This window comes from Beta vulgaris, chromosome 4 (assembly GCF_026745355.1).
Source record: "Beta vulgaris subsp. vulgaris cultivar EL10 chromosome 4, EL10.2, whole genome shotgun sequence".
Classification (NCBI taxonomy): Eukaryota; Viridiplantae; Streptophyta; class Magnoliopsida; order Caryophyllales; family Amaranthaceae; genus Beta; species Beta vulgaris.
Window position 1 is genome coordinate 28,639,201 of NC_079205.1, and position 72,089 is coordinate 28,711,289.

At 35.5% G+C, this 72,089-nt stretch overlaps 1 protein-coding gene across 5 annotated transcripts; it reads right to left on the minus strand.

Annotated features, from left to right (window-relative positions):
• Positions 1-8,355: 8,355 nt before the first annotated feature.
• Positions 8,356-48,395, minus strand: LOC104884784 (probable serine/threonine protein kinase IREH1). 5 transcript variants are annotated; one of them, XM_048642994.2, is made up of 18 exons: positions 47,497-48,393; positions 38,104-38,174; positions 36,626-36,808; positions 35,167-36,531; positions 33,684-33,856; positions 33,249-33,495; positions 32,952-33,044; positions 32,732-32,872; positions 32,544-32,636; positions 24,413-24,617; positions 23,989-24,074; positions 12,115-12,203; positions 11,219-11,270; positions 11,082-11,138; positions 10,822-10,995; positions 10,639-10,716; positions 8,678-8,823; positions 8,356-8,594 (listed from the first exon to the last, which is right to left on the minus strand). In XM_048642994.2, the coding sequence occupies exons 1-17, from the start codon at positions 48,170-48,172 to the stop codon at positions 8,740-8,742; spliced, it is 3,867 nt and encodes a 1,288-aa protein (XP_048498951.1). In that variant the 5' UTR covers positions 48,173-48,393; the 3' UTR covers positions 8,356-8,594; positions 8,678-8,739. The 5 variants fall into 5 exon arrangements, with proteins under 5 accessions (XP_048498951.1, XP_048498957.1, XP_057250240.1 ...); XM_048643000.2 differs by lacking the exons at positions 38,104-38,174; positions 47,497-48,393 and adding an exon at positions 38,066-38,089; XM_057394257.1 differs by lacking the exons at positions 8,356-8,594; positions 8,678-8,823; positions 10,639-10,716; ... (1 more) ...; positions 11,082-11,138; positions 23,989-24,074 and having other exon boundaries at positions 11,214-11,270; positions 47,497-48,395.
• Positions 48,396-72,089: the final 23,694 nt, after the last annotated feature.

Consider the following 72,089-nt stretch of genomic DNA (forward strand, 5'->3'; position numbering starts at 1 on the left):
AGGTCAAGGCTTGTAATGTAGGTAACAATCGAACAAAGTCAAAAAGGCTCAGCGGGGCTAAAAGGAAGGATAATATGAAAACAAGAATAACTCTGGAGCTAAGATCATCAAATGAAACGCCTCAATCATATCAAAATGTATGCACTATAAATATCAAGGAGTACCAAGTCAAAGTAAGATCAATGCAACAACGAGGAACTAATCACACATGAAAGAACAGATATGACACAGATACGTCAGTTTATAGGCACAAAAGCTCACTTAGGTTAAGGTGTCTGCATAGTAATGTTAAATCGAGCCAGAAAGAGATCAATCAATCTTACCACAACAATCAGTTGCGAAACAATCGTGCTATGAAGTATCATGACAAGATGAGTGACACTTAACAAATGTAGTAAAATATCAACAAGGTTCTAAAAAGTCTTAGCAGTAGTCCATAGATGCAACTAAAATGAGATGAAATCTATATGAGATAAATATGCTAATGCAACTAAGAAAGCGTACAATTTTTTTGGTTACACGTAAACTCCCACTCCTAATAAGCAGTACAAACCGTGCAACATCCTACGAAAGCAATGAAATCTACACTAAAAAGCAATAAAAGATAGAATATTTCCCCCAAGCTAGAATTTGCAGTGTCCTCACTGCAAGAAACCAGTTTAGAGAATGAATGAAAGCCACTCACGAAATCACCAAAGTTGCCCACCAAGAGCCACAATACCATAGAAAACCACACACAAATCCGACAATCCAATAAGTCAATCAATGTGTTCAAAAATAATTCTCTACAAGAAGATATCCAAACAAAAATCCAAGCAAAAATTCGGAATGAACATAAACAACAGGTACATATGCGAATAAATGCTTACTGCCCAAATAATTGGGGAGAAGAGTCAAATATGCGCAAAAATCATGGCATAATGTGTCAAGAAGGTGAACTTGGACCAATTTGAATTGATGCCGCCTTGAGAGAATCCTAAAACAACAATGAAAAAAAAAAAACTAAAAGTTCATTGGAAAAAAAAGGTACAACAAAATGAAAATCAAAACGGAAAAAAAAGTTCAATAAAAAAAATAAAAATAAAAGAAATAGAAGAAATAAAAGAACGAGGAGAAACAAAGAAAGAAAGAAACGAAAGAAAAGAAGGGAAAAGGTGTGAAACAGAACATGGAAGGATTGGGGCTGGGTGATGGCAGCTGGTGTGTCGGTTGATGGTGGTTGGCGGCAGGGCGGAGAGCAGGAGGAGAAAAAGATACGGGTGGTCAGGGTCGCTGCTGTGTGGTGCGATGTTGGGTGACCGGTGTGGGCTCAAGAGGACGGGGAGAAAGGAGGGAGGTGCTGTGAACTGACGACGAAGACGGTGGTTCATGGTGAGGAAGGGGGTGAGAGAAGGAGAGGAGGCGCGGGTATGGGAGTGGAGTAGCAGGGTTGTTGTTAGTGGGAATCGCGCGTTCGGAAGGGAGAAGCGAGAGAGGCAGGCTATGGTGGTGGGTTATCGGGCCGTGGTTTCCGGTGGTGGTGCCCGTTCTTGATGGTTATGGTCTGTGATGAGAAGAAGACATCCTGAAGAGGACGAAGGGAAGAAGAGTGAGTGAGTGTGAGGATTGAAGGAACTAGTGGTTCGCCAACGAACGTTGGGCGCCTAGCGGGCCAGGCAGCTTGCTACATGGGCTGGACAGTGTGTAGGCCAATTAACGCTGACCAACCAGCGGGTTGGACGATTTTTTTTTTTTTTTTAATTTTCTCTCTTGCCCAGTCAAGATTTGGTCAAATTTTTTTCTTTTCGTTTCTTAAATCGGTCCACCTATAAGCTACAACGCAACATCAAAGTGAGCAAATAATAAAAAGTGAAGGAAAAAAAAGAGAGAAAAAAAAAATAAAAAAATTAAAGTTCGGGTTGCCTCCCGAGAAGCGCAAATTTAAGGTCTTGCATGACCGTTTAAGATTAGTAGACCACTCATAATAGTTCAATGCTCGAAGAAGTTTATCATATGTTCCTGCAAACATCCCAGAGCATATTATATAACAGTGAAAAGGAAAAATGAAATAAGTTAATTCTAAAAATCTATGAAAACTACAAAAAGAAAAATCAAAGGAAAAATTATATTTACAAGAATAAGAAAAAGAAAAAGAAAGATCTTTAGTTTTTTTTACATGACTCAAAAGAAAGAAAAGAAATTAATTGTACTTATTCACATTATCAAGAGAGTCATTCAAAAGGGAGAAAGAAACGATGGAGGATATAATATAGGAGATGAAGGAATAATGTCAAGTTTTTGAGAGAAAGGAACATGAGACTCAAAAACAGTATTAGATGGAACTGACAAAGACTCATGCACTATATTTCCATCTCAACTTTAGACTCATATGCATATGAAAAGTTTATCGAAAAAGTGTCAGACACTTCACTCTCAACTATGGATTCGTCAACATAGAGACACGAATTACTAACTCCATCGTTTCTTTCTCCCTTTTGAATGACCAAAAACTACATCTAGAAAGAGAAAGGAAAACATAATTAAAAGAAATCAATGAAAGAGAGAGAATGAAATAATAAAACTAATGAATTGAAGAAGAACATGAAAAACTAGGGTTTAAACTAAAGACTATAGAGGAAAAGAGAGAGAAAACTAAACTAAACCCTAGAAAAATAAGAATAACGTCTTCAATACAAGAGATGAGAGAGAATGAAAAAAACCTATCTAAATAATATTCACCTAATATGACTAGGAAAGTAATTTACAAGATAAGGAAAGTCTTAAATAAATCATTAATAGGCGGATTAGTGATCCGCGTGTACGCGTGGCAGATTCCAGTAGAAACAGTGCAATCTTCCGAAAGGCATAACTCCTTGACTAGAAGTCTTCTCGGGGTTTGTCACGTATCGTTGGAAAGCTCTTCAAGTCTAGTTTTCAAATATGCTGGAATTACTCGATTTTGATAAGCACATCAAAAGTTATGATCTGAAGAGTAGATGTGACTCCTTTTTCACATTTCTTCTAATAATGATTTTTCGCTTCGTTTTTGCTCAAACTCGTACTATGACATATTCATACGATCCTTATGCATTGTAACTAATTTTCAAGTGCTCCAAAATCCTCAAGTTTAGCTAAGCATACTCCAAATACGTCTTCAATGCCTGAAATTCATCATAAACAAGAAAACATACCGAATAGAAATAGAAAAACATAACTTAAGAATATAATGCAATAATAAACCCAAATAAGAAACTAAATGCTCTAAAATACAACCTAAATACACCTAAAAACTATATATAAAAATGACTTATCAGTTAGCGATCCTACTGCATAGGCTCAATTGATGTGTTAATACCCAACCGAAGGAATAACCATTTCTTTAATTACTCACCCTCTAGTTTATTTGTTATTGAATTGATTTGTATTCTTTAAATGGTATGAGCATGGTGGACCAAACGTATGCCATAGGCTTTTAATTTATTGATTAAACCAACATTTTGATTTTACTTGATTCTAGTTTAGTTATTATTCCAATCAAACATTCATTTTTCTGAGAGAGTTTATTATAATTAAGCGAAAATCGATAGAAATCCTCTCCATGTGGGATCGACCCGTATTTTCTAAGTATCTGCTAACAACGGACACCGTGCACTTGCGGTATTATTACTTTTTAAAATCATCATGGAGCATGGGGATCAACCCCCAATAATTCCCACTAATTTACTTGCTTTTGCTGCTGATAAAGAGCATGAAAAACAAAGCCTCCCTCTCTCTTTGTTGGATTCCCTATTAATGTAACTCATGCTTCATTAAGCACATGTTGACTTCCTCATTAAATGAGGTGCCAGTGACTTTCAATGAACAGGGGCCACTGATTTGTTTTTCCGAGAAAAAAGGAGGTCAAAGGAGGAGAGAGAAATAAGGGGTGGAAAAGATTGGCTCGAGGGACAGTGAATGAGAAAGGTGTTGGCTCTTTGGTGGACATGGACACCCCTATGAGGGAACAAAAGCATCAGAATGGGTGTGTTAATATGGTGGTTGATTAATGTGAGGGTACTATGAAGCGCTCCAAGTCAAGTCCCTCTCATGAATATTCTACTATTTCTCCGGCGGAGGTTGGTGTTGACCAACCCCGCCAAGAATTATGAATCTACTATGTTGGAACTGCCGAGGGTTGGGCAACCCTTAGTCAGTTCGACAACTCCGTAGATGGATTTCTTTCTATGCCCCTGATTTCTTTTTTGTTTCAGAAACTATGATTAATAAAAATGATGTTGAAGTTTTGAAGAGTCGTTTGGGTTTTCATGATATGTTTGGTGTGGGTAGTAGAGGAAGGGCGGGTGGTTTGTGCTTGTACTGGAAGGAGGAAGTTCTTTCTCTAGTTTCCTTTTCTTAACATCATATCTGCGGTTATGTAGATGATGGAGGTAAAAAGTGGCGTTTTGTTGGTTTAGGAGGAAGAAAAGCACAATACTTGAGCTCTCATTCGTTTCTTATGTTCTGGTACTTCTTCCAATCCTTTTTGGTGGAGATTTTAATGAGATTCCGAGCTATGAGGAAAAGGAAGGAGGTGTTGATAGAATTTGTAGAGAAATGGTAAATTTTAGAGATATTATATATATGGATGATCTTTCTTTGAGAGATTTAGGCTATGTTGTTGTTTGGCATACTTGGGAGCGTGGCCACTCACCTTCAACACACATTCACGAACGACTTGACAATTTGTGAGCTCCCCTTCTTAGATGTATCTTTATCAATTGCCACTATTGAGCATACTTTGAAGTACAAATCAGATCACGCAGCTACTATTATTAGGCTCAGTCACTAGTTGAAAAAAACAAAAGGGCTGCGGAAAACAGGCCTAAGGGTTGCGTTTTTGGCCAGCAGCCCTTTCATATTGGAAGGGCTGCGGTTTTGGGCCTAAAACGCAACCCTTCTTGTACAAAGGGCTGCGGTTTTGAACCAAAAAAAATATATTTTTTGGCAATTTTTTACTCCTAAATATATCCAGAAATTTGCAACAGAAAAAATCAAAAAATGAATCAACAAACAAACAAAATGAAATTATTTATTAACAATCAACAAGAACATCAAATTACAATTTACAGTAAAAAAAAATAAGAACGAACGAAATTATATATCAACAAGAAAAATGAAAAACGAAATAAAAATGAACAGTCCAAATGAACAAGAAAAAAAATGAACGAAATCATATATCAACAAGAAAATAAAAAAACGAAATTACATAGAAATTTACAGTAAGAAAAATGAAAGAAAATGAACAAAAACGAAAATGAAAAAACAAACGAACGAAAATGAAAATACAAAAGAGAAAAAATTATAGATCTGAAATTACATGAACATTAATCAAAACAAAAATCAAGAAATTATAATTTTATGAGATTTAACACCGCCAACCCACGAGACCCACAACAGCAGCACCAACAGCCAGGAAAGAGAGAGTGCAGCGTGGCCTGAGCGCCACCAGAATACGGGAAAGGAGGAACGCAGCACGCCGGCGAGGCAATGAAAGGATGCAAAGAGAGAGAAGCCACAAGGAGGGTTTCACGGTCAGAGAGAGAAGTTTGGGGGTTTGGTGGTTTTGGGGAAATAAAAGAACGGGAGGGAGGAGGTGAGATTGGGGTTTGGTATCCTTTTTCTTATTATCTGTTTTTTTTTAACTCAAAAATCTAAAAAAGAGGCATGAGAGAGAAGGGAGGAGGGTGAGAGAGAAGGGAGGAGGGTGAGAGAGAAGAGGGAGAACGAAGAGGCGTGAGAGAGAATTTGTGAGAAATCCTTAAAGCCCCTATTATCTTTTAAATTAAAAGTTTTTCAAAAAAAAAAAAGCCCATAAAGGAACGCAGCTTTATTACTTAAAGGGTTGCGTTTTTGCATTGACCGCAGTCCTTCGTTTACGAAGGGGTGCGAATTTTGGGCTAACCGCAGCCATTCACTATTAAGGGCTGCGTTTTTAGAAAAACGCAGCCCTTGCACTGCAGCCCTTCCGTTTTTTCCCCTAGTGAGTCAACATGTTAGGCCCACTGGAAAAATGCGCATATTCCATTTTGAGACTTTTTGGCTTTTAGATGCTAGTTGTTAGGAAGAGATAAAAGGCGCTTGGGCCGGTTCTGCTGGAACTGGGTTAGTGGGACACATTACTGAAGTGGTCCAAGCTTTGGTTCGCTGGAGCAGTGTCATGTTTCGGCAGTTGGGCCATCAAATAAATGCAGCGTAGAAGGAGCTTGAAAGGGCTCAAAATCTTCCCATCATTTCAGCTGCAAATTGTGATCTCTGTGTGCAATGTGAGATAAAACTTGATGACTTGCATTCCAAACATGAAGCTTATTGGTACCTAAGATCGAGGGTGGCCGAATTTCGTGATGGTGATAGAAACAAAAAATATTTCTTAAAGAAAAAAGAGAAATTATGTAAAAGGCCTTTTTGATGACAATGGTGTTTGGCAGGAGGACATCCAATGCATTTAATGCATTCTTGCTACCCCTCTAGCACTTTTCCTTTGCGAGATGAGCTCACTTGGGAGTTTACAAAGAATGCGTGCTACTCGGTATAAACGTTTATATGCTTGGAAAGGGTGGTAATCTAGATCTTTTTCACCAACCAAGGGTTGATATTTGGCGATTGGAGGATAGTCCTAAAGTTCGTCATTTTCTTTGGCGTATGTGCTCTTCCTCTCTTCCGGTTTGTAGCTTGCTCCATCACCGGCATTTGATTGACGAAATCTATGCCCTTGGGGTTGCGGTGAAATTGAAACTCACAACATGCTATCTTTGACTGTCCTAGTGTGCGTGACTTGTGGCTCGAAAGTGGATGTGAGTCTATGCGCCAGCATGCTTCCCTCCCCTCTATGTGTGATACAATGCAGGTTTTGCGTGCGTGTGAAAAATCTCTCATCATCAAAGCTGCTTTCCTTGTCTGGGTTTGTCATTTTCCTTGGTGTATGTGCTCTTCCTCTCTTCTGGTTCGTAGCTTGCTCCATCACCGGCATTTGATTGATGATAATCTATGCCGTTAGGGTTGCGGTGAAATTGAAACTCAACAACATGCTATCGTTGAATGCCCTAGTGTGCGTGACTTGTGGCTCGACAGTGGTTGTGAGTCTATGCGCCAGCATGCTTCCCTCCCCTCTATGTGTGATACAATGCAGATTTTGTGTGCATGTGACAAATCTCTCATCATCAAAGCTGCTTTCCTTGCCTGGGTTCTATGGGGTTAACGAAATCATCTCGTGTTCAATAGTAAAGTTACCCCCCCTCCACCATGTCTTACTAGCTCGAGTGTTGAGACTTGTGGTAGAACATGGAGAGTATTGTTCCAAAATCTACCTAGCTCGTGTGATTGCCACTGGTACTAGGCCTCGAATCTGGTCGGCTTCCCCTAATGGAATGACTAAGCTGAACATTGATGCATCCCTCGCTATTGATGGGTGGGTCAGTATAAGTGGTGTGGCTTGTGATTCTAATGGTGATGTGAGTTTTGCTGCTACTCGCCAAGTTGTTGGGTTGCGAAGATTGTCGAAGCAAAAGGCATAGAAATGGCGGTTCGTCTAAGTCGCAGATATGAGTTACAAAATGTGATTATTGAATCGGTGAGTTTTGCTGCTACTCGCCGAGTTGTTGGGTTGCAAAGATTGTCGAAGCAAAAGGCATAGAAATGGCAGTTCGTCTAAATCGCAGATATGAGTTACAAAATGTGATTATTGAATCGGATTGTCTAACAGCAATTAATCGACTCTCTAAGCATGCCATCTTACTCTTTGATCTTGATATTGTACTCCATAATATCTTGGCTTCTAGTGTGCATTATTTTTTTCCCATTTGATCTCATGTTAAACAGAATGTTGTTGCCCATAATTTTGAAAAATTATTTCTTTTGGGGTTGAACGGATTAGGGAAAACCACTATCCTCCAAAAGTGGCTCTTTACATTTTGATGGACAAATTATCAATGGAGTAATGTAGCATGCTTTTCCCCTATTAAAAAAAATACTGATGGTAAGCTTAAAAAACAATTGAATCGTACCAATGGAAATAGAAGAAATATCAAACATTAATTTACATCCAATTTAGACAAAGTTTAATGGTGTACAAAAATTAGACTCCGGATCCAAATCTACCCAAATTCAATTATATCACGAGTTTATTTACAATACAGTACAGATGCCAATTTGGAAATGACGCAATCCATACCAAGATCGAAAAGAATAGAAAAAAAAAATACCTGATGGCCTGAAAGAACTGAATCGAAACAGCCTGTTTACCACCTGTAACCAAAACTTACCAGTGCAGAATTTGCATGAGTTTCAAGAAAAATAGTGGTTATCCTTTTCTTTAAATGCAAAACATAAGATACTAGGAAGTGAAAAATGGGGATTTTCATTGCAATTCCAGATAAAAGTTAGCACATGAGCGGGCTGACTGAACAGCATACATACACCACAGTCCCCTCCCCCCCTTTCCCCAAACAGAAAGGTTACCAATGGATTACATTCTGTAAGTTCTAGGATCGAAGGAATATGACATTGGTAACCCCCTAATAATAGTGTTGAGTGCATAAGGTCAACCCACATCTCGATGTTCTGTAGAGCTGCATCTATATCTGCAAGAGCGCCATCGAACTTGTTAAAAACAATGCAAGTATGAATATAATTGTATGGATTAAAAATGTAGATGAGATCATACATTTACAGGTTGGACAATCAGCAAGGAATGCCAGGCTCTTAACTGGAGGAAAAATATTGTTGTCATACATTTGAATTTGGTGGCGGATCATCCTTCCAGCCTTTGCTGAGTAAATCATAATTTATTGAAGCAAGCTGCGACAAGTTCTGAAGACCACCAAAAAAGAAGGGAAAAAACAGAGGAAAATTAGAAAGAACCATATACACCAATCAATCTGCAAAATATAAACTTGGTTGTCATATGCAAGTCTACCAGTAAGATATATCAGCCGGTTTTACTATTATTATTTCGGTTAAATGCTAAATTAACATTAGGTTCACCAGTTCACATTCTAGCCTATCATAGAAGAAGATATCAAAGACAACATCAGAATAATAATGATTCGTATAAGATTTTCTCACAAAAACTTATAATGAGAGTAGCATGATACATATTTCTATATTAAGGATAACTTCACTAGATTTATTTAAAGAATAACTTATGTGTAACCAATGAGTTAGTGTGAGAGTCTCACTCAAGAGTTGCTACAAATTTCCATCAAATTTAAATTAAGATCCCATGACTTCCACCCGTTCTCACGTAATAGATTTAATCAATAAAAGAATATCCCCATGAACATCAATAATCACCAATGAGTTATTGCTAGTGCTAGTGCGTGTGCCAATAAGAAGTTTCTAAAAATGAGAAGGATGAGAACAACAAATGTTCATACATTTTGCACTGAATGTACATAGTTTTTAGAATTGAATATACATATTCCAGTTTTCAAATTGCAAATACTTTAGTAAAAAGATGTACGTCAGGTTAAAATAATTGCACATGAACAAGAAAGTACATTCAGTTCAAAAAATATGCATAAGAGTCATTTCATTTTGAGAATCTTGCCATTTCCTCCTGAATCTACACTTGTACTCCCTCCATTTCTTTTTTATCTACACACTTTTTTTTTTAGTCTGTTTCTTTTTTATCTACACAACGTTGCTTTTTCTATTCTTGGTAACATATCCCATCTACTTTCTCCTCTTTCTTCACCCATGTCATCCCCTTAATATTTTAACCCACTTTTTAGTTTCTTCCCCTCACTTTTCAGTTTCTTTCTCCACCTTTTCAGTTTCTCTCATACTTTAGGACTTCCTCCGTGGTTCTCCTCTAAAGTGAAGTGAGTGAAGTAAAACGAAACGAAGGGATTACATGTTATAGAAATGAGACACAAAATGTTACAAGAATGAGACTCGTAAAAATGACAAAGAACATTATATATCGAGACTTATAAAATATGACAAAATGTTACAAAAATGAGACGTAAAAGCAAAGCTCGAATATCTAAAAGATGAGGTCGAGTAAAAAATTGAGACAGAATGTTATAAATATGACACTCATAAAATAAGCTGGAAAAGTATAAAAATGTGATACACGGTTAAAGAAAATGAGACATAATCTTTGGATCTAATCTTCCACAGTTACTAGAACATTTTTGATTTTGCTCAATCCCATGGATAAAAGAAAAGTTTGGAACTCACAAAGATGAATTAACATTATTTTTAATTTCTACGTTCTCTCTAACAAGTGTTTGGAACTCCAAAAAGAATCTATCGCATTCTGTAACTTCAGATTTCCCAAAACAATGTTTTAACATCATTCTGATATTCGCTAATTTTGAACATGAGTGATTCACATCTTTGGTTCTCACTTAGACTTCCTCCAAGTCCTGTTTGATACTAAGTAGCTGACGAAATTAAGCAGTATATGTTTCTATAAGATGTACACTATGGAATGTATGTTCCGTATCGAGCCTTGTTGATCTTTGTTCAAATTTTTTTTAATTGCTATGTGAACCATATAACACCCGAAATATCTGGCTAAAGCCTGTCTCATAAAACTTCTGTTTTTTTTTTTCTTTAATTTAAATAGAAACGACACTGTATATTATATCAGCAAATATGCTAGAGCTAGGCAAATACCTTAAATGAGAAATTACTAAAGGAGTAATTTATAGTTGAGCCAGATTCAAACTCAGCCAGTCCCCTGCATTCATCTCCCTGATGACAATATCATCCAATATGCATCAGAAAGATTAAGATTTTAGTAGTGGATTTAGTATAAAAAAATGATGACATCTAAAACAAAGTGATTGCTCAACTTACCAATTCATCTTGTTTGTCACTCAGACAGCCGCTGCTCCCACTAGCTGTGTCATCGTCACTGGTGTCTTCAAATTCACTAGTTGCATTAACATGGTCATCTGAATGATTCCAAGAGTAGCGACTAGTGAAATAACTCGTATCATATGCACTCTCTGAAGCAGGAACAAATGCTGCCTGTGGTACAATAAACATCAGATTATGTACAGACATTGGATAAATAAGCACATTCAGAAATTCTTAAGATTAGCTTGGTGGTCCACCTTCTGTCTCTCCAGCGTGTCCCAGTTAATATCTCTGAAGAAAGGATGTGCCTTCACCTAAAATATAACGTGATGAGTTTAAGGATGATTTATACATAGGCAATTAAAATGCCTGATATTTATAAGAAACGTATCACCTCTGATGCTCCTCTAGCTCCAAGTCTCTGGTTAGGATCTTCAGTCAATAATCTGTAAATTATGGCCACACAACACAATGATTTGTAAGGAGCCGTTACTGAAAAGTAAGATCAGGAGTGATCGAAGCTTTGCCTACATAGCTATCATATGGACCTCATGACGTCTTTCATCAACTCCGCCAAGCATTTTTTGTCGTTTTTCTGCTCTAATTTCCTGAATGATATCTAATACTTCCTCCAAGATTCTTGCAACACTTGCAATTTTTAGGTCAGCAAATAAATTTTGACCAAATATTCTTGCCATCATATCGGAAAAAAAGTAGTAATTTCGGACCTTATTATATTAATCTCATAGAAGAGATTCATGGTCAGAATAGTGTATTGGAGACTGCAAAATTGCAATTGTTGCACGAATTATGGAACTAAAAAAGGAATATGGATAGAAACAAAGTAACTGCGCCATAAATCAATATGCCTGCTCTAACAATGTGTATCATAGACAAAGAAATAACATTGTACTTGCTACTATTCTCAATCATTTCAGTTATTCACAACAATATGGAACACTATCAATCTGAAAATATCTCTAAATCGAATTCCACTTCGTTTGAAAACCCTAGCAGCATTATTCACTTCAAACCATCACCGTTACATAATATAGCCTCTCTAAACGCCTTCTGTGAAGCGAAACCTTCATTGACATTAACCTTGATGTCCTTTTACGTGGACCGTAGACATGCCTAGTTATGCGGTAGTTGTTTTCAATTAAAAATATAAAATAGGTAATTTTCAAAAAGTGACATATATTTGACAAACTTTCTTGGAAAGATAGGCAGAAAAATTATCATTTGATCATAGAAAAAAGCAAAACAATCACCATTCAACTCCTAACTTACTTGTCGATAAGATCTTGTGCTTCGCAACTCATTTCTTCTGGTACTTGAGGCCAGGGAACATTGCGATTGAGGATATTGTCAAATATTATCTACAAGACAAGAAAATACAGTTATAATATGGTACTACCAAAGTTATTAAAATCGCGATTCAATTCTTAAAATCTTACGATTTTAAGTTTCAAAATATGGTAGACGATTCGATTCGCGATTCTAGACGATTTTATACATTTCTGGTTACTAGCGAAAACCTCGCAAGTTTAAATCATGCTAACAAAGAAAATAAGAGATATATATTGTTAGTTATTGTCAATAAAGTGGGTAAAAACCTATTTTTTTCCAATTTTTAGGTCTTTTAACTTATAATTTTAGCATATTCAATGAAGATTGAAGATTGAGTGCAATATCTTGATTATACATGTTTGTAGAATCTTATGATTCCACGATTCGATTTTACGATTCGATTCTAAAGGTCATTTTCGATTCAAACAACATACTGTACTAATACTTGAGGTTTCCATGAAGGGCATACGTTTCTCATAGCTCAGAAACACTTAATCAGCACACGTGCCACGTTAGTTAACGTAACAAGCAAAAACCCTGAAAGAAAGTGGTAATACTAATTAATATCAAATTTTCCATTCCATTATACTACATTGTCCATACGTAAACTAGAGTCAACAGGAACATTAGACGACAACCCAATCAAGAGAGAAACTTAGTCAACGACGATGTCTTTCCTACTCTTTCCTTGATACTTTTGACTCATTGACGATGCAAAAGTAGATACACGATAAAACCATCTTATCTTTCTATTTTTGTTTTCAGATCAACAAATTAAATAATTTAGATGAATATTATTGTTATTTCTTCATAGCTCTAATTGTCATCTCTGCACCAATTATAGCTCAGATGACGAGGAGCAAATATTCATAATTGTGATCAGAAAGTCACTACTAGAGGACCTATGTAACCTAGACTCGGCTAGGAGTGTCGGATATAGGTGGGGATCCAAGTGTCAGGTACAGCAATTCCATAAAATCAGGACACGGGGACTCTGTCCGAAATTTGGACACGGGTATGGGTACGCGAAAATAATATTTCAGCTAATTTATATTTTATAATTGTCTATCTATAATATATTAATAGAACAACTTAGCCATAGGCTAAGAAGAAAAAAATTGTTTTTTAGAAAAGAAAGTAGAACAGAAGAAGGAAATGAAAGAAGGAAAATAAAAAAGAAAAAAGAAAAGAAAAGGGACAAAGTCACGTGGACTTTTGACAAAAAGAAAAAGAAAAGATGAAGACTGAAGAGACAGAAGTAAGACGAGTTTGAAGAGAGAGAAGAAGAGAAGGAAGAGAAGTGAAGACTGAAGAGACAAACTTACCAGCGAGTTCGAAGCTCCGGCGGCGAGTTTGAAGCTTCGGTCGTCGAGTCAAGGTGAGTTATCGCCTTTTCCTCTTCTCCTCTTCTTTTCTTCTCTTGTCCTCTTCGAACTCTAGGGTTTAAGAATCCGGGTTTAGAGCCGCCTTGTCCAAATGAACTTTGCCGGATTCGACACGTATTTCGTACCGGTGTCGTACCGACACCGATATATGGCGAAATTTATCGAGTCCGGGTAACAGAGTTAGAAACCCAAATCGAGCTATTATTTGAAAAAAAAAATTTGTTTTTTTTTTTTTTGACAGGATTCTTTTGTTTTGAATTACTCAAAGGGGTCACAAAAGGTACACTTTGTTATATTCATATGAAAAATAAATTAACCTAGCTCATGAAAAATAAATTAACCTAGCTCATGAAAAATAAATTAACCTAGCTCAGTGGAAGTTGATGAATATCAATTTGAACTTATTTGCCATGCCAATTACTATACTTTAACTTATTTGCCATGCCAATTACTATACTTAAAAAGATTAAGATATATACGTAATTATTACAGACAAATAGTACACCCCTTCATACATTAATTTTCCAATGTCTGAAAATGTTGCCAGGCAGAAGTCAGTCAACAGAATATGACACATAGAACAGCAAGACACCAACAGAAACCAAACAGGTTTAAGAACCAAAAGAAGCCAAAGCTCTGGACAAAAGAACAAGGCAGGAGATATGAAGCAGCCTATGCACAAGTTTCGAAATCTGCAATGCACCACCACCTCCCTGGAAAGAAAAAGAGTGCATATCTAAACAAAGAGGACCCTGACAAGTACGCTAACCAAGCACAGACAAGAAAACCAACAAACCATCTGTTTAAAAAGACGTGATGTGACGCTGAGAAGATTTTGCACCTGGACGACATCACGACAGAGGGTGGATCCCTGGTTTGATTTTAGGGTTGCGGTTGGCAAAGTGGTCGGTGAGGTAGGCGCATGATGTCGATCTCCTAACTACATAAGGGTTGGCACCAATTATTCTTTTATGCAAAACCGTGATGCGGCCGTGATGCACATATCCATTCTGTTTGAGTGATACAGCGACTGAAACCGCATTTTCAAAATTCAAACTATGGTGACCATATATATGTTGAAGTTACCTTAGTAACTCCTGCTTCTTGGGTATTTGATACCGCTTGTGGTTCTATTTGTAAGGTGCATAGATCAAGGAGTAGAGCATTAGCAAAAGGAGATGTGGATCTACGCGTTGGCAATGGTGCATTGAGAGTGGAAATCTTTTGCCTTTACCTTCAAGATTAGTTTTATAACTTGATAATTATTATTATGTTCTTGTCATTGCTAAGAACATTGTTTTCAAACCTGTTTTGGATTCTAAAGGTTTTTCATTCATTATCAAGCGTATTTAAATAATATGTTTCATATTTTTACTAATTCAAGTGACATAGAAAATTCAAGTTTTAGTACATATCATTCAAGCATAAACAGCAATTATTCTTAATGCTGAATGAAAATCCTTTAGTATCCAAAACAGGAATTGAAACAATGTTCTTAGTAATGACATGAACATAATACTTTCTCCGTTTTCTATTACTTGCGTCGTTTCTCATTTTTGGCAATTTTCTATTACTTGCACCTTTTTTATTTTTGGCAATGTATTCTCTCTCTCTCCTAAGTCCTAGCACATGTGATTCCTTTTTTTTTATCTTTCTCAATTTCTCTCCTCACCTTGGTCCTTTGCAAAAACAAATGATACAAGTAATAAAACGAGGAAGTAATAATTAATAAGTTCTAAAACTGATCCTGAAGGTAAAAGCTGAATATAGACTCCCACTACCAATGGAACAACTCTTACTCAATTCCTAAAGCAGAGATTCACCTCTCCTTTTGCTAATGCTCTACTTCTTAGTTTGCGCACATTACAAATAATGTGAGAACCACAAACGGTATCAAATACCCAAGAAGCATATGTTACTAAGTTAACTTCTATAACATATACCTCCTTCGTTTCATAATAGATGACACAGTTTGACTTTTACATTATTCACAAACTCTCATTTGATTGTTGTGTTTTTGCCATGAGGAAAATTATATTCATGTGAGATCATATTAGATTCGTCTCTATATATACTTTCACAATATCAACTTTGTATAATTTTTACATGCAGGGAACAAGATATTAAGAATTAAAGTTATGTGTTGGCAAGCGTGCCTTAGAGAAGTGTGCAAGTATTTTTAAATTGAGGAAATATATAATTAAAAATAGAAGCGCCCTTCTTTTTATCCCAAGATATTCTCTTCTAGTGACAAACCTTGTTACAGTAGTAACACTTGTGCTCAACACCTATTTTTGTTTTTGTTTCAAGAGTGGGTGTTGGCTTTTTAAAAGTTTGAAACGACAATTTCTTGCCTTTGTCTTTTTTGCCCACAACCAAGTTTTCTTGAATGGTTTACCTTAACAAACCATAAAAACATCCTTATGTTCCTTTCTCGGCTCGTTAGGGATGTTTCTCTTAGCCTCAATTAACATCCCATGCAACTCCTGTTGCAAGTAAAAGTTCAATCCAAAGTTTTTGAACCCTTTTGGCAACGAATTAATGAGCATATCAATACACAGTTGTAGAATAGGGAAACCCAGTTTCTTCTAAGTTTTGAAAATATTCAATCATATTGAAGATATGGGACATATTGCTTTCCCTTTCTCCGGCTTACATTCGAGGACATTTCGCTTAACCTTGAACCTCTCCAATCCAACATGTTGCTCAAACATAATTTTGTTTGAATATGTTTTGTGCATCCATTCCATCAAATTACTTTTGAAAGTAAGGCCCCATGCACGAAATGACACACACTCAATTGTCTAGGAGAATTTGCCTAAAAGTCTTATGACTCTAAGTGCGAGGGTTTCAGGAACTGAAGTGTCAAGAACAAAGAACGACTCTAATATTCTTTTTAATTTGTCCTGCTAAAGGGGATTGAGAGTAGATTCACGACAAAGTTGTTGTTGTTGCTACTAGTCATGATATATACAAAAAACAAGCATTTAATATACGTTTATCAAATTAGTAGCTAAACATGTTTTAAACGACTACTAACCCTTTATTCAAATTAACTGTCCCCTATTGAATAAAAAAATAACCAAGAGCCTTCCAAGTTCCCCTACTATGAATCAAACGGACTTCGGCCGCACCATTAGTAAATTGTCAATGACCTCCTAGCCTTCATACATACAGATGTATGTGAACCTATGACTACATTGACTAGGGGAAGGTACAGTTACTTCATAACTTTTACCGATGACGTACACAGATATGAATATCTTTACCTAATAAGGCACAAGTCGAAATTATTTGAAAAGTTCAAACAACTCCAAAATGAAGTACAAAACCAACTTGGGGGAAAAATAAGGGCATTGTAATCTGATTGTGGTAGTGAGTATTCGACACAACATTTTAATGATCCTTTGAGAATCCTTTCTCAATTAACTCCACTAGGAAGTTCAATTTAGTTTTTGAGCGCATTGGATATGGCCTCATTGATGAGTCTTGTTGATATTCCCATTTCCTTCAAGTGATAATCACTCAAAACATTAAGGACCGAAGCAGTACATAAGACCCCAAAAGTTCTGAAGTTGTATAATCTCATGATAAGGGGTTGTTTAGTTTATGTAAAACGTTTACTTTTTGATAAACTTTCGCCTTACTCCCACATATGTGTATTTCAATCGTGTAATTGGTTCCTAGAGATGAGGAAAAGGAGAACCTCATGCTTCCCCCTCTAGCTTGGTGTAATTGGTGTTTGTATCTCTCTTTTGTTGGTTTTAAATAAAAACTTTGAATTGACAAAGATAAACAGGTGTTCTAGTAACTTATCTTAAGAGAGAGAAAGACGTTACATAGGGAAATATAAAAAGATCTAGAGCAACTAGAAAGCCAAAGAATTAGATTCCATGTGACTACTTTACCCCCCCCACAAACAATTAATCACGTGGAGAGAGAAGGTAGTATTGAGAGGTAAAGAGCACCCCCATAGATTACGAGAAGGAGAGAAGAAAGAAATCCAAAAGAATCCAATCCAATTTCCACCGGTGAAGGTAACCGAACACTCTCGTGTTCTTCGCAAAATGTAAGTGCTAATTTACCCTAACAAGACTCCCTTTTTATTTGAAAAAAATGACACTTCACTTTGAGGAAGACCAAGGAAATTTTGCAAAAAGCAAGAAAGAAGTACAACCAAAGAATATTTAGTTTTGGAAAATGTAAAAGCATTAAAATTTTGTACGAGAGAACCGGGTAGGCGGGAAGGTTTTGAATACTATTCAAATGGGTAGCAGGATATATAAGGTAGAAAAGTGTAAAAAGTTGATAAGATAGGTGACCGTATAAGGAAAAAGTGAAAGTGTAATAATTAAATAAAAACGGCCAAAAAAGGAAAATGCAACAATAGAAAAAAAAAAAACAAAGGTAGTAAAATGAGGGCATGATGACTCAAATCTCAATTTAGTGCATTACTCTTTCGACATGATCTCTAAGCCTTACTATTTGGAGCCTTACTATTCGATATGGTTTTCTGCTGCTATTGAATCGTAGATCTACCACGTTGGTTGTCATCTTGCTACGTCTGACCCTTATTCCATGTCTCTTATTCCATGCCTGGTCGGGTTGTGTTAGACACAACTATGACAAGTGATTGAGCATCAAAATCTCACCATCACAATATGTAATGAACTGAGTAGAACAAAAGATGAAGATGTCTTGATTACTTCAAATGGAAATTAAGATAGATTTGCAAAGTTTTCAAGTGATTTAGTCACACTCCAAGCTAACAACTAAAATGGATTCTTCAATATTTTCTTCATACCCTTTCATATCACTAAGCCCCTATATTTATAAAGGTAACATACTAACTTACTCCCCAAGCTAACCTAATTACATTGTACTACCCTATTACCCATCCCTTTAAAGCCAATGCATGACATTATCGGCCGCCCAAACTTTCACCTTGTCCTCAAGGTGGGTAGTATCATCTTCATCTTCTCGGTGCCGGCAACAATGGGCGAGGTCCCACTTTTCACCTTACCCGCCACTAGTAAATGGTTAGTTCCTTGCTAATTATGGGTACCAATGTCTGAAGGATGGAAAGAAACCTTGGTGGATTTTCCAAAATTGAAAATGTGTTATGCAATCCATCATGCACAAAACAAGAAACTTGCTTTAGCTTATGTCATAGCTCCTCCTTAGGTAGTTATCTGGCTAGCTTGAATGTCACATTTATGGTGAAAGAGTTCGGGAACAAGGAGTTCATGGAGCGTTTTGATGCTTTGGTGTAGTGGATTTCGAGAATTTGGAGTGGGAATCTGAAAAGAACTTGGGTTAAAAAATAAAAAGTTAGGTGGGTTGAATGTCCATCAGCATATATATGATGCTTTCATCATTAAATGAAATGATGGGGTCAAATTTAAAAGGCCCGGTTACTTGTTTCACATGACCCAACTAAACTAGATTGCTTGGCATGCTAGGGTTTTCTATTCTTAATTGCACGTGCCTTCTTCTGCCGTCTTCCTTCATTTGTTATTTCCCTATTTTTTCTCTTTTCCTTCTCTTTTCACCAATCTACCCTTAGTAGCTTTTTCTAGACGTTAATATGGACGTGTTTGACGCGCCACCCAAGAAGAACACCACCAAGCTTACCTCCAGCGAAAAAAGCAAGACCACCAACAGATCCACTATTTCCACAATCACCTCGCTCTAATTCTCCTCTTGTTGGTTCAAATTTGAGGTTGTAAGATCTTCTCGTTCCTCCAACAAAACTGACTAGACCACCGCCGATAACACCACCAAAAATTTACGTTGTCTCTCGGCCATCTCTCGTGCTAAATAGTCGATTCCAAGATTAGACCCGTCTTTATTGCAACAACGTGCAACTAAACTGAGAATACCACTAAGTCCACCACCTGAACTAGCAAAAGCTCCAACGAACACACCCGAAAAAATCACCCCAGCAACCAACGCACGAATGTTTCTTTGTCATTTCTTCCTTCTCTTCTTCTTTTCACCCAACCAAAAGCATCATCCCAAACACTCAATCCACCAACTAAAACTCCTTCACCTCCACCAGTAAATCCTCCTCCGAAAGCACTAGGACGTCCACTAGATTCGCGTCCTCTGCCACCACCATCCTAGAAAAATTCTCCACCATTGTGGTTGTGGGCGACAATGTTTTGGCATCCACCAATTTATCCTCCTAAGTGACCACCTAGACCCCCGGCTAATGCACCTTTCCTGAATCCACTTCTCTTATGCTCTTCTTCCGCTACGATTTCTTTTCCACTCTGACAAAGTCATTGGTGGATGTTTTTACCACCTCTTTCTTTTCCAACATGAGATCCACCATTAAGGTTCACGGCCAACGAGTGGTGGTTAGAAACACCATAACCACCAAAAGAGTTAGCTAGACCTAATGGTGCCATTATCTCCTTGTGGCTCTGGTACGTCACTTCTTCACTACTAAAGATGGAAGAACTAGTTACATGGAAAGGATTCGGAGAGCTTGCTGCAATTATGTGCATAATCTCGCCAAATTACTGCATACCACAGCAGCCGATAGATGGCGTTGAGTGCAAATGATGCATCACCTGTTCCTTCACTTCCTGCCAGCTGAAGAAGATCGTCGTCGGTGTTCCTGTTCGAACCACTGTTGTATGTCACTGTCAAATGACATTACGTGAGCTTTTAGCTTTGCCTCTTTTAATTGAAATAAATTTAAGATGTCTTATGCGTGAGATGAAAGCAAATTCTTCAATGATCCATTTTTAAATTAGAGCACCTCCTTTACTTCCAGCAGAATCCATTGATGTCTTTTTTTAGTGTAAAGAATCAAAATCAGAAGCTTAATCACCCAAAATACTACTGAACCCGATATGAACCCAATATTTGGACGGTAGAAAAAAAGAAGATGAAGATGATGTTGATTACTTCAAATGGAAATTACAGAAATTAAGATAGATTTACCATGTTTTCGCGATACTTGGTGATCCTTATGAGAAATGGCTCATTTCTTATAAATCCTAGCTCTGTTATGATTTGTGTTGTTTTCCTAACTCTAGTAGAAATAAGACTCTTAAAATTCTAATCCTAGTAGGATTGGAACTCCTAGTTCTATTAGGAGTTTAGAAGTTTCAGTTTGTTCATAATTATGGTTGAGTTATAAATCTAAATCCTAGTTGGATTAGGATTCCTAATTAGAGTAGAATTACAGTAGCACAAGCAGTTTTTTGCTTGTAAGTTTTTACTATTCTACTTGAAATAGGTCCTTCTTACTTTAAGCACATGAAGAGTCTAATAATACTAGGAGAATAATCAAAATAGGCGTGGAAGCTTGCTTGCCGCCCAAGGGGAGTTTGTTCCTCTTGGATATAGTTTGTTATTTTCATACTTATCTTGTTTTAGTTTCCTAGTCTTGCTATGCTTAGGGTTTTGTCTTACATGCCTATATAAGGCTTTTTCTTCATTAATAAAGATAAGATTTGAGTTTAAAGAATTGAAAGTGTTAAGCTTGTTTATCGCTTGCATAGAACTGAGTGTTCAACTACACGAACAGAGACTTTGTGTGATCTTGGAGCATAGACTCACAAGTGACCCACTTAAACAAAGATTTAAGAGTACTGTCATATTTTCATTGTTGTTTCGTCCATAAAATCATAACACACAAGAGTTCGAAACCATCAACGAAAATTACATCAAGTGGTATCCGAGCACGATTTTTGCGACGGTGTGTGAGGGGCATGCGGTGTCTAAATCGTGATTTTTTTTTGGCTCGATCGAAAGCTAACATACAGGGCGCGAATCGATTCGTAACAAAATCATAGCGATTGAAAACTTTTGACGAAAAATTCCTAGCCGATCGCTATGGGTTCGGATTTGGAGAAGTTTGATGATTTGCTTCAAAGGCTGGAAAGAAACGAGCTAGGTGTGAGAACTATGCCAAGCACATACTACAACTCCATGGTGAGATCGAGAAACTCAATTTGGAGAAAGGAGAATGAAGGAGTAGAAGTGAGTTAGTCAAGATTGGTGATCTATCGAAGTTTAATGGGTTGAAAGGATCTTCAATGAATTGGGAGAGATGGGTAGATTGGATGTTTGATCATAAGGGTACAAATGAGTCACAACATTTCTTTCATACTATTCTAAGGCTAAGGCTTATAGATTATGCCTCGGATTGGTATGACTCTTTTCAAGAACAATGACGTAGCAAGGAGAAGATCAAAACTTAGAACGAATTAAAACTAAAGATGAGGAAACGGTTTGTTCCCAAATCTTATAAAGAAGAGCTCTACCTAAGACTCAATTCTTTTCAATAAGACAACCGTTCCATTGAGGAGTATGTGACTGAGTTTGAGAAGCTTTACTTGGCGTGTGGTTGCAAGGAGGGGGAAGACCAAAAGATGGTGAACTTCAGGAAGACCATGGCAATCAGATCACCAAGTGATACATAATGGCCGAAAGAATGTATAAGGATGGAGTGTATTTCAGTCTAGAGGCCATTGCCTCCTAAGTGTAATTTGCTACCTAGGGCTAATGATGGCGCGTCCAAGCAACATGAGAATGCTGGCCATGTGTGCATGAGTTCAGGTAGGGAACAAGAGTTACAAGAAAGAACAAAGGGCTAAACTACTTCATCTTCGTCAAGATCCACATCTAGGTGAAGGTGATTATATTTGGTTGTCACGTAGTGCTAAAAAGTTGCATGTAGATCACAAGAATGGTGAACCTATGGATGAGGGGTCGTTTAAGATAGTAAAGAAGCTTGGATATGCAACATACAAGGTGTTGTTGGGCAAAGAAGTGTGCGCCAAACTTCGAGTTGACCTAGTGTCGTGCCTTGATGATCCTTGAGGACAAGGAGTGTTTTCAAGAGGGAAAGAATGATCCATATGAGAAATGGCTCATTTCTTATAAATCCTAGCTTTGTTAGGATTTGTGTTGTTTTCCTAATTCTAATAGTAATAAGACTTAAAATCCTAATCTTAGTAGGGTTAGAACTCCTAGTCCTAGTTCTACTAGGAGTTTAAAGTTTTAATTTGTTCATAATTCTAGTTATGTTAGAAATCCAAATCCTAGTTGGATCACGATTCCTAATTGGAGTAGAATTATAGTAGTACAAAGAATCTTTTGCTTATAAGTTTTTACTATTCTACTCGGAATAGGTTTTTCTTACTTTGAGCACATTAGGAGTCTAATGGTACTAGGAGAATAATCATTGTAGGCGTGTAGTCTTACTTGCCGCCCAAGGGGAATTTGTTCCTCTTGGATAGAGTTTGTTGTTTTCATCATTATCTTATGTTAGTTTCCTAAGTCTTGGTATGTTTAGGATTTTTTTTACACGCCTATATAAACCTTTGTTTTCATTAATAAAAATTAGTTTTGAGTTTAAAGAATTGAAAGTGTTAAGCTTATTTATGCTTGCATATAACTCATTATTCAACTACACAAACCGAGACTTTGTGAGAACTTGGAGCGTAGAGACTTAAAGAGACCCTCTTAAAGTGAGATTTAAGAGTACTATCCCTTTTATTTTCATTGTTGTTTGTCCATAAAATCATAAAATACAAAAGAGTTCGAAACAATCAACAAAAATCACATCACTTAGTCAAACTCCTAAGCTAACAACTAAAACGAACTGTATTTTCTTCATACCCTTTCCTATCAGTAATCCCTTATATTTATAGAGTAACATACTTGATTACTCCCCAAGCTAACCTAATTATATCTACTACACATAGTAGCCCTCCCCTCAAACTTAATGCATAACACAATATAAAGTTTTATGTCGAACTGCTGGCAAATCCTGCAATATGTAATTATTTTTGCAACGATTACAATCGAGCTAGAGCACCAAATTAAAAGATCCAAAGGCTACTACCAGTTTCCAATGACTTCAATGTCTGATTATTTATTCTTACAAAATCTGTTTTTGCAAAAGGATACTTGATACCCATTAATTTCTTGAAAAAGGTTCAATCCACATATTGCCGAAAAGTAGTATTAAATTAAGCCAATTTTTCTATTACGTGAAGCTAGAAAGCATACTCGCTAACAGAAGCAAGATACTTGCCATAAGCTGCTTTTCCATGACTCTCAAGAAGCACTATCTCATAACATACTCAATGTATTAGTCCTTCAGATTTAAAAAGTCCTAGAGCAGGACTCGACTGCTGCCTCTCGAAGTGAACGCAAGGTAATATACTAATATATACTCCCTAAATTTCAAAAAGAATATGCAACCTTTGCTTGGGCATGCTTATTATGGAAGAAGATAAGATACAAAGAGAAGATAATATCTGCTTCTTGGAAATAGAGAGATAGAGAGGATCCATGTGACAGAATAGGTATGTTGCATTTATTTTGAAGTCAAAATAGAAAGTGTTACATCATGAAATAGAGGGATCATCTAACCAAAACAAAATATGCACCAAACAAGTACCTGTGGATGTTCAGCATTGAAGGGAGGGATCCCAACAATAAGTTCGAATAAAATAACCCCAACAGACCACCAATCAGCACTAGCTCCTGAAGAAGACCAGATGGCACCACATAATTCCCAAGTCTTTGAAAAAATTATATAAAGTAAAGAGAAATAGAGAAAAAAAAAAGGACGATTAAGTAAGCTTTATGTTTTGTGTTTAAATTTATATTGATCCATGCAACACACTGAAGGAAAGGTAGCATTAGATAGACCAGACTAGTTTGCTGCAAATAATGATCCCATGCAGCTCATTGTACCCAATGGATTAAAAAGTTGATTCCTTATGCTACCAACTAGTTTTAAGTTACACTTAATGCTCCAATCTCAAGCAAACAGATTATTCAGTTCAGGATAAAAAGTAAAAGATAAGAGCAATACGAACCATGTCCTGTTCCCAAAAGTATCTCAGGTGCCAAATAGTCAGGTGTTCCAACTGCAGAACGTTTCTTCCTCGTTTCTTGTTGCTTCTCTAAAGCAGATAATTGGGGTTCGTCATCTTCAAAGAGGGATGTCTCACTAACTGCCGGGCCAGACAAATCATCGGTGCTGTTGATGAGACCAACTTTTGATAGCCCAAAGTCTGTCAGCTGATAAGAAAAAGATACAACTTCTTAAGAAACATCAACTGACTACTTTTAATATAAATAAATAGGAAAATCATTGTGACAGAAAAGATGGAGATATTTTCAGGAACTCTAGAAAATTTCAGCCGGCATAAGACCCGACTTGTTAGATATTACCGAGTTTTAGTGAGCACCATGCCAAATTTCTCTACCATTGGTCATGGAAATCATTATCATAGTAAGCAAAAGGCAAGTCTTCATCAAAGGTGACCTAAACTTCTTCCCCATCTTTGTATCCAAAGCATGGAATTAAAACTCAGCTGTTCCATAACAGCACCACCAAGTTGTGATGGATATTAGAGACATTCTGAAAAACCCCGTTTAAAAACACCACAATAAAACTCGTGCTCTTCTCGCCAATTACAGCATTTTGTTTCCTGTTAAATCCATTCTTTTGTCAAATTTGGCCAAATATATTTAATTATGTACTTAATAAAACATAACCTCCGTCTTAATAGTTGTACCATATTTTTTGGGGGTTGTTTTGAATAAATTGTACCAATTCTCTTTTGGGAAATGTTTTCTCGTCACATGTAATTTGTTTATAACTTTTGTCAAACCTTTATACAACTATCCTTATTATGTGTGCCATTTCCTTTGGGTACACCTATATCAAAGACAATATTTCTTTTGTTCTATTTTATTATTCTCATTTGGAATCTTGACACTATTTAAAATCCGAGAGAATCTTCTAAATTCTTCTCAATATATAACAAAAGCCCATTAGTGGCCACTTCTTATTTCGGTAGTCATGCCCAAAACGAAGCTAGCAAAGGTTGGACCACGGGCCCAAGCGAGTCTTAGGGATCAATTACTTCACCTAAGTCAGTAGGAGGCTCCACTAAAACTTATGGAGATGTGCGACGACTATCTCAGAAGGAATTTCAAGAGCGATGAGCCGGGGGGGGGGGGGGTTGTGGTTCAAACTTTGTTTTAAAAGGCACAAGGCGCACCTTTTAGGCCCAAATCTTTAAAAATCAACTATATATTGCTTATTGCTATTAAAACAACATAATAAATAATAATTACACTAAATATGCAAAGAAGGATATAAGATAGCATAGTTCATCACTCAACTACCACAAAAGTTCACAAGTACTTCCTGCGTTTCGTTTTTAACGCAACAGTTTCCATTTCGGGAAGTTTCAAATTAAATGCAACAATTATGAACTTTCTATTTTTGGTAAGTTTTTTAGGTGTGAATTTAGGAGAATGCCCTTGCTAAAAAATTAAACCACACTTAGTTATACCTAATGATCATCTAAACCTCCACCATCACCCCCCTTAAGTTTCTCTCTCCTCACTTCCACCACCTTAGGTTTCTCTCTCCTGACTCCCACATACCACCACTTTCTCTCTCCTCACTCCCACCCACCACCACTTTCTCTCTCCTCACGCCCACCCATCGAAATTCATCCCCACCATTGCCATCTGCCAGAATTCGTCCCAACCACCCGCCGGAATTCGTCCCCACCATCTCCCTCACTCTCTCTCCGAAATAACGGAGGAACTAGCTCCATCCATATCCTGAGACCTCCTCCGAATCCCGATCTCTCTCTCTCTTCGAATGTTGATCTCTTGCTCACTCTCTTCGAATTCTTCTTTTTTTGGGTTGATTTGGGGTTTTGAATGGTAAATTGGGGTTTGGTGGTGGATTTCGGTGGTGTTGGTATTGTGCGTTTTGATGGTGTTGGTAAACTGGGATTTTGGTGGCGTTGGTAAATTGGGGTTTAGCGGGTTTTGGTGGTGTTAGTGGTGAAATTGGTGTTTGGTGGTGTTGGTATTGTTTTTGGTGGTGGCAGTGCCTAGGTGGTGGTAATCTCGGTGGAGATGGTGCCTCGGTGGATTAGATGGTGGTAGTCTCGATGGTGGTGGTGGCAGTAGGAGTGTGTTAATCAAACCTTTTGTTAATCACATGCCCCTTCTTTTTTAAATCCCTTAAGAAATTTCAACTAGGAGTCTGAGTCACTCCAATTGTTGCGTTTAAAACGAAACGTATGTAGTACTAAGCACACACTTAATTCAACCAAAAAAGGTAGAAAGAAAAACAAATAGTTTTTTCATTATTCATTCTCATTCTATATATTTTGGTATTAAATTTTTGGTAAAATGGCTCAAATACAAGCATAAAAACAAACAGTTAAAAAAAAAGAGGTTTAAAAGAATAGGGAGGTACACAGAGAATCACGTGCGCAAAGAGAGAAGGAAGAATCACGTGCGCAAAGAGAGAAGGAAGAATCTGCCAAGGTAGATCGAAGAAGACGCCAAGTAAGAGTCACCGAACACTTGTCACCGCTACTCTACAACCATCAATTTGATGGTATTCTTACCCAATCCGCAAATTAGGGTTTCTTAGATTACGAATTGCAATTTGGGGGTTCAAATTCATGCAATTAGTTGATGGCTTCTCACCGAAATTGCATTATTAATACTAGGTAAGAGTTTTTTATTTTTTTAGTAAAAAAGATTAATGGTTTAAGCTCATATCTCCCTTTTCTCTTGTCTAGAGTGCCTTGTGCCTCTCTATGAAGCGCAAAAGGCGCGCGCCTTATTGCACTTCTTGTAGTGCGTTTTGGCTCGCGTGGTGTCTAGGGGCGCCTTGGGTGCGCTTTTTAAAACTAAGGCTTCAAATGTGACGAGAAGCGGCAGTAGGCTACCGTGCCAGAAAAAGGAATTCAGCGTCTTACTTATGGATCGCGATGATGAATTATACCCAAAATTGGAAGGCCACAGCAACAAACCTAACATTTCTCTCACACAAGAAACAACCACCAAGGTATCGTTAAATTCAGTTATTGGTTTATCTAGCCCTAAAACCATGAAATTATTGGTAATGATTCAACATGTGGTTATTATGATTGATCCAGGGGAAACTTATAAATTTATTTCACTAGAGATTGTGGAGAAATTAGGGATTCCAATGATGGAGTCAAGTGGGTTTGGTGTTTCTTTAGGGAATGGCGAGGCGGTGCATGGTAGTGCGATTTAAGAAGGAGTGGAGCTGTCTTTGCCAGGAGGAGTAACCTTCCAGGAATATTTCATACCCTGTGGTATGGGAAATTCAAACGTCATATCAAGACAGTGGGCTCGAAAAATTGGGGGTGGTTGAGACAAACTGGAAAAAGCAAGAGATGTGTTTTGACGTGTATAAGGAGGTTATGAAGTTAGTGGGAGACCCATCCCTGTCTCGTTCCAAAATATTTCCCAGAGCCATGTCTAAAACTATGAGAAAAGGAGGGGGTTTTGGGTGGAGTTGAATCAACTGAAGGGGGTGATGGGTGAGGGCGAGGAAAAAGGGGTGGTTATAGCAATTCCGGAGGGGATTCCTAGTATATTAAAGCAATTTCACATAGTGTTTGAAGCACCATCATCTGTTCCCACTTTGTGGCCATGAGCATGTCATCATTTTAAAGGAGGGAAGTAACACGATGAGTTTGAGACCTTACAAATATATGCAATTCCAGAAAGATGAGATTAAACGACTCATAAGGAGATGTTGGCACCTCACATCATTATGCCTTCTACTAGCCCGTTCTCGAATCCCGTGTTGCTAGTAAAAAAAAAATTAGCTCGTGGCAATTTTGTGGATTATAGGGCTCTCAACAAAGAGACCGTGTCGGACAAGTACCTAATTTCGGTCATACATGAAGTTTCAGATGAGTTACATGGGGCCACCTTTTTCTCCAAACTCGTACCATCAGATTTTGGTACGGAGGACACTATTTTTGGTTATGCCGCTTGGTTTGACTAATGCCCCATCTACGTTTCAATCATTAATGAATGACGTTTTCCGGCCGTATCTTCAGAAATTTGTGTTGGTGTTTTTCGATGACATAGTAGTGTGTAGTAAGATAGAGGAAGTGCATTCACATTATTTGGGGCTGGTTTTACAGACTTCGACAAACCATAGTTTATTTGCCAATTAAAAAAAGTGTGAGGTCGAGCAACAAAGGGTGGCACACTTTGGTCATGTAAAAACTAGCAACGGAGTGGCTATAGACCAAGAAAAAGTGCTATACCTATCCTTGATTCGCCTAAGGCCGAAGAACCTTAAGGAGCTTTGTGGTTTCTTATTCCTGACCAATTACTATAGTAGTATGAGGACTACTTGGGTGGACAGAAGTGGCAACCACGGCTTTTGAGATGCTAAAGAAAGTTATCACTAATCCACCGATGTTAGCAATTCCAGATTTCCATAAGAAGTTTGTGATGGAGACAGATACGTCGAGGTACGGAGTACGAGCACTTCTTATGTAAGAACAGATTGCATTTTACAGTAAGCTTCTTGGGCCAGGAGCACAACTGAAAAGTGTATATGAAATGGAGCTAATGGCTATTTGCTTAACGATGTAACACTAGAAGCATATTTGTTCGATCATCATTTTGTAATTCATACGCATCAACACAGTTATATTACCCAACAAAGGGAGATAGGGGCCGGTTTTCAAAATGGGTAAGCAAATTAATTAAGTTCGATTTTGAGATTCAATTCATACCCAAGGCAACAAATCGTGTCGCAGATGCTCTCTTTAGGAAAACCATTAGAGATGTGGAGTTCGAGGTTTGGTGACCTCCGAATTAGTGAACTCGGCAAGTTGGAAGATGAGATTAGACTCTATCCTTTTTCGATCCAACTTCGGCACGAGCTAGAGGATAATGTAAAACCCTATGTTGGTTTCACCCTTGTTGCCTTACTATACAAAGGGCGTCTTGTGATTCCTAAATCTTCTTCTTGTATTCCACTTTTGCTTCATGAGTATCATGCCACACTAATTGGAGTACATTGTCATGAAGCCAAGACTTATCTTCATATGGCTGAAGAGTGGTATTTGGTAGGTATGAGACAAGATGTTAGCAACTATGTTCAAAAGTGCACGGTCTGCCACCGACAAAAAGTATCTCAACAGTCTCTGACGGGGCTTTTACAACCCCTTCTTCTCCTCACTATGGTTTGGGAAGATATCTACATGGACTTCATCGAGTGATTGCCTACCTACAAGTGCATAAACACCATCTTGTCGTTGTGGATCATCTTTCCAAATATGCACATTTTGTGAGGCATCGACATCCATCCTTTTAGAGCCTTAGAGTGGCTGATGTTTTTGTTAAAGAGATGGTTCGTTTGGATGGGTTACCGTGACCCATTGCGACCGATAAGGAGCGGATTTTCTTGAGTTTATTTTGGAAAGATTTATTCCGTCTTCAATCTTAAACGGAGTACGGAGTACGGCGTACCACCCACAAACGGATAGGCAAACTGAGACATGCCAAAATTGTTTCGTGGCTGGGCTAAGTGGCTACCTTGGGCCGAATTTCTTTCCCCGGTTCCCCCCATATGTCAACCAAACTGACTGCTTCGAAAAAAATTAGCGTTTTGTATGGACGTGATCCTCCACCATTGGCCCGTTTGGGAAGGGAACAATCGTCGGTTGGTAGTTTGGAAGAGATGATCAAGGAACGTGATGCCAACCTTTTTGAACTTCATTTTAATTTGACTCGTGACACAACCTATCATGAAGCAAGCGGTAGATTCTAAGAGAAGGGAGGAGACTTTTGAGATTGGTGACAAAGTGTATCTCAAACTTCGACCTTATAAACAGAAATTTGCCTTATAGAAGATGAAGTAACTCGATTGAGTGCAACTAAGTCAACAAAAACTATGCACGATTCTTTAGCGCACAAAACAATTTATGGCCCTAACCTTCTTGCGAGGGTTGGTTGGTTGACAATATGATTTAAGGGCACGAGCCTAGGCCCAATTAAGTACATGGAAAGATACATCCTATGTATCGTTTGCGTATGTCTACTTTGTTACTATTGGAAAAAGTTGTGCAATCGAGTTCAATGATTAGTTGTAGTTTGCCGGAATGGAGAAACTTCAAACAAACTCCCAATCATCAAACAAACTATTGCTTACGGAAAGACATTGTGTTTGTGAAACTCACCAAATCGTCAATAGTTTACTTTGACAAAAATATTGTGTATCACATTCAGATATTATAACTAAGCTTTTAAATGGTTTCCTAGTAAGTTAGCGTCATCTCTCTTTTGAGTTAGTTTAACATCATGAAAAAGAAAGCAATTTCATTTTGAAGCTGGAAGTTCTGGTCATTTATAGTTCTAGCTAGCTTCAGTGACTAAACATTAATGAGGTTACATATGCACAAAGATTCAAACAATTTGATAAATGATGCGGATAAAAAGGCAACTAATCAAGATGAACCAATTACACTTATCATGGAGCATATGGGGTTCAATTTTATGTTTCATAAACAAGCTTTTGTCAACAGTGTTGCTTGGACTGAAGAAGAAGCTACTTAGCATTTTAATTAAGTGTCATCATTAGTTAAAATGTTAGTTAAAGTAGTTGAGTTGTTTTAGTTTCAATAAGTCTGAAAATATCTTGTTACTAAATTCGGTCCATTAAGAGTCTAGTTGTCATGGGTTGTATAATAGGAAAGTATCCTTAAAATCATGAGTTGTAAAGAGGCATGCATGGGGGAGCTGATGTTGTGTGGTTTTGGTGCATTTAAGGAAAGTTTTGCATTAAGCTAGTGTTTCCTTAAGTTCTAGCCATATTCTAGGCTTAACTTTCCTTATTTTCCTTCTATGTGATTCGTGGTGTGTAGTAAGCTTAGGGAGCAAGGATTTCTTGCTTCTTCTATATATGTAGAGTGAGTTTATGCATTAAGATTGTGTTAAGTTTATGATTGTGTTCATGAACCTTAGCTTCTATCTTGTTAGTGTTAAACTATGATGCCTGGGTACGGCTCCCAGGGACCGTTTCCCGTACCGGGTACGGGTACGTACCGGGTACGGTACGGATTCGCCTGGGATTCGTACCCAGAACGAATCCATTGAGCCGGGTACGTGGGCTGTTGTTGGGGACGGAAAATTCGAACGCGGGGACGGGCTGGGTACGTATTTCACACTAAACCCACGTACCCAAGGTCTTCACCGGTTTTCTTCTTCAACGCAGGCCGGAACAACCCTCTCGTCACAGGAAAGAGAAAAAGAAGATTAGAGGAGAGAGAAAAATAAGATCAGAGGAGAGAGAAGGAAAGAAGATAAGGGGAGAAAGAAAGTCAGTTTCTGGTTTTTTTTTTTCTTTTGTACAGTATGTGGGGGAAGGGGAAGGGGAAGGGGAAGGGTAAAGGTGATTAAAAAAGGCACGTGAAACATGAAAGTGAGTGGTGTATTATACTACTTTACAGCTGTCTTTGGTCTTTGCACAACTTTATTTAGTATGTTAATTGCTTTTTTTTTTTAACTAAAATCAAATTATTTAGAGGAAGGAAAGCTTTTTCTCAATAGTTTCATACGCAGGTCTTTGATATTTTTGTACAAAAGTTTAATGGAGATGTAGGAAAATTTGAACTTAATATTTTTCATTAAAAAATATTTTTTTTTTGCCGAATCCAAGCCGTACCCGTTTTTTGAAATTTTGATTTTGCCGTTTTCCGTCCCCGTACCCGTACCCGTATCCGTATCCGTACCCGTATTGGTGCAACCTAGGTGTTAAACAACTTAACTCCAGGAGTGATTTGAGTGTGTTTAAGATTCTTAGTTCAGGAGTGATCAATTGACAAAGAAATATCCTTGTTACTTATTGTGTTAGTATCACTTGAAGTGTTTGCATACAAGAGATTCACATCATAAACATTTGCTGAATACCAGCAAAAAAAACCTCCATAAATTGTTCATAATAGTTTAAATATCAAACTCTACCTAAATTAAAAGATAGTATAAGGTCAACAAAACATAAAATCAGAATATTACCAAGCATAGCCAAATGTACAAGACGATTTCAGAAATTAACAGTTTGTGTATGTTCCACATATGTGCAAAATAAAATTGAATTTAAAACTGACTCACAGTACACATGTATACCTTAATGTGACCATCATGGGCAATCAATAAATTGTCTGGCTTTAGATCACGATGAACGACATGGAGAGAGTGCAAATATTCCAAAGCAAGCACCTGGAGATTATCCAAGGTTCTTAAGAGGCCATCGAGTATTCAATACCAATTTTAAACACAATATGTCTGAAAGATATAGAAAGAAAGAAGCTTACAACTTCTGCTAAATAGACACGCGCGACACCTTCATCTAAGCAGCCTAAGCTCCTCAACAGTGAATATAGATCTCCCCCATTTAGATATTCCATAACCAAATACAAGTTTTCACGACAGGTAAAGGAATAGAAGAACCGAACCTGAGAAAATATTAGGTAGAGGTTAAGAAGATTCGTTTACTGATGGAATAAAAGGGAAAAAAACGATAGACCGGCTCACCACAAAAGGATTGCGGACAGAAATTAAAATATTGCGTTCTGCTAAAATACTCTCCACAGCATTCTTGCGGATCATATCTGCCTTTTTTAAAACCTACATATATTGCAAGATTTTGTTAGGCACTTACTGCCTTTCAACACTGAAACGTGACAGAGTCAAAATCTAAAGATTAAAAAAACGAAAAAACACTGAGAATTGTTGAAGGGTCACAAAAAAACAGTCAACTGATTGAATTCAATAGAACAAAAAACCAGCTCAGGTTACTCACGCTTTAGAATAATGGAGCAACAAGAGTACCTTTATGGCAAAAAGATCTCCAGTTGTTCGCTTCTTAGCCAAGAAAACCCTACCAAATGCGCCACGACTTATAGGTTTAATTATTTCAAAGTCATCAATGGACGTGCGGTCTTTGGCAGAATGAATAGGGCTGGTTCTTAAGCTACGTACAACATCATCTTCCAAAGGAGCATCTTCATCTATTACAGTACTCGCAAGATCAATCTTCTCATTATCAACCAACTCAACAAGTTGTAGATATTTTTCCCTGAAGAAAGTAAGGCAGCGATGATGTGCTCGGTGATGAAGAAAAGAAACACAATACTAACACTTAAAAGCATCACTAATATTTAAGCTAAACAATCGACATCACAGAAACATTCATGTCTTAATTGGAAGATTAAGCCATAACACACCCTCTAAAAGAGAAGGTAAATAAAAACATTAAAAACAAACCGGATCAGCTTTTCAATTCGTGCTCCAAAGGTCTCTACAGTAAGCGCATCAAATTTCCGACGGCCAATGACAAAGCTTAAATCTTCGAGACACGTGAGCAAATAGTTCATTGAACGATCATCTTCAGACAGGGCATTTGCTGAACATTTGGCAATGTCTGCAAGTTCAGCCATCTGCGCCATACAAAAATAATTTCTGAGGATTGATGCCATCAATAAATGTACTTTCTATCAGCACAGGCTGCATTGAGAAAAGCTACACGACTGCGGAGTGCTTCAAGCCAATATGACGGCACTCTTATTTTTAGCCTGCTAATCCTCTTTTCACTGGGCAATAAGAATACTATTTCTACAAAAAGAGTGCGAAAAATTTTCTTTAGCCAACCAACACCAATCTTTGGCACAGGCCTTTACAATTGGAGGGGGGGGGGGGGTAATAAACCATTGGCAACAGACATCCAATGTAATTCTTAGAGGAATATGCAAATTCATGAATCATTAGAAAGCAAGAGGCAGGAGACATTATGCAGTAGCGACTAGAGAGAGTCCAACATCAGGTATCCAACCTCTTCAAATACCCCCAATTCATGGTTTGCATTGCGCATTTTGAGAGATGAAAGTACAAAGGACTTTCAGCCATAACATTACATATCAATCCTCTTGTACTTCCCTAGCCTAATTCATATTTAGCATCAACACTCAGACATTCTCATATATCACGAATTTTTCCTGGTTGAAGTAGAAAATTATAACCAAGTTCTCACTGTTCAACCAAGTCAGAATACATTTTCAAAGCAACATATCAAAATTAATTGAGATATTTGCCCAAATAGGAAGCAAAGTCTTTAATGAAATAGTAAGGATTCTATGTCATAACTCATAAGTGGAGCCAAAAATTTGTCTTCACATAAAAGGGATTATCTTGCAAAAAATGTTTTTCCATTTACAGGTCATCTAACGGAAATGATTTCTAGATAATTTTTTTATGATGTAAAGAGTGGGCAACATTTTGTTTTTCCAGGATAGATCCTTTTTTACACAACTCCTTACCTTTACTGAAAAAGATTTTTGTTACAATTATTTATTTTCAAAGAAATGTCTTATGTATGAAATTACCCATCAGATAAATACTATATCAACACAATCATTACCAATGACTAATTACATCCACCACGACTGCTCCAATTTTGCATAAAAATGAACTTCTTGTTTTCTACTACTACTTATTTAGGACCTATTTCATTAACTGATTTTAAAATTTGACAGTGATAACTAAACTGTGAGGAAGATCCTACAAAACCCAACTTTAACATCTGACTATTGGCAACTTGAGATACTGACGAAGTCAATGTAACTCCTCAGCAGGACAGTGGAGCTATGGAAATAAAGTATCTTTGGTGGTTTGTAAAAGTCAAAGAGATCGCCATATTTACAAAATAGCTTCAAAAAAAATGGCTGCGGCTTGGGAGAATGAATAACAATACCTGCGGGTGATCTTCGTGCTCTGAATAACCACCTTTACCAGAGAGAAGCAAGTCTATTTGACTGGATCTTGGTGTCAATAAAGGAGACCTAGGAGTCATGCTACCAGCAGATGATGTTGTCATTCCTTGATCAGATTTTGGGCCAAAACGGGTCTTACAAGACATAGATGATAAACCTTTCAAATCGTCCATAAATACAGAATTATCAGCATCGGGAAAAGAGTCTAGCATGTCTTCTGATCCTCTGCGAGACCAATCACTAAGTTTTGGGGAAAAAACATCAGACTCTTCAGTAACACTTGAATTTGATACTTTTGCAGCATCAGGGCTTCCAACTGCAGGTTGAAAATCCTTCTGGGCAGGACATTCCGTCATTTTTTCTAATGTATCAGCAATCCTCAAAAGACGTTCGTTGACACTCAAGCCCTTTTGATCACATCGATCAGCAATGGCACATATTCTTGAATGATCTTCCACATGTAAAGTTGGAACCTCTTCCTCACATATTCGGCAAATTATGGAACTCTCATCTGTCACACTCGGCTGATCTCCCCAGTAACCCCAGGAATTTTTCTGCTGGTGCTTAGAAGTAGCACAAGCTTGTCCAACTGTATCTTTTGAAGGAGGGACTTCTGATCCCTTAATACTAGATGGATCTTCATCTAGGATTTCCGTTTTATTAGATATTGTTAAATTTTCCAACTTATTGTCACTCTGATCTATTCCGAGGGAAGCTTCTGTTCTTTTGACACCAGGATATGGGAGTTTTTTCCAAGAAGCAATCCGCTCCCTCCCAGAGGGAGATTCAGTTCTTTTTGTGGTTTCAGCAGCAGAAGAGAAGATATCTGAAGTATGTAAACTGTGACCACGTTGCTCTTGACTAAAGAATTTTTGAGCTGATGACCCCCTTGAAATCTTTCCAGAAACAGAACTTTTCCTATCCCTATCTTTTCCAGGAGGAATCCTCTTTTCGCCAGACTGCAGGACTGCTGATTGACGTAGGTGAAGTGCATGTCTATCCTCCGCAAATCCACTTTCTTTGTGAAATTGCAGCAACCTGGTACATCGCGTGAGTATGAAAAGCATACGCGTATGAAGCTGCTTCAGCTTACCTGGAGGCAACTCCTGACGCCTATCATCCAATTCCTGAACTATGCTTTCACACTGGAGCCAGAACTCGTTTGGTGATGTCATAGCACAACTCCGAGCGAGGATCAACAAGTCCTCAATAGTTTCCTGCCATCCAGGATGATTTTCTGCATTCTTTTCCAAATGACCAACTAGATCTGCTGCAAAAATTGCTAGATCAGAGTCTACTTCTTCCTTGGCTTTCTCAAACCTTCCACGTATCATTACCAAAACCTCCTACATGCAGATACCAATTCCAAAGTAAATAAGTACTGAAACATATGCTGCCAGGAAAGGAGTAAGAAAGAACTCTACTCAACAGTATACCCACCTCCAGATTATTTAAACCACGAGGTTTCCAAAATGGAAAAGGTCGTACTCCTTTAGAATTTAATTCATGAGAAAAGCTCTTTATATCTGCCGGAATTCTTTTCCTTGGCCCACTTGTAACACGAAGAATAGCTTGAAAACGAGGAGATTCAGACTCCTTTGGAGTTTCACAATCATATGCCATCTAGAGGAAAAAAAAATATTCAGATATTCAGATTTGATTAACATACACGCCAAATATGAGAATGCATACTTACATGAGAAATGAGAATGAATTTTACGCGCTATAACTCTTATGAATAAGTGATGTAACTCTACTGAAAAAGTGATGTAACTCCAAAAAAAAAGAATATTAGAAAAAAAAAATTAAAAATATTTTTTTTGGGCTCAAAACTTTTTTGGGTTGTACAACTTTAATGGACAAGTGCTGTAACACTAATCCAATCGTGTGGTTGAGATTCAATCTCATATATATATATAACAAGGAAAAAAAACACAGTCGCGGTCACATTTGCAGGAACGGTCACGTTGCCGCGGGAACGACTTGTAACGGGGAATTAGAACGTATCGTGACCGAAGCGGCGTGAATTTTTTAAAGAAAATTCACATAAATATGTTTCAACCTTATTTGCATTTTTTAGTTTATGAAGCATTATTACAACATAATATAATCAAATTTAATAGACTTTCATATTTCATCAACTATATAATTAAATCATAAAAAGAATTTGGCCATTGTTTGAAAAGAACGGATGTAACGGGGATAAAGCGTTCTAACGCGGCGAGTTCGCGTTACGGAACTGACAACGCGGCGAGAAGTATGTGAATTTTGTTATGGCGTTCTGTGACGGGATTTCGTGGAACGGCAAATCCAAAATCCGTTACAGAACGGGAGAGTTTTAATTTCTTGACATATACATACATATATATATATATACATATATGTATATACATATATGTATATATATATATATATATGTGTGTATATATATATATATGTGTGTAATATATATATATATGTGTTATATATAATTATATATGTGTGTTATATATATATATATATATGTGTGTATATATATATATATATGTGTGTATAATATTATATATATAATATATATATATATTATATATATATATATATGTATATATATATATGAGAACACTTTGTTATAATCCTTTTTAACCAATATGTAATACATTTTAGCAACATTATAACCTTTTTTCCCTTGCACGGCCAATCTTTCAAAAGGATTCTAATTTCAGGAAAAAGGATTATCATGTAATATCTTCAAAAAGGATTATACTTTCACTAAAATGCATTATAATTCCAAGATCTCACGTTCTCATATAAGAAGTGTTCTCATGTGAAATTTATTCTCTCTGTATAGAGAATGAACAAAAATTATATAGCAATTCCTCTAACTTAGTTCATGAAACTTGCATTATCAGGGGTGTGGTGAAGGAGGGGAAACAAACCACCTGCTCCTCAGGAGTACAAATATCTGGACTTCTTGTGTCTCCGGGCTGCTCCCAAGATGAATTTAAGTTCCCTGTATGGATGGGGAAAAAAAGAATAGGATAAGAGAAAAAAATTGTATGTCCATCAACTACAATAAGAAACAACTATATGCAAACAGGAACATGAACGCGCAAAACGCGGAACAAGGTTCCTTCCTTTCTCAATCGAATTCCTGGACTGCCTCAAGTGCCACATCTAAATCTTCATAACAATGCCAGACATCAGTAGCCACATTTAAGTTTATTTTACATTTGATAATATATTAATATAAATTAAAGCAAATGTCTACTAAGAAACACGAACAAATATTTGGATTCTGGACAAACAAGTGTTGACGATGGTTCCATGGGCAATTAGGTGGTGCGCTTTGAAAGAAAACCCCCATACTAAGAAAATCTCAGAAATGCTGCCAATTTGGTGATTTGAAAGAGGAAGCACACATAGAGATCCTGACATATAAAGAACGGCCACTATGACAAAGTGTTTCCAGCTGGACTCAGAGAATCATTAAAAAACAAGCTGTATCTAATATCGAGTTTTGCCCTCCATCAAACATGCAAGCTGGCCTTGTTTGTTGCATTGATATATGATGATATCTACTTCCTATGGGCAGGTAATATCATAGTCCATGTCCAAGTTACATTCGCCAAGTTTGGTTCTGAATTAATTTCACAAATGTTCATCCTTAATAATATAAAATTAGTTACTTAAAACCAAATTTATCAATTATTCTTTATATTTTTCTTCAAAATAAATGATCATAAACTATGAACTTTAGGGGAGGGGAGAGAACGAAAAAACTTATAAAGATTCTTCTTTTATTTCCTTTCACGCCCCACTTTGTCTCTTTCCTTTGCTTGCACTAGTCATTCAAAAGATAAAGATGAGACGAAATAACTTTTAATTCAATCTAAACAACTCGAGGAGAGAAAAAAAGAGGAACAAGTAAGGGTTCAAACAAAGCAAACCACAATCTACAACATAAATGACATGATAATTGAAGATAATGGACAAGGGAACGGGCAATGACTTTCCAAACATAAAAACTTTACTTCCTCTACAATGTAATAAGATGGGGAAGGAGGAAGCTGAATATCCAAGATACATTGCTGACCAAACACCAAATTTCTCTCCAATTCCACGAGCTCAAAATTCATGTGTTGACTTGGCAGTGACATAGAAAGGCCACAGTTTTCTAGTTTACCGTATTAAGATCAAAAAAACAGAAAGATTGAGCCTCAAAGATAATTAACGAGTTGGGACTTGCGATTAGATCACCCAATTCCAAGTTTTGGTACTCCTATGGTTGATTATGGGCAGAAAAATAAAGAAAAAGCTTCTCTCTTAGTCTCAAAATACATTACCCATATTGCTATATGGATGTCTCAAATAATTTACCCATTTCCATTTTGGGTCGGGACCACATCTAAACTATAGTATAAAATTACCCGGTATTCCCCAATAACCTCTACTTTTTCCCTTTATAATAATATAAAAGCTGCTCACTCCTGTTAACTTCTTCTATTTCTTCAATATAATATATTCCAAAAGGCACACCAGGGGTGCTAATCAAGTTAAGTGAGCAACTCGGAACTAAAATCGGTCAAACACTCGACTCGAAATCTTAACGAGCACGAGCTAAGCATGACCGTGGACTCAATAAGCTCGAGAGCAGCTTGATAATATTTTTTACGGTTTTCTCACCATATACCCCAACAGATTTTTTTTAGCCATATACCCTTTCAAATTTCAAAATTCACCTTACACCCCCCAATTTTCAAAAAATCCAGAGGATGCCCTTGATGACTAACGGTCGTTAACTCCGTTAGTCATTAACCCCTAGCTAACGTAATTAATTGTCTAATCTTTGACTACCCCTTCCGAATCGCCCTCCTCCCCTAACCCAAACTCATATCTACTCTCTCTCTCCTCCACCATTAACATCACCACCAAGCTCACTTTTAGAAACCTCCATCCATGACTTCTTTCAACATTTTCTCTTTTCTCTTCATCTTCTCCACCACAACCACCTCACCATTATTTACACCATCTCCACCACCACACTCTCTTTCTTCTCACCATCACCATCTTTAAACTTTCACCTCCTTCTCTGCCTCCACTCGATTCACCTTTCTCTCATCCTCCCCCTTCCACGTCATCACCTCCCCCCACACCACCACAACCACATCAACTCCCACTCCCGCTCCACCACTCCTCTTTCTCCTTCAATTACATTTTTCACACCACACCACTAACTCACTTTCTCTCTCTTTCCAACCCACCGCAACCCCTATGTCACATCGCACCGCCCTCCTCCATTCTCTCCACCAGAACTCCTTTCCTTTACTCCCGTTCTCATCTCTCTAATCCAGTTCTTTCTCTCTCTTCCTTGAACCTTTCACAACTCCTCTTCAGTCTTCCTTCACTCCCAATCTCAACACTCTCCCAAACTTCAAATCGAAACAAAAACCCACCTCACGAAACCGATTAATGGAAGCAATAAAAGTAAAATCAATAATAGGGCTTCAAAGTCCCCTCTCACAACTCAGCACAAAAGTCATCCATCGAAAAATCCTCCGCTAGAAAATCCATTGTCTTCAATCGCTCTTTTGGGGTGTAGTTCCCACACGCCTCTGCTCAAGTCCATCTTCCCGACGCGAGTCATGCCTTCGCACCCAATTCATTGACATATACTCCTATACAAAAGCGTTGCTATCATTTTGTCTATCAAAGCCGATATCATCTTCGGGAGATCACGTGTATTAAAAGCCGAGAATGAGACGTTGATTTGAGAGCGGGAGATCGTGAAAAACATGTTTGAATTGGAGAGGAGAGAGAAAGACTCGAAGATTGTTGAGCTTATGTCAGAAATTTCTGCCACCATTGATTGATTTTTGTAATCCTCAACTTTCTTCGGTTGGCGGCAGAAGGGGTGGCTGGAGTCCCGAAAATGGAGGAGCATGGGCTAGTGAAGAGACAAAGAAGAGGGAGGAGTGTTAACTATTCTGGAGGAAGAGAGACAAAATGTGTTAAATGGTTTAATTAGGTTTAGAAAGGATTAGTAACACAACTAGGGGTTAATAACTAACGGAGTTAACATCGTTAGTTATTAAGGGTATCATGTGGATTTTTTGAAAATTTGGGGTATATGATGAATTTTGAAACTTGCAAGGGTAAATGGTGTACAAAAAATTGTCGAGGGTATATGGTGAAAAAGTTGTATCTTTTATATATATTTTTCTAGAATTTTATTTATTTAATATACAAGAATACCAATATTAGCTAAATATTACAAGTAGAAAAATAAAGTCCTATACCTATAATGTTGGAAATATGAATAAGATACTTTTTTATCCAATTAAAATGAAATTAGGTGACTCATCATTATAATAAATAAAGAGATGAAGAAAGCAGCAACACCATGGGAAAGGTGCAAGGTAGGGAAGCATTCGTCCCACAACAATAGATTATCATGAGATGGGAGCTATCAAGGTCTATAAAACATTATTCTTACGGTCTTACCTAGACAATTTATTGAAATCTCCTTAAGGGCCTAGTATACTATTAGGGGGGCGTTTGGTTGAGGGTCTTCTGAAAAGGGTAAGGGAATCAACTCATCTCATTCCCTTGTTTGTTTACTTAATTTAATGATTCCTTTTACCCTCTCCTTACCCCCAAAGTCCACTACTCTCATTCCCCCTTACTACCCACCGGAGCGGACCGATTAAGGATCCTCGGTCGCACAAGCCCCACCAAAACATATCGGTTTCCTTTTTTTTACGTTTGGCAGATTTTAGAATAGGATAAAACTGATATCAGCGTAATTAGCGCACACAACGCAACTTGCTCCAGTGTTATTGGCTAACAAATTCTTGCAGCACAACACGGGTTCGAATCTTTTCAATGCCAATTCCAGCATTTTCTTTTCTTTTTCTTTCTTCTTTGTTTTATTATTTTTTACTACCTACTCTTTCTCTCTTTTTCTTTTACAATTTTTTTAAAATTTTGGAGCTTCATCTCATTATTTTGAATAGTATCCACCTCTCTTAATTTAGCTCTATTTGTAGCCATTTTTTTTTGATATACCGATTATTTGTTGTCAAATAAATTCAACAATTTGACTCTATACACTATTAATATATTAAGTATTACTATGACCAAGATTTATTTACAAATACTCAAAAATAAATTTACTATTTAAAATTTTGGATTTGTCACTATTTACATTTACTAAATATATATCAACTTCTTAAAAACTTTAGGAGCAGAGTTGAAGATATTTAAGGTGAGTCGCGTCTGTTCATGAGTGTAAAAGTCAATCTCATGAATTTACTAAAAATGGAGATAACATTGAAATATCGATATAATGAAGGTATATCTAATAAATAACTCAAATAATATAAAGTTTGATTTTCTTATCGTTAAAGAACTGAACTTCTACCCAAGGTTTCACTTACCCCTTCTATGACTCATCATTGATCATCACGTTCACCACCCAACCACCACCTTGCCCAGCCACTCAATCACAACATTACTACTCAATCACCACATCTACACCAAATAACCTAACCAACCACCTGACCCCAATGTCCACCCATCCAATGTCCACCCAGCCACCAAAACCACTCACCCAACACCAAAACCGCCCACCCAACACCCGCAACACCTACTAACCCACCAAAACAGTCAGAACAACATCCGCACTCCTTACCTACCACCAAAACCGCCCAACCCACACCCACCACCAACCCTAATAATAGCCCACCACCCATAAAACCACTAGCGCCACAAAATCACACCCAAGAGCCACCACAGAAACAATTCAACACCCACAAAAACCACCCATTACCACCCGAAAACCCCACCACCTTAATTATCACTTACACACAAACCTAGAATTTTATTTGAAAAAACATGGAAGATGGGGAGATACCTCTTATCACTCATTATTTATGGATTTATATGGTCAAATTCAACCATGAAAACTCCAGAAGTATTCATGGTCAAATTCAACCTTCAAAACCTCAAAACCTCAAAACCAATCTTTAAACCATAAGAAAAGATATAGAAAAGGTGGTGGCATACGGGAAAGGGGAGGAGGCGGCAGCAAACTGGACTGGGGAAGGTTGGCGGAGGCGTGGCACGGCAAGAGAGAGGGGTGCAAACGGTGGTGCTATGGTGGAAGAATGGTAAGCGGGGGAAGAAAGATGGAATGAGTAACCACCAACTAAACAACACTTTATAAGGGTTTCGCTTTCTTTTCCCTTTCGACCCCTTTGCTTGATTCCATTCTTTTTACCCCATGGCAACCAAACACCCCCTTATTGTATATGAGCCTTTCTAAGGTTGAACTTAAATAATGACATTGGTTTGGATCCTTAGTCTGGCATTGCATTAGCTCGGTTGGGTTGAAATACTTAGCCTCTCGAGCTCGAGTCGAGCTATTCGAGCAAACCCAAGTGTGAGTCGAGCTACAATAAATCTTAAAGAGCACAAGTCAAGGAGGGGTTTGGCGAATTTAAAGAGTAATGAGCACGAGTCGAGCAAGCCTCAACTCATGAACAACTCGCTCAAATTAGCACCCCTTGACCCACATTATACTCCCGCCTTAATCTTTATGCCATCAAATTTCGGATGATCAGTGAGCTTTATCTCCTCTTCCATACATGAGCCACCCACATTCTTTCCATAAGTTATGCAATTTTTCCTACTAAACCCTAAACCCTAAACCCTAAACCCCTAGGCCCACATTATACTCCCGTCTTAATCTTTATGCCATCAAATTTCGGATGATCAATAGCTTTATATTCTCTTCCTTACATGAGCCACCATTGCGAAGGACCAACCAGTAAACTTTTCTTCCAAGTTATGCAATTTTGTTTGTCAAAAGATTTATAAGAGCCATCATCTTTGCTTTTTCTTCCATAAGGGAGCCATCTTCTCCATAGATTTCTCATTAGGTATATGGTACGAACCCATTGTTACATGGATCGGAAAACGTTCCGGAATGCGGAACGCAACCTCTAAAGTAAATCAGATGGACTCCTAGACCACGTACCATAGCACATACCATGTTCCGCGTTTCGAGACGTGTCCCTGGGACCTGGAACGTGGAGTGTGGAACGTGGCCACGTAACACGTTCTCGGTATCAATGACGAACCAATAAATTAAGTGTGTAGAACAGAAAAGATTCACTAAAGAATCACTCTTTAGGCTTGAAAATTTGACGGAACTTTTGTTGGCTCTTGCTACCAACAAATGTAGATCTAAGTGTAATACAAGATCTTTTTGTGAGTTTTGATGTAAATGGACATAAATCAGTAAAGAAATACATAATAGTTCTCAAAAAGTCATGGTTTTTTAAGTTCTCTTTGAAGTCTCGATTCCAAGATTAACACGCAAGTCTTGGTTCAATAGGTAGAATGTAGGATTCTTTTAACCAAATGATCAATCTTTCATGAACTCAAATCTGAATTCCATTACTTGCAAAGAAAGCTTTAAATAGCAATTATAACCTAATGATAAAAGGACTCTAAAAACATGTGAAGATGCTTTGACACGCCTATATACAAGATAGTATAAAATAAAACAACCAACTAACCTTATCTTAAAGCACACTAATCTCCTATTGTCCTAATCCAATGATCACTCTAATCACATGCCATATTTCATCCTAATTGGAATAGAATTAGGACCCAAATCCGAATATATAGTAATAACTTGTACGCCACATAGACCTCTACTTACACTAAGACAACTAGAGCGTTACTAAGAGTAGGAAACTTACATTTTCACTCCAAGTTGGACTCTACTAGCAATAATCTAATGAATAGGCCGGGATATGTGAATTCCTAACAAAACTAGAACTCTACCGAAAAAATCCTAATAGAATTGGGACTCCGGTGAAAAAACCAAAACCTAACCGAACTAGCTGAAATATCGTAACGAAACTATGACTCTTCCCAGAAGTTAAAAATAAGCTTGATTTCACATCAAAATCGTTGTTACTTCCGAAAGCAACATTGGAGCAGAGGTTAGCACAAAACCTAAAAAGTTGCAATTAAGTATGACATTTGTGATTTGAGAAAGGGACTTGATGCACACACTTGTTCTTTCTCTCTTTTGCTTAAGATAGCTCCAATTTTCTTTGTATTGCCATCTCTAGTTCTTTGTGGTTTGATAAACTTCTTTCTTTACCTACAGTTTGCACCAAAAAACTACAACATAATTATAGTCTCTTTCACCTATTTGCTGAATTACAGTCCGTCGATGTTGCTAACTTTTCAGTTCCCCATGGAATCTATACAAATATATTAAAAGGCGTGCATAAACAAGAAACTGTGCCATGTGGCGCTCTCCGTAGGAAGTTTTAGTTCATGTAATCCATGTACAATAAAAAAATTTAGAAATTGCGTAGCATAGAGTTTGATCCCGAGACCTCAAGTACATATACTAAAGTCTTAACTACTAGACTAAGTTGTATTTAGTGTTATTATCATAAAGTATTATATTAATAAATAATTTTTTTCTTACTCGGGGCACGGGCCAAATAACTAGTTCCAATCTCAAACTTGAAATTCTAGTTGCCTAAGGTTACTTTAGCTCATATAGAACTTCAAAATGGCTCTTATCATAGCATATCTGGTTTTATGCCCTCAAAAAGGCAAAGGGGGTAGCACTAAGAAGCTGACAACTAATCAGGAAACTTTGTTGATCTTCCTAGAGCGACTAGGCTAATTTCCTTACAACAAAGACCTCATATTTGCAGGGGCTTCATGGATTTATAAGTTTGTCGATAATAGACATTCTAGTGAAAATCATCCGCTATGTAGCCTGGCATAAATAATTACAATACCAAGACATTGAAATTCAGTTCACACAGACATGAGGGCACAAGCATCAAAAGTAAAAGGAACATCCTAAAACCATGATTATTATACCAAGGTGCAAGGTGCTAGATGGATTGCCCTAAGCAGCCCTAAGCACAATGACAACTACGAAGCACACCCTCTTTCTTCTAGGTACAGTTCTCCTATCTCCCCTCTCTTTAGCTCCTCCATTCAAAACCACCCCTCTTTATTACACAACAGTAAATTGAATTTATTTTTCCCACCCAAAACAAATGTCAGAAAAATCCTCCAAGCCACTTTTGCACAAGAAGAGTCTTATTTAAGTGAGGGACACGACTTCACCTTCACAATGGGAACCCTTTACCCTTGACAGCATCTTGTCCACCCTTTAAATTAAGAGCACGATAACATAGAGCCAATACTGGCTACATCACCATGCATATAATAGCTAAGTAGCAAATCCATTTTTTTCGGTATGTATTAAAGAAGATTCGCTTAGCTGTTATCCTTACCTTTATTTTGATCCAACTAACCCACAGAGATACTATATTACACTTGTTACCATATTCCGCTTCCCAGTCCAATACGGGGTTGAAGGTCATCATACTTAAGCTTTTAACCCTTTATTTATATACAACATATCAACACAGAAACAACAAACAGCCCAATATGTTGCAAAAAATAATTGTAAAGTCGAGCAACACAAATCAGAACTACCTTGTTACATCAGAAGACATGCGAAATCTGTCAGAGTAAAAAAGTTCTGGAATGTTGAAGAAGAATATACGTCCATATCAACCAAAAAGCCAAAGAAAAAAATAGTAGCTAAGATCTAGTTAGCCTCCATCCCCCCTCTCATCGCTCTCCCAATAACTCCCTCTACCACCGGGCCAAGGGAAGTAGAGGAAAAGAAAAAAAATCCCTTGCTCCATGTGTCTACATCCCCACCCCTTCCCATTCCACATATCAACAAAAGTATACAGCACAAAGAATCTTAAAAGAGGAATCGAAATTGTCGAATCTTCATTCCTATTATCGTAAGTAGATTATTTCATGTCCTACATTAAACAACCAAAAAAACCAAATGGGCAGGAAATACTTCTCCTTCGGTCCATTTAATCACCACTTATGGCTACTGACATCTAAATCCATGTAAACCACCTACTATCTACTATTATTATAAAAAAATAAAAATAAAACGTGGGCAAGAACTGCAAGCTGCCAATTGCCATTCTCCCCTCTTCCAATAGCATTCTATCCACGTTGTTCTCATACAATTAAGAAAATCAAGAGCTAAGTTACAACAACTCACGGCATGACCTGAGACACGAAGTAGTCATTGTATCAAAGACAGGGATCAACTGATAGACTTGCATAGTTGTATTATTCTAGTTCTATGGGGTCTCCTATTATTATACATAGATTATTCATGACTCAAACAAATAAGATAGTTGATAGAATGATAACACTTGCATAGTTGTACTTAAAAGAGCAACCAATACCTCCTCCAGACGACAGCCTAGACGGCGGCAACTGGCCTGCATTGGACAAACTGGAAGTCGGAGTCGTGGACGGACCACTCTCAGTGGACAAGGTATCGGAATTACTTCCAGTATCAGCAACATTTTCCAAGAAAGTCATGTCCTTCTTCCCAGAACCCTTGGCAGTGGCATCACTAGCAAGGGGCACACTGGGTCTGGAAAGATTGCTGGAGCCAAGGACCAAACCTCCCTTTTCGGGCCGAAACCCAAAGAAGCTCTCCTGCGGTAATGGCCCGGATCTCGTCTTAATCTTGTTCAAACCCAACGACGATGCAAGGATCGGTGACACCGAAGCTGACGGCGATCCTGAATTGGGTTTTGCAGTGGGCTCAATTTGGACCTCCTTACCCTTCCCATCTTTCTTCTTCTTATGAACAAAATTAGTAGTGGGAGTAGTACTAGTACTAGTATTGTTGTTGGTGTTGTTGATTAAATCTTTGGCTAGTTTTGAAGTTGGTGTTGTTGGTGTTGTTGGAGTGAGAGAAGTGTTGTTATGAGCATCTTTGTGATGTGATCTTCCCTTCTTCTTGTCGGATCTACTAGGAGAGTTTAAACGACGAGGGCTATTGGATCCATCAGGGCTAGAAGAGGAATCTGATGATTTTTTTGAGGAGAAAAATCTGCCTTTGAACACCATTTTCGGGGATGTTTGATGGAATTTTAGTAATTTTAGGAATCTCTGTTTGGTGGGTACAAGTCTTACATCTCAGCCGCGGTTTGCTGAACTGGAGAGTGGAAGTAGGAAGAGAGAAGAAGAGGAAGGCATAGAGAAAAATTAAGAAATATAGTTGGTATTTGGTAAGGTGAGAAAAGGTCGTCTTCAAAGTTCAAAGATTGGACCAGGATTTGCTGTAACCTGTAAGAGAGAGACGGTGATGCACATTTATAACCTTTTTCCCAATGGTAACTTGTATCATTAAAATGCATTTTGATATTATATTTCAAATTCTTATAAATTATATCATTATTACTTGTTTTTGTGTCTTTTTACTTATTTTTAGGTCATTATAATTATTTTTTATCATTATCACTCATTTTTATGTCATTATACAACAAAATTGTATCATTTAAACCTATTTTGATATTATTTGTCAACTCTTTATATATCATATCAATATTACACATATTAATGTCATTATTAGTCATTCTTATGTTATTTTCCCTACTTTATTATTATTATTAACTCTTTATATATTATACGGGTTTTTCACCATATAACCTTGACGATTTTTTTTTACACCATATACCCTCACAGGTTTTAAAATTCACCATATATCCCTCAATTTTCAAAAAAAATCCACAACATGCCTTTGGTGACTAACAGCGGTTAACTCCGTTAGTCATTACCTCTAATAAGCTCTTAATCCCTAATTAACCTCTAATTAAATCTTGACCCAACTCTCTCTCTTGCCCCGAAATTTTCCTCCTCCTTCCACCCCCCACCTATCCCCCTCCCTCTACCACCAATCCACCATCACGGACCATACCTCTCCTCCTTTGCATATGCATCTAAAGCATTGCCTCCAGCATTTTGGGCACCAAGACCACCACAACCTCTCCCTTCTTTTAATACCTTCGCCAATCAGTCTTTTCTCTCTATTGTTGCTTGTCTCTATCTCTCCTCATGTAAACCTTAACCAAATTCCTCCAAAATAATTGTAGCAACAACCACAAGAATTTTACTGCAACAACAATAGCGAAATGACATTGTCTGCTACTCCAACTTCAGATTGAGAGAGGAAACAATTAACAATGGATCTCTCAGCCATGTAGACCTCCACAAAGGCTTCATCGTTAGGCTTCACAATCGCAAATCTCTTCACTCTCCAATTAAAATAATACTTGTCGAAGAAGATGAAGTCTTCGACATTCATTGACTACCTCTTAATGCCTACCGCCGCAATAAATCAAATTTAAAGATTTATTATTGTTACTACTGTAGTGGGAAAAATTCTCTGCAACTTTCTCTCTCTCTCTCTCTTCGAAAATCGCTTTTTTTCTCTCTTAAATTCTTAAATTCATAAAAAGAGGAAGAGAAAGTGACAGTCGGTAACAAAAAGTTAAAAAAAAAAAGTGGAGTTTGTTTCTCGTTTTAAGAGTATAGGGTTCTTCACGGAAAAAAAAAAAAAGCGTCATTCATGTAAAAAAAACCCAAAAAATAGGAGATTCAAGTTAAATCAAATACAAAAAGTATTTATAATTACTAATCACATATAAAAAAAAAAGCGTCATTCATGTAAAAAAACCCAAAAAAAAAGCGTCATTCATGTAAAAAAAACCCAAAAAAAAAAAAGAAACGAAGGTTAGTATAATATTTCTATTTTTATTTGATATAGGTAATTATAGTATATAAGAATCTTTAGAGATCGAATACAAAAAGTATTTATAATTACTAATCACATATACTTTTCCATTAATTTTGATAAATTGTTGTACTATTCAATGACTTTTTCAATTATTATGTAAAGTATTTTGTAAGTTAATAAGGATATATAATAATTTTTGTAACAAATCTCAACCCGCATATGCCACGGGTCCCAAACTCCCAACGTTGGCACTTATTTTGAAATAGAAAATCTAATTAGCAAACTAGCACAATTGTTAGGAAGAACACTACAACAATATTAAGAGAGTATTTAGTTGCGAGAAAATATTCTCCTAGAAAGGTGGTTCATGTTTTATGTTGTTTGGTTTGTAGAAGGTGGAAAATAATTCTCTCACGGCTCACTTGGTTAGTGGTCATAAATAGTGGTAATGATAATGCCATTGGTGACAAATTTGTAAAAGAAATCGCATGAGATCACCCATAGTAATGTTATTTCATCTTAAAATATCCATTTCTTCCTGAAAATTCATTGCCATCCATTACCACTTGAGAATGTGGTAATGGGTGGTAACGGAAATTTATAAAGAAAAACCTATGTTTTGTGATTAAAGCCACAAATCAACGTGAAAATTAGTTTAGATTACAAACTAATGCAAAAATCACATAAATTTGAGTACTAATTGTGTTTTGAATATTCACTACATACTATTTTTGCACTGGATAGCATTAGAGTTTTTTGTAACAATGTTTTAACATTATTTGTCATCTTTATTTTTGTCGTGATTGTAATACAATTTGTCATTAGTTTCATCTGTATCATTCTTTTTTTTTGTATATAATATATTATGGTCACTTTTTTTTTGGGAAAGATATTATGGTCATAGTTAATTCCTTAGCAATAAGGTTTTGCTTAGGTGTCATGAGTAAGTAAATTTGCTGACATGGCACCTTTGTTAAACAATTCCTTTGGCTTATGTCTATGTGTTTGGCACATCTTTTCCATAAAAAAATAGATTCGACATCCCTAAATAAAATTAACTTACACAATAACACTGATTATGCATAGTAGCTTATGAAAATCACGGCAAATCATCAATCAATTCTTCCGTGCAATAAATACATTATGGCAAGTATTCACTACTATAGGCAATCATTTGAACAAACGTATAACTGAATAGAATGGAAATCTTAAGTCACAATAACTGATTAGGAAATAAGTTTATGGTAAGAAGTCAATAGTATTCAATTAGATTGATTTACCTGGCATTAAATACCTTTAATAAATCACTAAATTATAGGCACTAATTAGATTGATTAGGAAATAAGTTTATGGTAAGAAGTCAATAATATTCAATTAGAACCTCAACGTTGCAATACAACAGTAGAACATGCATCACAATGAGAAATCGGCGACTGGTTGAAGCTCCAGTGAGGCTTCGACAACACAATTAGATAGCAGCGAACAAATGAAAACAAAACATCTAGCATTGCCCAGGTTGAGGACTGAGAAAAAGAGATTAAATATCAGAGATAATTGAACCCGAAGAAAATTCCTTTTTGGCCTTTCCGATGATGACTCTGTCATTAGCATTGCCCAGCGTGCGTCCAATCTTATTTGATTGCTTGATAGCATACCCTTTCCGATGATGACTCTGTCATGAAAAATGTTGCTATCGAAACTATAATTGATCGTATTTGGATGGTCAATAGTAATTCTAATATTTTCTTTGGAAGATGCCTTGAGTGCAAAAATCCTGATGCCCTAACTCGATATGGCTTGGTAAGTTAATTTATAATAAAGTTATGGATTATATAACAAACTAATATATGAAACATTAAAATATTAATTTAATACAGATTATAAAATGATTTTATTAATTATGTTAAATAAGTGTACACAAATTTAACACCATGTAAATGTTCATATTAAAACCATATAATGTTTCACATGTGTTTATTGCTATTTATTAAATTAAAACGTATATGTTAATTAATAATCTTTAAAAAATAAATCTTTTGTGTCGTTAATAATTATTTTCGTTGTATATACATATAAACACATAATATAACACATTTTATAGTTTGGTATTGGTTTTGTACGTGTAAAAACTTTCTTACCTTAATGTTGCTTAAATATTCCTTATATAATTTTGTAGGTACAAATTTATACCCATAATAATTACAATAATGGATTGTGTAGCTTGATTGAAGCTACAAAAGTTGCACATGCTATGTCATCATATTTGCTCGGATTAATTTGGCTATCTTCTAAATCCGGACATGATATAGAGAATGGCCACTATATTCTGAGAACACTACTTAAACAACTTACGATGGAGTCAATTATAAAGTGTAGAGAGATATGTAGGAGAATGTTAAACACTATTTGGATAAGAAATAGGTCAGATATGTCAGACAAGCCACCCTTGGTTTGTAAGATCAATGAAACTCAGCATATGAAGGGCAAGACGTGGGATATAGAAGATGACTATTATGTTCCTAATGGTTATGATACATTGGACTGTTATGATTGCAAGTGCGATCGAGAAGTTCGATTTTTCTACAGGGTTATGAAATAGAATATCGTAATTTATGCATTATTCTTATGTATTATCAATGACTACTTTTCGATGGAATAAATTATATGAATAATACTACTTTTCTAGCTGTTAATGTATTGTTACATTTTTTACATTATTTCGAGTTATTTTATTAAAATTAATGTTCATACTTTATTAATTTAAGCAATTGGATGTTGGGTGAAAAAATAATAAACTTTTTATTTGCATTGTTATTATTATTTTCAACTACCAATCCTTACATAAACTAATTTTATAAAATAAAACAATAAATTGTGCCATTTTCTCTCAACCATATACTTTATGATGCAACAATGTATTCAATGTGAACAACTAACATATTAGGGTTTGAATGAGTTGGCCGAAATTTTTGTCTATAAATAACCCATGAACATATTTCATTTACTTACCTTCAATACTTTTGTTTTAATATCTCTATATAAATTCTATCTTATTTTTATTAGTTTTCTTCTTCTTTTTTTTTTATTCTCCATGGATTCAAGAGTTCAAACACAATTGAAGAATTATGTTGAAGCAAAAAAATTACTTTTAGAAGCGTTTTCAAGTTATGAAGAGAAGATTATAGATATAACAACAAAGTTAGATGATTTAAATTGCAAAGGTCATGAAACTATGAGTTATTTGACTCAAATCATGCATGCACGTAACCAATTTGATCTTGCACGTGAAGTTTCAGATCAAGTGATTAGTGGTATAGAAGCACGTTTGAATGATTAGGAAGATTAATCTATATATTATTAGATATTATTAACATTTTGTCTTTTAATATAATCCTATTTTTAGTATCTGTTGAAAAAATAGGAATTATGTTCGGCTATGTATTTATCTGTTTTTTTTTAATCAATAAAAAGTATAGTTTATCATGTGTTGGACTTTGATTAATAAACATTAGCTATATAATTGCATTTTCGTATTTGTGCAAATTAAATTTTGAATAAATGCAAAATTAACAAAAAAGACATTAAGACCAATACTTTATGTTTTTTGTTAAAAAAAAACATAATAAAATAAAAAAATTACGGTTAGATAATATATTTGAAAAAAAGTACATCTATTACATCTTATAGCTCATAAAATATATGTTATTTGATTTTTTTTCAAGTATATTTTATATTGGTTTATTCATATATCTATATGTTTTTTTATAGGCATACTTTTTTACTGAATCGAGGATAGAAGATGGTATTGCATTTTTCGAGAAAGCATCAAATGAAGGATATTTAGTGCAACTTATTTGTTGGGACTTATATATCTTTGTAGTCAAGAAGCGAGTTACAAGAAACTTGGTTTCAAAATGATACCAAGTACGTTGATGAAAATGGATTTGAAAGAGATTGTAGAATGTACGAAGAACATTCGTTCTAATTTTTCGGGAGTATAGATAGAAAATAAGATGTCTCTTGAATCAGGATTTTATTTATGTGATAGAGAACAAGCATGTAAGCTGGATATAAATCTTTTTGAAGATCATGAATGCTCCTACGAAGTTTCAGATGTCATAGAAATTATGTGATTCTTGCAATTGTAATCGAGAACTTATGTTCTTTTTATCATTTATGTATTAAGTATAATTATATGTTCGTACTTATAATATAATGATTTAATACATTAATAATTTGTTGTTATTTCCCTAGGAACACTACAAGAGGGGGGGGGGTGAATTGTAGGTGTAGAAATAAACGTAACTTTTTGCGAAAATTAAAACTTAAACGAATAAACAAGCTAGAGGAATACAAGGGATTTTTACGAGGAAAAACTTCTTGGGCCCAACAAGAAGAAACAACCTCGACCACTAGGGATTTTAAACTCAACTCTTTCACTAATTAGGCCAAACAACTTTGTTACAACCTAATTCTAACTCGAGCCACACCTTGAGTTCCTAAACTCAAGTTCCTGAGCCACTGTTCCCTTAACAGCAGTTCCTCTCAACTTCACTCGAAGTTTCCTCACTCATACAAGCTTCACTCAAGCCTTTCTCTTACAGAACTTCACTCAAAGTTCCCTTACCCCAAAAACCAAAATACAATTTGATCGAAATAAGCTTAGTAGAATTAAGTAAGAAAAGCAAAGAACAAATGGCTATTATGAGAGAATGAAGGCACTGACACTTAATTAGTTAAACTCACTTAATTACTTAGTCAGACACAATTTGGAACTTATCTAGACTTCAATATTTATAGTAATACTCATAAAGAACGTGGGATTAAAACTTGATTACATGTTGAGCCATTAACCCATGATGTTCCTTCCCCTAAGGAACACGTTTCACATCATGTCCCATGATCCCATGATCTAAAAATGAACGTGGATATATTTTAGCCATTACTCCTAAGCAATAGGAGTTCCTTGAGCTTTATCCGAAAATCAGTTTTATAAAAACAATTTTTATCTTTAAAACTGAATTTTTAATCTTTAAGAAAATAAATCTTTTAAACAAATTCTTTCTAAAAACCGGATATTTATTTTCTTTATTTTTCCGAAAAACAAAATCTTTTTCTCAAACGGATTTTTTTTAAAACTGATTTTATCATTTGAAATTAGATAAAATTCATTTCCTATAATTTAGGCATGACTTACTCAATTGCACATTTAACCGTTATACTTTTGCACGCCCAAGTCTAGTTCCTTTTATTAACTAAGTTCCTTTAACATATTCGTTTAGTGCCACTTAGTTTGTTCCTTACAAAGGAACAAACTTTCATTCTCAAATGAAGCTGCCACTGTTCCTTACCATTCTTACTTTGTTCCTTTACATTGGAACTAGAAATAAAAACGCCTAGCTTCTATTCTTCTTGATCCAATGCTTGCTCCAGTATCAAACTTATAGAAACCTTCTTACTTTTAGCCTTTGAAATCCTCTCTTGTTTCTTCCTTGACTTCGTATTCTCCCAGTTCCTTTCATTGATACCTTAAACACCATACACTTAAATAACTCATTAGTTCACTATTAGTTTGGATCTTTGTTTCTTTGTCATCATTCAAAACTAGGGTTCAACAATTTCCCCCTTTTTGATTGATGACAACAAGTACAAACTAAGGAAAATACAAATAATATAAGTGAATGATAATGACAAAAACATAAAGAGAAAATGAAAAATAAAACACAATTATGTGAGTAACTGAATTTTGATTTTTCATTTACCTTAACCTATTTTTGATTTTTCATTTACCTTATCCATTTTTTTAATTTTTTCATTTTTCAATTTTTTCAAGTTATGTACAGTTTGTTCCTTAAATCATTTTCCCCCTTTGTCATCCTCAAAAAGAACAGACTCTTCATGTATTGATGAATTGAGTTAACACCTTAAGACCAATATACAAGCACCATTGGTGGTTAAGTTAGAATATCAAAGAGTAAACTGGCTGAAACATCAGTCACATAATACTAGCCATTCCAAGGAAGAAATTATGCAAATTATTTAGAAACACAGACATTATAGCAAAAGTCATTGATTATATAGCACTTGTTCCATAGCAAGACAAAGAAAGAAAAGAAAAAAGGGTTTTTCTACGTTATACCCTTGTGTTGCTTCAATTTCTACGTTTTACCCCAACTTTTTAAAAATTCTACACGGTACCCTCAAGCAAACCTTTTTTAATGCACGATGCCCAAACTGTTGATTATATGTCATTAATTTCATTTATTTTTTTAAATTTATTGGAACTAAATTAACTCATACATAGTTTAACCTTCATAAGGTTAATCACTAATTAGATTCGTTCTACCAGAATATAAAAATAGACAAAATTAATGATGTATAATCAGTGGTAGGGGCATTGTTCGTTGAAAAAGGTAAGTTTAAGGATACTGTGTGGAATTTTGAAAAGCTTGGGGTACAACGTAGAAATTGAAAAAATACAAGGGTATAACGTAGAAAAACCCAAAAAGGATAAAACAAAAGATGTGTTCCTTAAAGAAAGAAACAGATACAACAAAAAAAAAACTAAGACTGGGAAGGGGAATGGTGTTCCTCTACAACTTCTTCTTCCACCACATCCTCTAATTTCTTCATCACCACCCCATGGTTGAATCCAACTTGTTCCTTCAACTCCTCCAAGGCACAGGCCATGGAGTCCATCTTCTTTTGTTGCGCAATAACTGTATCACTCAAGCTCTTCATAAGATGCACCATTGTATCAGTTTTAGCGTCCAAAGTCCAATGAAGATGATTATAAATTTGATCATATGTTGAGCAGGAAGACACACATCATTTACCCAGCTAGCATCATCCGAAGTTTCCTGTTCCTTACCCTTGGAACCTGAGGCAGATGGTGGATTTTGTGGAGGAACTGGAGGGGTTAGAATGGAAGGTTCATCTGTTCCGGGAATAGAAACAGAAGGTGAAGGGTGTAAATGGAGGAAGGAAGGTGGTGTGGGTGGAAGAGTTGTGGAGGTGGAAGCAAAAGGATTTGGGCCTTTTATTTCATCCTTCAACTGCTCAAAGCTGGAAGGAACAGAGAAGGAGAAATGGAAGGCAGTGTGGTGAAAGGAACAGAAAGTTTAGGAGATGGAGGTGGAGTAGGTTCCTTGAGAGTTGAGGGTTCCTGTTCCTCATTATCCGAAAGGACTAAAGGAGAGTCCTTGTTGGAAGGAACAGAAACATTGGAGCAATTTTTAACGATTGCTCTTCCTCACCTCTGAGGAACAAAACTTTAGGTTAGCAATGTGTTTGCGCCTCTTAGGTTTTGGTTCCTCCGGTTTAGGAACAGGTTCCTCCAAGATAACATCATTGTCTTCCTCCTTAGGCAATTTTCTTTTAATTGAGGAACTTGGAACTATCCTCCCTTGAGTGAGGACGCCTTCTTGGACAGAAAACCAAGTCCATTTAAGTCTTTTCATTAAAGTGTTCCCTTTTTTACACCTATGTAGTCCAACCAGTAAGTCTTCACTTCAAAGTGATGAAGTAGAGAAGTTATCAAAGCACCGTAACCAATCACACATTGTTCTCAATACAGTGAGTTAGATGTTGAATGAAGAGGGAAGGAAATTGATTTGAATGTGTGGTCCAAGCAAAACATGTAACACATATCCAGGAGACCCACTTCATTCCTCTTTTCAGTTCGAGGAATGAGTGCTCTCCATACCAAATTAAATAGTACTTTGTGAAGGGGAGAGAGTAGGTTATGGTTTAGTTTGTTTTGACCAGCAGTTCCTCCAAAATATTCTAAAATTTTGTCTTGAGGAAAATTCGGAAAAGAAGAAACAGTTCCTTTCCGTTTAAAGTACAAATCAGTTCCTTTGCAAGGAACTTCCCACACTTTCCCAATGTGGCTTGATTAAACCTTAATTTTCTTTCCTCTAACCTCAGTTGTGCAAATACCATTAGTTTACAAAATTTGCACAGAATTCATCCATAGCTAAAGGAACAAGAGCTTATTAAAGGCGAATTCAAACAAGAATTCCATGCCTTGTTCCTTTAGAATGGAGTTAATTCTTGAAATTCACTTTATTGCCCATTCTAAATCGACGCAAAAACCCAAAACATACCTAGATTCACTTCGTTCGACCCGTTTCTTGGAAGAGAAGAAACAGTTCCTTGGAAGGAACAGGTGTGATTTCTTCTTCTTCCCCCTGAGATTGTTCCGGGGTTTCTTCTTCATCATCTTCCCCAATTAACTTTCTTCTACGCATACTCCTTCTGGGAGATTCTAATTGTTGTTCCTCTATGGGGGTTTTTTGAATTGAGTCGGTTTCAAGGGTTTTGGTTGGAGATGAAGTATTTTCCATTTTTGAAGTGTGGTAGTTTTTGATTGGGAAAAGGAGATTTCTGAAGTTTTTGCCATGATTTGAGAAGGTTTGAGGTTTTTATGGAGTATCAAGAGTGTGATGAAGGTTTCGGCTATGGTGAAGATGAAGAGATTGAGGAACACGGTTTCTATAAGATGAATTAAGGGATTTTGCATGTAATGATTATTGACACGCGGGAAAAAATAAAGCAAATAAAAAATAAAAGAAAAAAGAAAACGAAAAGATAAATAAGAACAAGATTTAATTAAACTATTCCCTTATTTTGGGTTTCATTTTTCGGATTTTTATGATTTTAATTTTTGAAAGAAAATAAATGCTAAGGAACTTGTGCTATAGGAACAACTAATGCTACATATCAATGTCCTTCATATCATGCATGTTTCTTACCTTAGGAACAGTAAGGGGAGTATTATGTGACATTTGTGAGTTGTTTAATTTCTTTGAATTCATGTTTATGTTTTGCAACATTCCAATTTGCAATGGTCTTAGGCAATTAAACACAATTATTTTTAGCACACAAAGTCACTCAAATTGATTCAAACATGGGGGAATGACATAGGAACAATCACTTAATTTTTATTAACCCTAACTCAAGCCTTAATTTTTCATATCTATCCTTTGCAAAGGCTTAGTTAGATATCAGCAATCTGATTCTCAGTTTGACAAAACTCAAGTTTAATCAAACCTTTTTCAACATTTTCTCTTAAAAAGTGATGTCTATATGTATATGCTTTACTCTAGAATGATGCACTGGATCTTTAAATACTATAGCACTTGTATTGTCACAATAAATAGGAACACATTCAAAGTTTATTCCATAGTCACTAAGTTGTTGTTTTATCCAAAGCATTTGAGAGCAACATGCAGCAGCTGCTACATATTCTGCTTCAGCAGTGGATAAAGCAACTGTGTTTTGTTTCTTGGTACTCCAAAACTAAACTATGACAAGGAATTGTGCCATACCTGAGGTGTTTTCCTATTTACAAGATCTCCAGCATAATCTGCATCTGCATATCCTTTTAGTTCGAATGTATCACTTCTTGGATAGTAGAGTCCAAGATCATCTGTTCCTTTAAGATATCTAAGAATTCTCTTACAGCAGTAGGTGAGACTCCTTTGGATTTGCTTGAAATCTAGCACACAAACCAACACTGAAAGCTATGTCTGGACGACTAGCAGTTAGATACAAAAGTGAACCAATCATTCCTCTATATTTTGTTTGATCAACACTTGTTCCTATGGAGTCTTCATCTAATCTAGTTGAAGTTCCCATAGGAGTGTGATTTATCTTTGAATTTTCGAGGCCATATTTCTTTAATAGTTCCTTTATGTATTTTTGTTGTAACAATTATTCCTTTTCAGTTTGTTTGATTTGTAGTCCAAGAAAGAAATTTAACTCACCCATCATACTCATTTCAAATTCATTCTCATGAGACTTGAGAATTCTTTGCACAATGTTTCATTAGTAGCTCCGAATATGATGTCATCAACATATATTTGAACAAGCAAAATATCAGTTCCTTTAGATTTTAGGAACAAGGTTTTATCAACCTTTCCTCTTTTAAAACTGTTTTTCTAAAAGGAACTTTGATAATCTCTCATACCATGATCTAGGTGCTTGTTTTAACCCATAAAGAGCTTTATCAAGCTTGTAGACATGATTTGGGAGATTATTATTTTCAAACCAGGGGGTTGTTCAACATATACATCTTCGTTTAGATAGCCATTTAAAAATGCACACTTAACATCCATTTGATATATTTAAATCCCATGTAAGCAGCAAATGCAATTAAAATTCTAATGGCTTCTAATCTAGCTACAGGAGCAAAGGTTTCTTCATAATCTATTCCTTCTTGTTGATTATAACCTTTTACTACAAGTCTAGCTTTGTTTCTTACAATGGTTCCATATTCATCTAGTTTGTTTCTAAACACCCATTTTAAGCCAATTACTTTTTGTTGTTTAGATGATGGAACTAGATGCCATACCTTTTTCTTTCAAACTCATTTAATTCAGCTTGCATTGCAGTAATCCAATCAGAGTCAGTTAAGGCTTCTTCATGATTTCTTGGTTCCATCATTGATAGGAACGCATGAAATGCACAAAAGTTCCTTAACTGAGATCTAGTTTGCGTACCTTTGGATATGTCGCTGATTATGAGTTCCACAGGATGTGATTTTGTAATCTCCAAGGTTTTGGTTGAAACTCTCTTATAGGAACATGTTGTTCCTCATGAGTTCCTTGAGTAGATGAGGAACTCTGCTCAGTTGTTCCTCTGTTAGCCTCGGTGGACTCAGTTCCTTCATTTGAGGAACAGGAGCATCTTCTCCTCCTTGAGGAACAGGAACATCATTGATGTCATTATTTTCAAATTCCTCGTTCCTTTCCTCTTTCACTTCTTCTTCTTCTTGTGAATCTGCGTTCCTTGAATTGGTGCTAACCCTATCTCATAGTCATCAACCTGTATGCTTGGATATTTTTCAGATTCATCAAAGATTACTGAATGCTTTCTTCAACACACATAGTTTTCTTGTTATATACTCTATAAGCTTTACTATGTGAGGAGTATCCTAAAAATGTTGCTTCATCACTCCTTGCATCAAATTTTCCAAGATTATCTTTTCCATTATTATGCACATAACATTTGCAGCAAATGTTCTAAAATAGGTGATATTTGGTTTCTTTCCAAATAAAGTTCATAAGGAGTTTTATTAATGATAGGTCTCATCATGGCACGATTAATTATGTGACAAGCAGTATTAACAGCTTCAGCCCAAAAGTTCCTTGGAAGTTCACTAGCAATTAACATGGTTCTAGACATTTCCTCCAAAGTTCTATTTTTCCTTTCTACAACACCATTTTGTTGTGGTGTTCTAGGGGCAGAAAAATTATGATCTAGGCCATTATCTCTGCTTAAGTCATCAAATTTATAATTTTCGAATTCCTTGCCATGATCTGATCTAATGTGCATTATTTTATGACCACTTAAGTTTTGAACTCTTTTAGCAAAGACAAGGAACTCATCATAAGTTTCATCTTTACTAGTGAGAAAAATAACCCAAGTGTACCTAGAGTAGTCATCTACAATACAAGTACATACCTCTTTCCACTTCTGCTTTGAATTCTCATGGGTCCACATAAGTCCATATGAATTAATTCTAATGGTTTAGTGGTACTTACAATCGTTTTAGATTTGAAAGAGGATCTTACTTGCTTACCTCGTGCACATGCATCACAAACTTGATCAATATGAAATTTTATGGATGGTAATCCTAAAACAAGATCTTTTGATCTAAGTTTCTCAAGTAATGAAAAGCTAGCATGTCCTAGACGCTTGTGCCAAGAAGTGAATCATCTTCAATAACACTAAGACAAGTTAAATTGATTTGAGGAACAAGGTCTAGATCCACAATGTATGTGTTCCCTTTCCTTGTTCCTTCCAAGATAACCTTCTTAGTTTTAATGTTGATGATCAAGCATTTTTCTTTATCAAATTTTACAGTATTTCCTTTGTCACAGAATTGAGAAATGCTTAATAGTTATGTTTTAGACCTTCAACTAAAAATACATTTTCAATGGAGTGTGTGTGACTTACCGACCTTACCCATGCAACTATGTTACCTTTCTTATTATCACCAAATGTTACACTTCCACCTTCATAGGTTGTGAGTGAGAGAAACTTCGTTTTGTCTCCTGTCATGTGCTTGGAACAACCACTATCGAGATACCATGTGTTGTTCCCCCTCACTCCAACCTGCAAAAATCAACTAGGTGTTAGTTGTAGGAACCCCATCTTTCGTGGGTTCCTGTTCTTGACTAGGATTTGTTTTGACAACCCATTTTTTCTTACTTATTGTCATTTTTCCCAATCATTTCAGATTTTATTGACATTGATTTATGTAATGACCTACCTTGCCACAATACATACAAACTTATCACTAGGTAGATCAACATATTTTTTGTCTTGTTCCTTTTCTTGTAGTTTTCAAAACCAAGACCTTCCTTCCTCTTGGTCTGTGGTTTCTCAATCCACTTAGGAACTTTCATGATTTTGCCTCTGTTCCTTGCGACAACCAGTTCCTTTTTAAGATTACAGATCTGTTCCTTTAAAATATTTTTCTCTTTATTCAATTTTTCAATCTCAGATCTGTATCCTTTCAAAGGGGTTGATCTTATATCAAAGGAACTCAGAACAGGGACAAATCCTTCAAGTGTGAAATCTCTAAATTAATTAGATAATTTTCATTTTTCAAACTTTCATAATATTCTTTGATTTTAAGTTTTTATCAATAAAATCAAAGAATCTTGTTTCAACATCGTTCTCATTTTCTTAAGCCATTCTATGTGTTCCTTGCAACTTTTAAGGCTTGTTCCGTTTGTTCACGTTTTTCACGTTCATCTCTACATTCAAGAATTGCATCATAAAGAAGATCATATATTTCAGCCTAGTTTTACCATCGGTCTGACTCAAGTCCATGTTGACTTACCTCAACTTTTTCTTCATCTTCTTTTTCGTCAGTGTTTGCCATGAGGCAAAGGTTTCTGTTTCTTCAGTTGGTTGTTCCTCTTCTTCTTCCGTCTCTGAATCTCCCCAAGCAGCTATCATAGCTTTGCGCACATTTGCCTTAGAGAAAGGTGCTTTTGATTCTTTGTTCCTTTCAGCAAAGCGTTCCTTGTTCCTTTCTTTGGTTTTGTCATTTTCCCAAAGAGGACATTCCTTGATGAAGTGATCTGTACTACCACATTTATGACAAGCAGCTTTGTTAGAAAATTTCTTAGTTTTACCTTTGAAGTTTCCATTCTTCATGTTCCTGTACATCTTTCGAAATTTTCGAACCATGAGGGCTGCTTCTTCTTCTTCTGAGTCCGAATCATCTTCATCATCTGCTTTGAGAGCAATTGATTTTGATTTGGAGCTTTCACCATATTCAGTATCAAGGTGAAGCTCATGAGTCATAAGTGACCCTGCCAGCTGTTCTAAGTTGAACTTAGTGAAGTCTTTTGTTTCTTGAAGAGCAGTGACTTTAGCCATCCATCTGTCCTTAGGAAGACTCCTAAGAACCTTTCGAACCTGTTCCTCAGATGAAATAAACTTTCCAAGAGAAGCCAACTCATTAATAATGTTAGTAAAACGAGTAAACATGTCTCGGATGCTTTCTTTGATTTCATGCAGAACAGTTCATATTGATTCATAAGTAAATCAATTTTCGATCTTTTAACTTCATTAGTTCCTTCGTGGGTTACTTCTAGTAAATCCCATATTTGCTTTGCGGATTTGCATCCCATGATCCTATTATGTTCATGGGGTCCAAGTCCACAATGCAACATTTAATAGCCATGGCATTTACTTCCATTTTTTCAAAATCAGATTTGTCATAATCAGAGAGGGGTTTAGAGTTACCTCATTTTTGTCATTTGTAGTTGTGACTTCGAAATCACCAACTTCAATGACTCTCCATACCTGATATTTTCACTTGATGAATATCTCCATGCGGTTCTTCCAATAGTTGTAGTACTTCCCATTGAACATAGGAGGCCTTTGAGTGGAATAACCTTCTTCAAGTTTCTCGGTGGTATTCATTGTTCCTTGGATTTTTTCTCAATAGGGTTTCCTATCTTACGTGAGTTCTGCTCTGATACCAATTGTTATTTCCTAGGAACACTACAAGGGGGGGTGAATTGTAGGTGTAGAAATAAACGTAACTTTTTGCGGAAATTAAAAACTTAAACGAATAAACAAGCTAAGGAACAAAGGGATTTTTACGAGGAAAAACTTCTTGGGCCCAACAAGAAGAAACAACCTCGACCACTAGGGATTTTAAACTCAACTCTTTCACTAATTAGGCCAAACAACTTTGTTACAACCTAATTCTAACTCGAGCCACACCTTGAGTTCCTAAACTCAAGTTCCTGAGCCACTGTTCCCTTAACAGCAGTTCCTCTCAACTTCACTCGAAGTTTCCTCACTCATAAGCTTCACTCAAAGCCTTTCTCTTACAGAACTTCACTCAAAGTTCCCTTACCCCAAAAACCAAAATACAATTGATCGAAATAAGCTTAGTGGAATTAGAGTAAGAAAGCAAAGAACAAATGGCTATTATGAGAGAATGAAGGCACTGACACTTAATTAGTTAAACTCACTTAATTACTTAGTCAGACACAATTTGGAACTTATCTAGACTTCTATATTTATAGAATACTCATGAAAGAACGTGGGATTAAAACTGAGTACATGAAGTCCATTAACCCATGATGTTCCTTCCCCTAAGGAACACGTTTCACATCATGTCCCATGATCCCATGACTAAAATGAACGTGGATATATTTTACCATTACTCCTAAGAATAGGAGTTCCTTGAGCTTTATCCGAAAATCAGTTTTTATAAAAACAGTTTTTATCTTTAAAACTGAATTTTTAATCTTTAAGAAAATAATATCTTTTAAACAAATTCTTTCTAAAAACGGATATTTATTTCTTTCTTTTTCCGAAAAACAAAATCTTTTTCAAACGATTTTCTTTTTAAACTGATTTTATCATTTGAAATTAGATAAAACTAATTTCCTATAATTTAGGCATGATTTACTCAATATGACTTTTAACCGTTATACTTTGCACCCTAAGTCTAGTTCCTTTTATTAAAGTTCCTTTAACATATTCGTTTAGTGCCACTTAGTTTGTTCCTTACAAAGGAACAAACTCTCATTCTCAAATAAGCGCCACTGTTCCTTACCATTCTTACTTTGTTCCTTTACATTGGAACTAGAAATAAAACGCCTAGCTTATATTCTTCTTGATCCAATGCTTGCTCCAGTATCAACTTATAGAAACTTCTTTACTTAGCCTTTGAAATCCTCTCTTGATTTCTTCCTTGACTGTATTCTCCCAGTTCCTTTCATTGATACCTTAAACATCACTTAAATAACTCATGTCAGCTACTTAGTTTGTATCTTTGTTTCTTTGTCATCATCAAAACTAGGGTTTAACAATTTGTAGTATGGAAGATATGGTCGTTCAAAGTTGACCATCTTGTGAACCTTGCTTCTTCAACTTCCATTTGCCTCCGTCCCTTCATCATTCATGGTTTACTCCACATTTGTGCATTCCTTTGCTTTTATAGATAGAATTAAAAGTATATTTAATTAACCTATAAAGAACCAAGAAAATAATGTAAAAAGTGACTTGAAAAGTAAAACAAAGACATATCTAAAAAGAACTAGTAAAACAAAAAAAAGGTGCATTTTAAGCAAAACAAACAAATAAAAGAGGGTAAAATACAAAATAAAGGTTAAATATAGGGATAAATAAGAGGTTTAGAGTGATATAAATATCACTCATCAATGTTAAGAAGGGAAGGGGTTCAAAACGACATGCATATCATACAGGTATGCATTCATCTAACCGTTTATAGTTAGGTTTATATATGAATATATGGTATTTCATCTTCTTCCCAATAAATACAATATAACTAATTATTAAATTACAATTAAACTATAAACAAATTACAGTAACTAATTATTACATTTAACATTTCACGATATTGATGGAATATCAAATATTTCTTATAAAAACTAATTATAAACGGTTTAGTAATCATTTTTTAAAGCAAAGAAAAATAATATATAATAGTATATATATAAGTATTGGGATTCTCACCTAAATTCTTCATATATCTTATGCGATGTGTTATAAGTTGGCTGATTATACTAATGTTATTCGAATGCATATCCACATGAAAATAACAAAACAAATAAAATATTATTATTTCAAAAAACATTATATTTAAGACTATTAATACAATTGATGAAGTTGTAACTTACAGAAATAGCAAACCTTTCTAATGTATATTATTTTATTCCATGGCAATATGTACGCTTATTATTTATACAAGTATTCCTTCTACTAATTATATTTTTTGATTAGCAACTTACTCGAAATCCAATCCCATACTTGTCGCCAAGAGTAGAAGAGGATTTTACAAGTCAACGCTCTCATTTAAGCGATATTTCAAATGGTAAGATATTTATCATTATTTTATAACTTAAATTTCATCATTTTCTAATGTTTATAATTGTGACATATTTGATAATTTTAAAATATATAGTTGTGACAAGCTTTGAAACACAAGTGCAATCAAATGAAAATCCATATTCACTAATCATATATGCAGGGCAATACGCAAAGAGAGAAGTACAAATTAGCAAGGGAAAAGGAAATATATATTACATAAAAGCGTAACAAGAATCATAACATGTTACATGGTATGTATTGTTCATTGTATTTGTCTATACATATTTGCTTCTAATATATCATTTAATATTTTGTTATGTGAAATATAACATTGTTTTGATTTTTTGCAGATAATGTTAGTCAAGAACAAGAACTAATTTTCATTCTCAAAGAAGTCACATAATTGTATTACTCAAAGAACTCCTTTATGCGACATATCTAATGGTATTTCTATTGCATAATATTCCCATTATAATGTTAAAATAGTTAAAAGCTCATGAATGTGTTATTTTTTTATACTACTCTATTTGTAATTATAGATGACATACAATATGTTATAGTAATAATAGATGTCATATTTATTTTTGTTTTATTTATCGTTAGTTTGAAAACTAATAGAAACAACATTTTTATCAATTTACTGTAAATAAAAAAATTAATTTTGCTTCATATATTCGTTTAGTCGTATGGAATAACATTTTAATACATATCCTTAACAATTGTTCACATAATTTAATGTTGCATTTGAAAATTAAAGTTAATCTAATTACAAAAGAGCACATAAATTTGATTAACAAAAATCTAGATTTTTTTGTATTGCACTATATTTGTTTCTTCAAATTAAAATATGTTTATGTTAGATTATATTGTGCATATTTAAGTTTTTCCAATTTTAATTTAATCAAGAAACATACATATGTGCATAAAAATACAAGAATAAAGAAATTAATACCTTAGATGTATTTTCTTGAAGTCTAATAAATCTCCTTTGCAACATACTGACATGCAACCCAGTTTTTAATTTTAACTACATAATTGCAAAATTCGTTTAAATAAATATTATAATCAACCTTGGTTAAATATATATTTATGTACAGAAATAAAAAACTTAAATATAAAATTTTACCTGAAATTCAATCCAGTTGAACCGAATATAAAATATACCAACTTATTGTTGATATTCCACCAACATCTATAATTTTAAAACCAATAAAATCATATTATTATTCATCAATAGTTCACTGTTTTACATTTAAATTATAATTTAAAAAATATTAGGACTTTATTTCTTATTTTCATTATGTTGAAGATAACATTTTAATTTTAAAGAAATATTAACATGCAATCTAAATACTCAATCACATTTGTAATAATAACCAATAATATTAATAATTATAATGAAAAAACTTTGTAATTATAAATTCATCATGTATAATTATATGTTCGTACGAAAAAAATTGTATATGCAAAATCTTTTGTTCACTTTCTATTAAACTTATGTATCTTGAATTGACCCATAATTCACCAAATTTTTACATGCAAATCAATATAACAATATAATTTATTGTAGTTATTCATATATTTTTAAGTAATATCAAGAAAAATTAAAAACTGCATATAAATATAATATAAACTATATCTACATAAGCGAAAAAAAAACATGTTAAAATTACCAAAAATATTTGTTTACTTTCATTATATTGAAGTAAAATTAATTTTCAAAAACATTAACATGCAATCTAACTACTCAATCATATTTGTATTAATAACGAGTAATATGAATAATTATAATGAAAGAAAATTTTAATTATAGATTCATCATGTATACGATTATCGGAAGAAAAAAAATTATAAATGAAATATTTTGTCACTTACTATTAAACTTTTTTAACTTAAATTCACCCATTATTCATCATAATTTTACATGCAAATCAAATTTCGAATATTCATTATTGATTTATTCATATTTTATAAGCAAAAGCAAAAAAAATATAAAACTACATATCCACATAACATATACCATATAAACAAAAACGAAAAAAAAAGAATTAAAACTTACCAAAAATCTTTAATTTCCATTTGAATATGTTGAGATGATGACATGCAACTAATTTTGCAAGTAATTCGCCATAACTAATCAACATTTGAGAAATTCCCGAATTAAAACTTTAAAAAATGGAAATATGTTAAATTTCCATATTATTTTCTACCGATATATTTCGAACAAATAAATATATTTTTTTTGTGTTGTCATGTTTATGTGATTTGTGTATTTGATTTGAAATAAAAATTTGTAGGACAAAATCGTGAGAAATGAAGAAATTTTTTGGAAATTTTTGAGAGTAGATGAAGAGATATTTGAAGAATATAGAGAGAAGTTAGAGAGATAAGAATAAAAGAAGTTGTGCATGATTTGAGAATGAAATGAAGTAAAAGAATGCATGTGAATCATCACAATATAATAAAAAGGTTGCTTATAAATTTGTTTTGACCGAAATATAATCACTACATGTTGCTTATAATTTGATATTTTGTACATAGTCAAATGGTATGTTACTAATGTTATTCTATGTTTTTAAAAAAAACAAATAATATATAGGTTAATTTAATGAAAGCAGTCTATTTTAATGTCAAAAAACATGATTTTAAAAAACTTTATATGTAAACATTATATCTTTAACCCTCTCAATATTAATTTATTTGTGATTACTAGTACTTATGATATAGTCATAATAAAATATTATTATTCTAAATTTAATTAATTAGTATATTAACAAATTATGTTGTTTGGTTTTCATTTGGCAATTATATTGTCTTATATAGCTTCACTTTTTGTATTGTATTGTTTTTGTTTGTTTTGCAGTATCCTCAAGTTCTCTAAATCAATTTATATCAAAACAAATTGAACAATGATGTGCAAGGCAAAAAAGAAAACTAATATTATCACAAGACGTGAAAAAGTTTCGGCCAATTTAGGGACGCAGCAATCCGTATTTAATTCCAATGTTTTTTGTCGTTCATTGAACGGTATAGATGTGTACTATAGAGGCTATTATTATACAAAATATTATCGTATGTTAAATATAAACTTATTTTATCTTTTCGTATTATATTCAGATGGATCCGTTGTTAATTCACCGTCAATAAGCACAATATTTAATGATTCAAGTATTATTTGTACTACTCCATTGGGGCGTATAGGTAAATATATATAAATTCCCTTTATATGGTAATTAAATTTAATGTTGATATTAAGATAATTAATATACAAATTTTTATTTTTCTAGATTTGCAATCATCATCTTCTAAGTCGTCTTTTGAGGCACCGCTAAACACAGTTATTCTAACAATAATCCTACCAGCATTGTTATTAACGGTATACGCTTTACATACATTCGATATGTAATTATTATTATTTATATTAAACGATTAAATAAAATTAAATATGCAAAATCCATGAAGATATTTATTTGACATTTACTTTAGCCACACAATCTCCTTCTGATATTGCCAGAAGTAACAGAAAGGATTATGTTAGAAAAAAGAGCTCGAGGTATGCATTCTTACTATTCAATGAATGATTGTATTCGATAATTACATCGATTTTTTTTATATTAACTAAAACGCAATAATTAATAGGCAGCTCTATGTTTCTGGAGACATGTTGGAATTGGCACAATCTCATAGTAATGTTAGATCTAAGAGACATGTGGTTCGAAGTTCAAATATCCTTAAATCAGTTACACGGAGAATTATAAATGGTATTAATTTATTATTTACTTATTAAATACAAGTATCTAATATTTGAAGTACTTTTACATCGTATCTAAAATGTATTGTTTTTTTATGACTGTTATATAAAGATGAAAATATTGAATCAAGTTCTCATGACCAATCAAATACTACCGTTCAAGATGATGTGTTACAGAAGACGATAGTGACAACGACGTCAATTATATGGATATCGTTACAGGTTGGCATACAATTTTAATAACTATTGCAAATCATGCGAAATGTCGTACTTATTATTATGATTTATTGTGTTTTGTTCTTATTTATGTTTATATCGCATATTTATTACTGATTTTGTTTTTTCACAGAGAGCTACTCAGATTTAGGAGACCCAACATATGTATGTGAGTTTTGTGGCGCGGAAATGTGGTTCAATGAGAGAGCAACAAGAAACCAAAAACATCAAGCCAAAGTTTTCGTTGTGTTGCATGCAAGGGAAGGTTCAGTACCTCTGCTAAAACATCCACCTCAAATTATTTATGATCTATTGAAGAAGAAACATAATAGAAGCAACCATTTTCTTGAAAATAAATATAAGAGGATATAATATGATGTATTCGTTTACATCAATGGGTGGAAGGATTATTGCACCTACAACTAAAGGTCGAGGTCCATATAATTACAAAATTGGTGGTCAAAATCATCACTTAATAGGTACTTTATTGCCTGCTGTTGGTGCACGACCAAAGTTTTCTCAACTTTACATATATGATACTGAGGATGAAATAAAGAACAGGAAAACAGCTGCAAGGTACAACATAGTAAATGGATTTAAGTATCATTGTAACTTTAATTGTTTAATTTACATCTTCCTTTTCATATCCTAACTTACTATTCATTATGTCTTACCAGTACGTCAAACCCAGACAAGTTTGAAGATCGCTTAGTCGCACAATTACAAGATATGTTAGATCATAATAACCCTTTAGCTCATAATTTTAGAATGGCTAGGGATAGGTTTGCATCTAACACGTGTGAAAATTTGAAATTAAAACTTATCGGCAAAAGAGAGTCTGATGGAAGAACTTACAATTTGCCAACAACATCAGAAGTAGCTGCACTTATCGTAGGAGATATTGATAGTGCCGACAAAAGAGATATAATTATCAAAACGAAGGGTGGAAAGCTACATCAAATTTCCGAACTTCATAATTCTTACCTTGCTATGCAATATCCACTATTATTTTCATATGGAGAAGATGGATTTAGAACAGATATTATGCATAGAGATAAGACTCCAACAGACGGTTCAACAAGAAAGAGGTTTAAACTCACAATGCGTGAGTTTTTTGCATACAGAATACAAGACCGAGCTCTGGAGGCGACAACAATACTATTATCTCGGAGGTTGTTACAACAATTCTTAGTAGATGCTTACACAATGATTGAAGCTGAAAAGTTGTCTTTTCTTAGACACAACCAACAGAGCTTGAGAGCCGCGAATGTCAAGAATTTAAGAGGTGCTGTCGAAAGAGATGAAACAGAAGGATCTTCGACTGGAAGTCGTATAATATTGCCAGCTTCCTTCACAGGAGGACATAGTTATATGAGAGAAAACTATCAAGATGCGATGGCTATTTGCAGATGGTATGGTTATCCATATTTATTCATAACATTTACGTGTAATTCTAAGTGGCCAGAGATTACTAGATTTGTAAAAAAAAAGAGGCCTAAGGCCAGAGGATAGACCAGACATCATATGTCGAGTTTTTAAGATGAAACTAGACCAGCTTACTTATGTGGAGTTCCCTACAAAATTTGTTTGGAAACAGGCACAGAGAGAGTGGACACCAAGAGCTAAAGGTTTCACAATAGGAGGAATCTACCATGTCTCACCAGGATCTGGAGAGAAGTTCTATCTTAGAACTTTATTGAATTTTGTAAAAGGCGCGACATGCTACGAAGACATTAGAACGGTTGATAGTTTAGTGTATCCTACATTCAAGGAAGCTTGCTACGCAAGGGGGTTACTTGATGATGACAAGGAATATGTCGATGCAATAACAGAAGCAAGTTTTAGAGAATCAGGGTATTATCTAAGACATTTGTTCTCTATGTTACTATTATCTGGTAACATGT

What these genes read in the sequence shown, in the direction of transcription:
- LOC104884784 (XM_048642994.2), bottom strand. Translation starts at nt 48,172, where the DNA reads ATGGTGTTCAAAGGCAGATTTTTCTCCTCAAAAAAATCATCAGATTCC. An exon ending in GTGTCTATTTAGCAGAAGTT is followed by an intron (nt 32,637 to 32,731) that starts GTAAGCTTCTTT and finishes GATAATCTCCAG; the next exon opens with GTGCTTGCTTTGGAATATTT. An exon ending in ACTTTTGGGAACAGGACATG is followed by an intron (nt 24,075 to 24,412) that starts GTTCGTATTGCT and finishes GGTCTTCTTCAG; the next exon opens with GAGCTAGTGCTGATTGGTGG.